Genomic DNA, 72,089 nt, shown 5'->3' with positions numbered 1-72,089 from the left:
GATTGAACAATTACTATATTTTCAACATTGTTATTATTAATACCAGCTTGATTACTAATAGGAGGTATGTCAGTAGCAACAGTCATATCTTGTGTATGTGCCACATTAGCAACATTAGATATAATATTCCTTCTGTTATTAGAAGTGGTATTAAAACCATTACTCACACCATTAAATACCCCTACACCACATTTAGGCCAAGTGAAGACCTGACCGTGGGTGAAATCATACATCTCTCGTTGTAATTTGCTTCATTTTTGTTCAAGTAAACGTTTCTCATATAGACATACATTATCTGTTAAACATTCTAGCAGAGGTTCAACAGTTATATCTCTAAACTTATTAGAAAGTTCATTTTGTTGGTCTCGTATAATTTTCTGTAAATTGTGCTCTTCAGGCTCAAAATATTCATTTAATAAAGTCATATATTTGATGCTTAAGTCAATATTGAGTTGTTGCCAACGGCAAAGCAAATCTGGGTATGCATTACCTGTAGTAGGCATCTTCGGGATCCTTAACCCTCGTGGCACTATTCGTTTTTTAATGCACGCTTCAAAGTGGAAGCATTGCATTTGCAATTGTTTCAGTTTTAATAAATTTGCTTCCATATTAGAAAAAAACAGAATTAAGTTCTTCATACTCAGCGTTGCTCAACGGCTGGTCCTGGTGCATAGTGATGGATTCAAAACAGAGCAACGGATTGACGTCACCATTTACGCACTCCAGAAACCTGGATTGAGAGGGTTTAACCCTTTCAGCTTTGCTTGGATCGTACGGCAGTTCAATGGAATTATCAGCACGATCAGCCATAGTATTTACGTGGTAAATAACACAAAATAATAGAATAAAAGAGGTAATCAGCACCACCACATAAAAAACTCGATTCTGAGCAAATGAAGAATAAAAAATAAAGTCATATAACATATAACCAATGCTCAGAACGGCCGTCGAGCTGAAGTAATAGAAAGAGCGCAAGTCCAACAAGTTAATACTGGAAGTAGTCACAGAAATAAACTTCTTAATGTCTCTTCAGACCATAAAAAAATGAAACTCAGATGTCTCTTCAGACCGAACAGATTTCCAAATGGCAATAAAGCAATATCCACAAGATTCCTTCAATGTAAAAGCTTTAATTGGCAAACAAATAAAACAGGTGAGCGCTTTCGCTAGAATAGCTTTGTCAAACCATTAAAAAATAATACAAAAAGAATTCCTTATATATAGAAGTAACAGCTGAATTAAGAATGACCTCATAGTCAATTAACAAATCACAAGGTACCACTCAATTACGATATATATACCCTTGAAACAAAAACACTGGAATTCTTAGGCAATTAATTAATATAATAATAAAAACAAATAATTTCATTTTGAAAATGTTATAAAAATATTATAAAATAAAAATACTTATATGTATTAAACATAAAAATATATATACAAATTAATTAAACCTCGAGATCACTTAAAATGCAGTCTTCTATTTCTGAGTTCGGGTTTTAAAGGAACCTTATCATTAAGCCCAGGAGAAATGTGGGCTTGTAAATGAATAATCCAATTAATCTCATTTCTCTCTGTATAATTTATAATATTCCCTCCTCTCAATGTAGGGGTATTTACTTGAATAACCATGAAATTAAAAGTATGTGTGGCATCGGTTTCTATAACATGCTTAGAAAGGGCATTGACTGCTGAATGAACACGAATCTGGTAAAGGTGTTCACGAATCCTGTCCCTAAACCTTCGATCGGTTTTACCCACATAGAAGGAGGGACAGGAAGTACAAGTAGCTAGGTCTACAACATGTTCTGTATTACAGTTTGCATTGACATTAAATATGAACATTCTAGATGTATTTGGATGTATAAACATGTTAGAAGACAGAATACTGATGCCTAGAACCCTTTTTACCTTTAGAAGGAGGGCAAGTCTGTCTATGAACAAAAGCAATCTTAAAAGGATACTTCCTTTGGAATTTGAGGATAGGGAAGACAAAACTATGTTCCTGAAAGGCCTTACCCTTTTATTGGAGGGACTTAACAATCTTTTTTGGGACAGATGCTGCTGACTTATTTGTTATCCAGAGGAACATTCAAAAGTTTGGCCTTAATATCATCAGGTAAAGCCTGAAGATGTAGCCAAGAATAGCACCTCATCACTGAACAAAAGCAGGAAGAATATGCATCAGCTGTATCTCAGATGGACTTTATTGAGTGATGGGCAAGCTGAGTAGTAGACTTCAGAAAAGAAAGGGCAGAAGCATTTCCATCAGAATCAAGAAGGTCAGGATACCTGGAAAAGTAGGTCCAAAACATACCTGGTCAGATGAACTAAAAGACTGGGTGGCAGCCAGATAAACTTTCTTACCCAACCTTTCAGTGGCTCAACTATCCTTATTGGTGGAAGGAGCTTAGTAGATGGCAACAACTTAGAGAGTTTGTCAGAAGAAACTGAAACCAATGAAGGATCAGCAGAAGGGCACTTATTCAAAATCCTGTAGCCGTGGCGACCCCTAACTCGGAAAAGCCGAAAGACATTACTTACTAGACTGACAGTCAAGTGCTACAGAGGCAGCAGAAAAGGTGTCCAAAATGGCAGGCAAAACAGGACTGACAGCTGATAGTTTGTAAAACTCCATTTGTAGGAATTCATAGCATATATTCTGTCATGCAGGCAATAGTATCCCAAAGGCCAACTCTTCCAAGGGGGAGTCTTGACTCAAGGAATCCTCTTCTTCTGAACCAAACTCCAGAGAGGAAGGACTTTGGGAAGTATAAAACAGAGATTCTTTTCTAGAATCCAAATCTTCATTTGAGGAATCCAATTCCATACACCTCAAACAGGAGTGGGAGATGGGGGGAGTGGTACAGACACCCCTTGAGTAGGCTTCAAGGTCACTAAACCATTAAGCAGATCCTGAGTAAAATCCTGCCATTCATACTGGGGATCTTTAGCAACAAGAGAAATATGTTTAGTTTTTTGCTTTATTTTTCTGAGGGATAAAAATCCTCAGAGGTTTAGATCCTGCCAAGAATCAATGATAGTGGTAGGTATTTGCTCACTTACTAAAATCTGTGGAATTTTATCTAAGGAATATTATCAGCTGAGGTTCCTCAATATCAGGTGCAGACATTGGAAAAGGATCTGAGGACATGCAAGAATGCGGATCCACCTCTGACTGGGTCACAGAAGATGAGTTCAAGACAAGCTCTGGATGTTCATCAGGGCTTTCACTTGTCTCTAGAGATATATCCTGTGGAGGCTGAACATCAACTGGATCAGACCTATTTTTGGCCTTCTTCCTGCAGTTGGCTGGCCCTTGGGATGGAAGGATTCTGCCATAGCACCCTGATTCAACAGCTCAAGTCGTTGGTTCTCAGGATACATGGAGAAGAAGGAGAAACAACTATGTAGGGTCTTAGGCATAAACTCTTGGCAGACAGAGTACTGCATATAGTCATAAGAAGCAATCAAGCAAAAAAGACTTTGGCTGTCATTGTCTTTATAGGGAATCTGCCTCCCACATTGATATTTTCCCTTCCTGGATGACATGAACACAATACCATACAAAATGGAAAAAGTACAGAAGAAACCCCAATGGTGCACTTATCTGAAAATAGCGTGGTAACCAGCAAGCAGAATGGCATTCAGACTGATCTTCGATAATGGCATTCTGGCTGTGGCAAAAAAGTTCTGAATGCTTGTGTCTGTATATCACCTTTGTGCCCTACACCTTGTACAGTAGCATACGTGAGACTTACAACATCTATAAGACCTAAAGGCTTTGGTATTCTGGTCAGACACTGGAATATCCTTGGCAGGAGATCCCTTATGAAAAGAATATTGCAATAGTAATATGAAGTGACAAGAACATATTCCAGTATTCTGGCAAACCAGAAATCTCTTTATTTATTTTTAATTTATTTATTATGTCTTTTGATAAGTGGGACAGTTTGACTGGGTCATGGTCCGTTTTCACTAGAAGACTGGGGAGAAAAGCTCCAGATGGTTAAATAGAAAGTTACAAAGTGAAAATAATACACAATATATACAATTTATAGTCGGTAATTATAGGATAGTATTCAAGTATATATTGATAGAATTTGCACCGTGGTATACAATGATTTTAGGCAGTGCATGGAGCATGTAACACCTTGATTTTCAAAGACAAATACACTAATGTAAAACCAAAGTATAGTAAAGTATAGACCATAGAAAATGACAGATAAACTTCAAATGCAGACTTGCATCAGGTTACTACTCCTCAGGTATGTCAGCACATACTACTATCAATCTGCACAAAGGCTCTATTAACGCAACTTACATTAGCATTTAACATTACTGACAGTCTTAGATGGGTAGTGTATATTCTAACACAAGCAAACCAACAAATTAGTGATTATTTTTGTAGTTTAAATTATATTGGAATGTTATTGCTTGATATTTTGTATATATTTTCTTGGCTTGGAAAACCCATTAATATTCCAGCATAACACCTCCCTTCATATCATACCACTGATTATATTATTTGTGTTAGAAATTTAGTATTTGAGGTTCATATTACAGCTTATAAACAAAGGAATTGAGTCTAGATCTAGGGATGTCATTGTTCCCCCTTTACTCAGCCCTCATTAGGCTAAAGTGATAGTTCCCTGGGGTAAATGACTTCCCAAAGGACACAATAATGCATTTTCTGGCATTTAGTTTCAGACCATGATTATGACACCAGTTATTTATTTGAGACAAACCTTCATGCAGGATGGATAAGTCATTTTCAGACTTAGCCAGCCAGAGGCCTTTGGTATTGGCCTTTACATCAGAAAAGTAGATGACAAACAGGAGAGGTCCAAGCACTGAACCCTGGGGGACTTCACTGGTGACTGGTCTCTTTGTGAAGGTAACATCCACGATTTTTGATTATATGTATAAAGGAGGAATCTTAAGTCTTCATAAACGACATCCAAACAGTCATCCCTGAAGCCACCTGCATTCAATATGCAGATGACTCGACTATAATATGTTCCAATGCCTCTCTTGCAAATCTACTAACTACCACCCAACGTAGCTTCACCAAAGTCAAAAACTGGCTTGCCAACCATCTCCTGATCTTAAATCCAAACAAAACCAAGTTACTTCTCTTCTACCCAACCAATAGATCTCCAACTGAAAACTTCAATATAAAATCCAATAATGGGACCATCATCTCCCCAGACACCTATACAAAGCTATTAGGAGTAAACATTGACAATAAACTCAGATTTGATATACATATCAACCAAGCCATTAAGTCAGTCAACAAGAAACTTGGGACCCTATATAGAATTAAAGCCTTCCTTACCCGAATGCCAGGGCAGCCACAGCCCGTTCACACCTTCTCTCTACCCTACTATATGCCTCTCCTGTCCTCACTCACCTTAACAAATCTGATCTGGCCAAGCTCTCATCCTGCTATAATCACATTGCCAGGTTCATTACAGGCCTACCCTACAGAACACACCACTGTACTAACCTGAAAAAGCTTGGATGGATAGAATTCCCACACCTTCTTCACCAGTCCCAACTCATAGAGGCCTTCAAAATCCTTAAACAACCTGAGAAGACCCCAGCACTAAAAAACTTAATGACTCCCTACTCCAATCTAAGCTGCCTTCGCTCAGCAAACAGACTCCTTGTCCAAACAACTAAATCTCTCAACCTAGGTGGTGACGCGCTATTTGCCAACACCACTGGTAAAATACAGAACTCTCTCCCAAATAACATCACGCTTGCAACTTCTCTAAGTCAATTCAAAAATAGTCTAAAACTCCACTTCAAGTCACACTGGCTATGTCCTTGCTCAAACCCAGACTAGCTCTGTGCCATTAACTAAAACATAAACAACTAGCTAAGATGATAAGTACTTTGTATACTGTGATAAAGAAATATGTATCCTGTCTAACTCTATGACATTATACTGCCTACCGTCCTTGCTAATATGTTATTAATGTTACATTTGTAGTAATCTCAGAAATAGTAATGGCAGTCTTGTACTTGTATGTAAATAGCCTATGTTTTTGTTAAGTTCTTTCAGCTCATTTACTGTACCTAATTATCAATGTAACTCTGTTGGAGCTTTTCTCTCCGGGCCTCCGATGAAAAAGGACATGTATCCAGTCGGACCATCCCGGTTAACAAATGTAAAATAAATAAAAAAATAAATAAATGTGTCCTATCTGTGAGCCAGTTGGCAGTCCAGCAGGTGACATAGGGGTTCATTCCCAATTTATTCAGGTTTTCTACTGTGACTGAGTGATGAAATGTGTCAATAGCTTTGGCCAGGTTGAGGTATGCAGTGTGTACCATTTTTCCTTCATCCATTGCTTTGGTGATCTTTTCAAAAAAGTCCACCAGGATGACTAAGCATGAGCTGCTCTTGACGAATCCAAACTATGTCAGGTCCAATGTTTGGAGGTTCATTAAGCCCTGATTGATTAATTCCATGATAAGTCTTTCCATGGCTTTGCATATGCGGCTGGTCAGACTTATAGGTCTTTAATTGCCTGGGTCTGTGGAAGGTCCTTCTTATGCAGAAGAATAACTGTAGCTGTTCTCCGTTTACTTGGTACAAAACCTCTATGGAGACCGAGATTGTACAGTGTTGATAGGGGTGTGGCTAAATTGTGCTTCATGCTATTTAAGATGCATCCTGAGATATTGTCAGAACCCATCAATGCAGTATTTTTTAGCTTTTGATAGCACTTCTAGGACTTAACCTTGTATAATAGCTGGAGGTGAGCCAGTTTCAGGTATATCCTGAGGGACTGAAGGAGGGGGAGATGGGTAAGGTTAGAGTTAAATTTATTGGCCATTAGGTTCACTATACCTTCAGCCTTAGTGTAGATAACATCACTCAGGGTTGGGAGGGTGGCCTAATGGTTAAGGTGTTTGCCTTACAAACACAAGGTACAGGGTTTGAGTCTCACAAGGGATAATTGGCTAGGCTTAAAATGACTCACAAGGGCAGTTAGCTTAGTACTAATCTATGAACTCACAATCAGGTCATTACATTGCTGCATTGTGCTTGAGATGACAAACATAACTAAAAAATGCCTTGTGAGGGTCATTGTCTTGGGTAGCTATTTTTAGCCTCAAACTTGGCTTTGGAGGATATTATTAAGCTCCTGAGTTGTTTGTTTATATCAATTATATGAGTACTAATATTCTTGGAATTGCTCTTCTTATTTTTGGTCAAAATTATTTTCCATTTATTATTAAGTGTATTGACATTATGGTTCCACCATGTGGGTTTGTTTCTGTGGTTTGCCCTGCACTTGTTCCTATGGGGTATAGCTGTATCTATGCAGCTATTTGCATGCTGGTATAGTGTGGTAGTGTACATTTCTGCATATTCAGTGGAATTAACTGGGTTTGCTGGGGTTTGAAGCTTGCCAATGTATCACATAGGAGTAGACAGTTTGGGTGGAAGGGGTCTCTGGTTTCAGTTTTATTTTGAAGGAGACAGCTTTATGGTAAGATCTAACAAGTGATGAAGATATGCAATGGCATGGTGAAAAATTCTCCCATATTGGCAAGGATAAGATCTAAGATGTTATTCCTCCTAGTGGGTACTCTAATTGTTACAGGGCATTTGTATTGACAAAGTCTAGTAATCTCTGTGCTTGTGTACTAGTGGTGGTATAGGTTTCCCAGTTTATAGTTGAATAATTTAGATCACCTAGTAAAATGGTATTCGGTTTAGTATGGAATGATTGTAGCTCCTGTTTACAGGCATTGTGGTTTTCATTTGTGATAGAAGGAGTTCTATAGCTTGGAGCTCTCTAGTGGTTATTTGGACATGAAGCTTTAGTGCGTCATGCTGCTTTACGAGTCTTGATGAGAGTCCCTCCTGGATATAAACTGATTCTCCTCCATCTTTCTTCCTCTCCTGTACAGTGGCTGGTCTAAACATGTGGAAGGCATTATAGCCCCACACAGCCAGACTGTTCTCTGCTATTTTAAAACAGGTCTCGGTCCCTATAGTAGCATTAATGTTTTCCAGAGTGAGAAGGGCTTGTAGAGAGTGGAGCTTCATTTTCAGGTTCCTAGCATTCATTAGAAACATCTACATAGTTTTCTTTGCTTGTTTCATTATGTTGGTAAGTTTTTCAGGTTGGCATTGCCTAAAAAAGTCACTATGGCAGTGGATGATGTCTTTGCCAATAACTGAAACCCTAGAGGGGACAAATGCAAGCCATCCTTGGTGAAGTAGTGTGGGATAATTTAAAGGGGAAAAAAAGCCTACCAGAAAACTGATGTATTTCTAGCAGACTTATTGTATGATAGCTGTAGTTCTTCTGAGTTCTTTGACTTTACAAATATTCCAAACTCAAACCTGAGTATCCTTCTTTTGGAATACCCAAAATAGATAAAGATAGCTTCAAACCTCCTTTTCATCCAATAGTCAGTGCACTGGGAAGCAAAACCAAAGAACTGACCATGTACATAGCAAACTGAATCATTTAACGACTGCAGTTAAATCTTCTATTAACAGTGCTTTTATATAAATTGGAAAAATGGCACCAAGGCATTTTTAGTGAGAGCATTCATTTAGATACAGTTGATGTTACCTCTCTTTCTCTATCTCTATACACATGCATCCCTCAACATAAGGGTGTCCAAAGGGTTAGAAACTGTCTATCCAAATACAGCTGCTACTCTGATGTGACACCTTTTTTTAAACTATTGGAATGGATTCCTAAACATTATGTTCTGAGTTTATTTCAACCAAATGTAAAGTGTGTAAATGGAAGATGTCATAGGTCCATCTTTTGTCAACATTGTATTAACAGGGAAAACATTTTTTTGTAAAACTGTACTGCTTTTAAATGTAAAGTTTTTAATGTGAGAAGGAACAGAAATGTCATGTATGCATTTTGCACAATTCTTGAATGAAAGTAAATTTTTTATACTTTACTTCCACTGTATTTACTGTATCTAAGAACACCATTAATATCATGATTGTTTTATTTGCTTTGACCACATTTAGAAAACCATTACATGCACTTTGAATACCAACATTTCATTGAAAAGAAAAGAATGTTATTAGAACTCAATTAATTAGATTATCTAGTCTGACATCAAATACTTTTGAATTAAAGTGTACAAATCTGATTTTCCAACAGTAATACAATCATTATTGAAACTAGGCTCAATACATTTGCACTTATTTTGTCTAGAGGGTAGTTGTAGCAGATTCATATGTAGTACCTTTTACACAGGATAGCTCAGCTCAGGTATTAAAAGCATAATGAAGAATATTTTGGAAATTCTAATTTGAGATAATAAATTGTATGAAGCAGTATGTAAACCTCTCTTGTTTACAAGTAAAAAGGCATAATATTTAAAGTGTTTTTTTTTTTTGTTTCAGAAAGACAGTTTCAGAGTTAATCATTATAATGACCAACAAAATAAATGGTGTAAATGTGCTTCTTATGTATATTGTAATTACCTCAACAAAGGACCTGTAAATTATTTTGGTAATGTTGAAAACATATTTGTTGTAAACAGACATTTTAATTGTAATTGGAATAGCACTGGTGTTGTATGCATTGCCAAATGTTCTGGATACAGTGCCTTTTATGCAGGCAAAAAAAAACAGGAAGTAATCATCATATATGGGAGCATTTATATGCTGTTAGAACAAAGAACTTAATGTTTTGTATAGGCATGGTACTGTGTGCAACATTTTTAAGAAGTTCATGGTTTAATGTACTGATATCCCCTGTCTTGACCCAAGAAGAGGTACACAAGAAGCTCATTTAGAGTACTTGATGAAAACAGCAAATACTTGTAGATGCTAATTACTACTCAGATCTTAAAAAAACACATGTATTGAATGTATTCTTAAGCTATATCCATACATCTTATGCTAGAGTGGTATTATGTTAACACTAATTCAGAGGTGTGGTGTTATGATGTCTAAAAGGTAGCTTAAGACTCATTGTTGGCTTATTTGTGCACTTGTTAAAAATCAAATACATTTGGCTAGTCAGAACTAACATAGCTTTATTTAAATAACAATATGTCGGCAATTTAGTGGTTATTGCTTATGCCTCACACATGGGGGGGGTCCCTAGATCTGGTCTTACTGTTAGCTCAAGACTATACATTTTTAAAGAAATTTAAAATGTTATTTATGAATATTAAAGTTATTTTTTGTAATCTTATGTGGCTGCTTTTGTAACCTTTTTGATTTCTTTGTTCTAAAGAAATGTCATTTATTAACTAGAGATGAAAACACTAAAAATAAATCTGAGTGACCCCATCATCTTTTGCATGGTTTATTTAAGAGTGATTTGTTCTAACAAAAGTTTTAGAACTTTTAAATACCATCCAGTAAGCAGCTCAGCCATCTCCTGCCCTTATGCTTTACTTTCTCTGTTATACATTCAAGGTTCTTGAACAGGTAGTGGAATCTATGTTTCTTAAAACTATAATCCTCTGCCATTGTTGTTTCTGACATTTGAGGGTGACATACGCCTGATTGGGTTTTATGCTGAATTCTCCTAGCAAACACTACTAAAATACACATTCATGCTGAATCATTTCTACATTTTACTTTTTAGCATCTTCTTAAAAGATATTTGCTGTTATCACTACAGATTTCTCATCAAATATTCATCTGAACAGAAAACTGCAATATCTTCAGGCTCTTCCCCATCTAAAACCACCTTCTTAACTCAATATCTACCTACTATCTAACCCAAATTACTTTGCTGTCCCTTAAGACTCAATCCACTATGAATTAAAGGCTTATTAACTGGTATTATTGTAGCACAGCTTCCACTAATTAATGTAGCTTGGAAGTGTGAACCAATTTGTGTTTGTCCATAACCACATTCTCTGCACAAGAACACCAAATATCCAGAATCTGCACCTATAGAAATAAAGACTTCTCACCCATGTGGGAGCCCTGTTTGCTCAAATCTGTTTCTACCATCAGCTGACAGTTCCTTATATATTACAACACACATAAATGTTGGACTGTTTACCTCTACTCTAGTACAGAACACATGATCTGTCTAACAGGTTCAATAACACTGATATGTCAAAATGTCCCTGGCTCACATCCAACATAACCTCTTAAAAGGGATTTAGCTTAGAAGACCTGAAAGCAAGCTACTTTCCCTCAACTATGAACATTTCCTTAACATGATGCACCTTGCTAAAACTAGAGTCAAGGCTACACAATCAAAATTATATTTTTAATTGTGCCATTTAGTAAACCTAGTACTGGAAGGAAAAGACAACTCACATGCTCTGAAAGAAACTGACAAATTGAGAAACTGTTTATTAAAATAAAAATGCCTAGTGACTTGACAACAAAGCCATCAATGGAATACAAAAAACAAAACAATAAAATGCTGTACAGAAAGCACACTGTGCATAAGACAAACCAACACTTATTAAATAATTAAAACAAGAAAACTATTAGGAAAGCACCCCTAACTGTGGGATCAATTTTCAGCAGTATGTTGTCAATGTGATAGCTCCAAAGGGAGTCATACAAGCTGAAAGCTGCAATTACATATTTGTTGGCATTTAGTTTTAGTCCCTAATTTTTGATCCCAATCATTTACTTGAGACAGACCCTCTTTTAGGATCTTGGTGTCCTTTGGGGAGTTTATGAATATACCAAGTTTGCAGTCATCTAAAAACTTAGTCAATCACAAGCCCTAAACATTAGCTTTGAGCAATGAAAAAATAAATGCCGACCAAGAATAGATGAAGGACTGAATCCTGGTGTACTCCACTTGAGGCAGTTCTTTTGATGGGGATAATGCTGTCCACAGTCACTTACTACATTCTGTAATATGTAGCAGGGATTAATATTTAGCTGAGAGTGTATCTATGATACCTGAGCGTGGGATGGTGTCGATAACATTAAGGTATTGCTGCTCAATGCTAGGAGCCTTAACAAGAATCTCCACTACCTACAAGCAATCCATGCTTGGAAAACATTGATATCTGCATTGTGATGCCCGTGCACTGGCCCAGCAATAAAGGAGCCTCAATCTTCACCACTAACACCAGTGAGGGGTGTCCACATTGGGAAGGATAACAAATACACACACAGTAAAGTATAATTTCCCTTAAGAGCACACAGAGATCACAGTCAGTCTGGGGCTGGTTTCTCCCTTTCTCTCCAGATCCCCAATAAGACTCCCAAACTGGCACAACTATAGGGTCCAGATCTCAGCATAGTGGTCAAGCTAAAACCTCCAGCACCTTCTCTGTCCAACCAGTGCTTTGTGTCCCTGCCCAAGTAGCTGACACATACACACTTTGGGATATGAGTTATATACAAACACACAGACACTCCTGGAGAAGGCTGACACAGGTATTCCAACTATGGCCCTTCTGTCCAAACTATAAGGTAGAAATCACCACCACCAACCACTAATATCAGCTACTAATAAGGCCCTTATCAAAGGGTGTCCAATTATTACTGTGCAACATTATTATCCAACTGGTAAGTGTGACTGAACAGCAAGGCTTATTTGGGGTGGCTTGGACAGTATCACTATATATGTGCAATGTACTCTAGAGCTTAAATTATCTATACACAAAACAGCCACAGTTGAAAGGTTTAAAAATATTTCATAAATAATAAAAACACAAGACAATACTTTTTACTACACAGTGCTAGTTATGAGTTCAGAGATCACAGGAAAATGCTGAAAATAATACAGTAGAATAGTTCTGACATCAATACAGAAAAATAGAACTCATCTAATCTTCCAATTTTCTAGCTATATCTAAGAAAAAACACAGTTCTAAAATAAATTTGAAATAAAGAGCAAAGAAGTGCTAGTGATGTTGAATGCTCTGAAGACAAATGCCAAAATTCTCTGAGTCTCTCTGTCCTTAAATTGATAACCCAGTACTACTGACTCATTTCAGATTACATAATTTCTCTCTGGTTCCCAGGCTAATAGAAACCCAGGGTGTAATAACCCTTTTGATCTTGCACCTGATCTGGAAGCTAGATCAATAAAAGACATTATACATGCAAATTCTAGCAATTAACTCTGGTCTCAAAACAATAGCAAGAATTCATTCATCCAGACATCTTGGCTCCGAATTTGAGATCAAAGAATTATACAATGCTTGACTTATCAGCTTTCCTCCAGCAGAGTGCAATGTGATTACATTTCTGAAGTTCAACATTTAGCAAAGAAAACAAGCATGTGGCTTACATTAATATTTACAAATGACAGAATTATCCACAAAATTCTATCTGGATAGGCTGACAGTCTTCACATATCTTCACATACCCCCCCCCCAAAGAACTCAAGCTAGTTTTACAAGAGACCCTTGAGAAATGTTGCTTGAGAGGGTTAGGTCTATATGAATATACCTTAACCCATTCCCTGTCTTGAGAGCCCATCTGTGTTGGCATTGCTAATCCCACTGCGGTGCTGCACTGACATATATGCTTGCAACCCTAGGCTCCATCTTAGCAACTTGGCATTTTGCTGGCTGTCTCTGTTTAACCATGTTAGAGGATTGTGATCTGTCACTAAGTGAATTTACTTCCATACAGATAAGGCTGAAGTTTCTGCAGTGCCCACACTATGGCTAGACATTCCTTTTCTACAGCTACATAGCATCCCCCCCTGGGTTGTAGCCTACAGTTGAGATAAACCACTGGGTGCTCTTCTCCTTCTGAAGAAATCTGGCTAAGTACAGCCCTCATCCCATGGTTTGAAGCATCTACTTACTCAACAAATTCTTTGCTGTAATCTGGACTGGCTAACACAGGGAGTCCTCCCAAAGCTTCCTTAAGCTCCTGGAATACCTACTCACATGCTGGGGTCCACACTATTTTATCTGGCCTGTTCTTCCTTGTCAGGTCTATGAGGGGAGCAGCTATGGTGCTATAACTGTGGACAAACTTTCTATAGTACCCTGCTGTCCCTAAGAATGCCCTCACCTGCTTTTTGGTAACAGATGTAGACCATGCCTGAATGGCTTCTACTTTGGCAGGTTCTGGTCTGAGCTTACCACTCCCCACTCTATGTCCCAGGTAGGAGACCTCTGCCATACCCACCTGACATTTGCTGGGCTTAATGCTCAACCCTGACCTCTTTAGTCTGCCCAGCACTTCCCTGACATGTTGAAGGTGCTCTTGCCAGGAATGGCTGTAGATGGCAATATCATCTAGGTAAGCAAGGGCAAACCCTCCTGCTCCTGTGAGGATATGATCTATCAGCCTCTGGAAAATCACTGGGCATTTTTCATCCCAAAGGGCATCTTTGTGAACTCATACAAACCAAAAGGAGTCAAAAAGGCTGACCTTTTTCTAGCAATGGGAGTCTAGGGCACCTACCAGTAATCCTTGGTAAGATCAATGGTAGTAAGATAACTTAGCCCCACCCAGCTAATTCAGGGACTCATCTGTCCTAGGCATGGGGTAAGCATCTGACTCTGTGATTATTTAACTTCCTGTAGTCCACACAGAACCTGGTGCTGCCATCCTTCTTTGGCACCAGCACCACTGGGGAGGCCCAAGGACTGTTGGACTCTTGAATTACCCCTAGTTCCAAAAACTCCTGTATCTCCTCCCTCAGTGTCTGTTTGGCTCTCTCAGGCACCCTATGAGGGGTCTGCCTAATAGGCCTATGGGGTCCTATATCCACCTGGTGCTGCACCAGGTGGGTGCACCCTGGTTTTCCAGTGAACATGTCCCCAAACTCCTGTAACACTGCTCAGATTTCTCGAACCTGGGTAGGAGATAGCTGCTGGAGCATTGCTACCCCTTCCACTGAGGTGTCAGTCACCAGCTCTCCCTCAGACTCCTCCTGCAACCCACTGCAAATACTCAGTACAAGGGCCTCCCATTCATGGTAAGGTTTCATCATGTTAACATGGTAAAATTTGTGCTCCTGCCTAGCAGTTCTACCATGTAGTTAACATCCCTTACCTTCCTTACCACCTTGTAGGGTCCCTCCCAAGCTGCATGCAGCTTGTTGTGTCTGACAGGAATGAGAAACATTACCTGCTGCCCTACAGCATACTCTCTAGCTTGAGCCTTCCTGTGATACCATACCTTTTTCTGTTGTTAGGCTTCTGCCAGGTTCTCCTGGGCCAAGCCCATGTGTTAACTGAGCCTTGTCTTGAGGTTTAGGACATATCCACAACAGACTCCTTTTGAGATTCACATTCACCTTCCCACAAATCATGAATTAAATCTAGAGGTCCCCCACCCTATACCCATACAGCAACTCAAAGGGTGAAAAACCTGTGGATTCCTGGGGAACCTCTCTGTAAGCAAACAACAGATGGGGCAAATATTTGTCCCACTCCCTCTTAAACTGGTCTGCAAATGCCTGTAGCATGGATTTGATTGTAGAGTTTAACCTCTCAACCAGACCATTAGTCTGGGGATGGTAGGGGGTGGTCTTCAGGTGCTTCACCCCGCAGTACTTCCACAGACAAGCCAGCAGGTCTGACATGAAATTGGCACCTCTATCAGTCAGTATTTCTTTTGGGAAACCTACCCTGCTTAACATCTCTAACAAAGCATTTGCCATCTTTTCTGCCTCAGTAGAGGACAAAGCCACTGCCTCGGAGTATCTTGTTGCATAATCTAGTACCACTAGGATATACCTTTTCTCTGTGAAACTTGGGGTACTCAGAGGCCCCGAAATATCCATAGCTACCCTCTCAAATGACTCCTCAATCACAGGCAAAGGCATCAAAGGAGCTCTCACCTTGTCTCCTGCCTTGCCTACCTTTTGGCACTGCCCACAGATCTTGCAGTACCAGTTACATCTCTGGAAATTCCAGGCCAATAAATTTTCTGCATAATACATCTCTTTGTACATTTTATGCCCATATAACCTGCAAAGGGAATATCATGGTCTATGGCTAGAAGTGCCAAATGGTAGGCTCTAGGTACTACCAACTGCTGTTTCCTCTCACCTTCTAGCCCTCCCTCAGGTGTCCACTCACAATACAGTGACCCTTTGTCCCAGTATATAGATTCCCCCATCCCTTGAGAATCAGCTGCCTCACTAGCTACCTGCCTCAGGCCTTGCAATGTAGGGCCTAAGAGCTGAGCCTGTCTCAACTCTCTCTTTGTAACCCTTTGCAGCTCCCCTTCCACAGGAAGTCTGGCATCCTCTGACAGTGGTGCCTAACTGTTAGCCTGGGTGCTACTACTCACCTCTACATTTGCAGTCACTCTGTCCAAGGGAACATCAGTACCCACAAGCAACTGTGGCCAACCTTCAGTCTCATTGCTATAGTGTAACTTCCTCCCTGAAGTAACCACCTCACCAGTCCTGGCTGCAGGTATGCAGTCTGTCTGGGTCTCCCCCAGGCTACCAGACCCACATGTTTGTCTTGAAGCCTAACTGTGTGTAACTGCATTAACAGATAGTACTGCCTCATCAACATCCTTCCCTATCAGGACATCTGCAGGATGGTTGTTCAGTACCCCTGTTGTCTCAAAACAACCTACTATTAGCATTTTGTCTTCCCCACTTACTGGCTATCTCACTTCTTGTTCCCCACCTTGACTCCGTGGATATCTGTATGGCACATGGCCCCACTGGTTGCATTCAAAACATTTAACCCCTAGGTCCTGGACATGTACCTGGACTAGTGGCTTCCCCTGCTACTGGCAGATTCTGTTGGGGCAATCTGGGCTGCCCACCATGGGTTCCTTTAGATCCATGAGCAGTATTTGGGATCCCTTTCCTCTACAGGGATGTCCTGCTTGCTAGATATAGGTCTCCCTTCTTCCCCAACTAATCTGAAGTAGCACATTGTCTATCAGCTAACCAAATCCTCATGTCCTCAGGCAAAGTACTAAGGGCTTGTTCCCTTACCAAATGGTCTGCCAGCCCTTCAAAAGTGGTGACCTGACATCCACTCACCCATCAATGAAAATAAGTGCTCAGTTCAGCAACATATTCATACACACTTTCATCTGCATTGTGCCTATGCTCACAAAACCTTTTCCTATAAGTTTCAGGTGTTAGCTTAAAAAATTTTAACAAGCAGTTCTTAACAGCAGTATAATTATAACAGTCAACATCAGACATTTTGGACAAAACAGTTACAGCTTTACCATAGATTAAGGGGGCCAAGAACCATACCCAGAGCCTTTGGTCAACATAATACTGTTTACATACTTTCTGAAACATATGAATGAAACTATCAAAATGATCCCCGTCTGTAAACTGCAGAATAAATTTACCAACCTTTTGTGCTTCTGTGGTTCAGTTACTCCCTTTCCCATTGCCTCCATGACTGTGGCGAAGAGTCAGCATCTCGTTTTCATGCTGCCTCTGCCTTTCCTTCTCCTCAGCTTCCAGACATAGCAGTTTCTCATTCTTCTCAGCGTGTAGATGTCTCAGTCTCTCTGCTGCTTCTGTTTCCAAATGCCTAGCCTCCAACTCAAGTCTCTTTAGTGCCATATGGATTTTTAAGTCCTCTGCAGAAAGGTTGAGCTGTCCATTCTCTGAGTGTTGTACATCTCCATGGCCAGTTTGATCATCTTCCTGATTGCTGTTTTCTGATGCAGCTGTGACCAAAGCTGCAATCATGTCTGCCTTAGGTTTCCATGCACCAGTCTCCTAGCCTGGCACATGTCAGCCAGCTGGCTCCTTGTCAGATTTCCATACTCCTCTGCTGACATGCTTGCCTGCTCTCCTTGACTAACTAAGCTAACAAAAAAAATAAAACAACTGTGATCTGAACTCTGAGTATTCACTGCATGGCTGATTTAGAGTACAAAAACACCTTCAGTGATCACTGTACACAAGCTACAGGAATTTACACTACCCACACCACTACAAGTCAATTAGTATTTGACAACCAATTAATATGTGATATGGATATCCCAACACTGTCAAACAAATAATGCACTGGCCCAGCAATCAAGGAGCCTCAATCCTCACCACTAACATCAGTGAGGGGTGTCCACATTGGGAAGGATAACAAATACACACACAGTAAAGTACAATTTCCCTTAAGAGCACACAGAGATGACAGTCAGTCTGGGGTTGGTTTCTCCCTTTCTCTCCAGATGCCAATAAGATTCCCCACTGGCATAGCTATAGGGTCCAGTTCTCAGCCTAGTGGTCAAGCTAAAGCCTCCAGCACCCTCTCTGTCCAACCAGTGCTTCATGTCCCTGCCCAAGTAGCTGACACACACACACTTCGGGATATGAGTTATATACAAACACACAGACACTCCTGGGGAAGGCTAGCACAGGTTCTCTAGCTATGCCCCTTCTGTCCAGGCTATAAGGTAGTAATCACCACCACCAACCAGTAATATCAGCTACTAATAAGCTCCGTATCAAAGGGTGTTCAATTATTACTGTGCAATATTATTATCCAACTGGTAAGTGTGACTGAACAGCAAGGGGTGGCTTGGACAGTATCACTATATACATGCAATGTACTCTAGAGCTTAACTTATCTCTACACAAAACAGCCACAGTTGAAAGGTTTAAAAAATATTTAATAATAAATAATAAGAACACAAGACAATACTTCTTACTACACAGTGCTAGTCAAGAGTTCAGAGATCACAGGAAAATGCTGAAAATAATACAGTAGAATAGTTCTGACATCAATACAGAAAAATAGAACTCATCTAACCTTCCCATTTCCTAGCTATATCTAAGAAAAAACACAGTTCTAAAATAAACTTGAAATAAAGAGCAAAGAAGTGCTAGAGATGTTGAATGCTCTGAAGACAAATTCCAAAATTCTCTGAGTATCTCTGTCCTTAAATTGATAACCCAGTACTACTGACTCATTTCAGATTACATAATTTCTCTCTGGTTTAACAGAAACCCAGGGTGTAATAACCCTTTTGATCTTGCACCTGGTCTGGAAGCTACATCAATAAAAGACATTATACATGCAAATTCTAGCAATTAACTCTGGTCTCAAAACAATAGCAAGAATTCATTCATCCAGACATCTCAGCTCCGAATTTGAGATCAAAGAATTATACAGTGCTTGACTTATCAGCTTTCCTCCAGCAGAGTGCAATGAGGTTACATTTTTGAAGTTCAACATTTAGCAAAGAAAACAAGCATGTGGCTTACATTAATATTTACAAATGACAGAATTATCCACAAAATTCTATCTGGCTAGGCTGGCAGCCTTCACATATCTTCACATGCATCATCACAGAGACTTGGTTCAATACAAATGAAAGCACTCCATCAGTTCAAGGCTTCATTGAGGTATGCACTGATTTGCCTAATCCATCAGCTTAGTAACTTTTTCGAAGATGTCAAAGTTGACCAGGATAAGTAGGGAGGATTGGCCCTTGATGAATCTGGACTGGGTTTGGTTGAAAGTCTGTATATACCTATATTCTTATTTAATTCCACAATGATCTTTCCATGGTCTTATAGATGAGACTAGTTAGGCTAATGAGTCTACAATTACACAGGTCAGTTAATGCCACATCTTTGCACAAGGGAATGACTATTCCTATTCTCCATTCATCTGGCATATAGTCTGTTTTGAGGCTGATATTGAAAAGCCTCTGTAGGGGAGTCTGTTGAGTCATTTTTCAGGTTGAGCAGTAGGCAGTTTGATGTGTTATCTGGCCCTGTAGACATAGTGTTTTGGGCTTAGCACCTTGAAACATGTTCTTAGGAGATTTGAGAGGGGACATAAATGTGGATATGTGATCTGAGAACATTGGGGTAAAGTAGACAGCCTGTATCCTCTGGATCTGACTATGTGATATCATTTACTATTAGTTCTGCACAGCAATAGGCATTATTTCTGAGATTTCTAAGAATTAAATTAAGCTTTGTGGTTATCTTTCACTTGGATGGATATTTTTACCTCATACTTATCTGTGGTGAATCTGATCAGGATCTGGAGTTCCTTGTTTAGTTTAGGAAAAGCATTTTTGGCATCATGAGAGTTATATTTATTTATTTATTTATTTATCTGTTTATTTATTTATTGGAAAATATTTTTATTAGATTTTTAACTAAACAAATTAAACATGACAATAATTGTATTTAGAAATTTGTGAGCATAAAAAAGAATAATGTGAACAAGAACAACAAGAACAATTATTTGCAAGAGTGTCTACTAACAATGAAGAATCTCAAAAACTCCTATACATTACAATTGATATGAGTATAGCTGTTTTTGTTTATCAAGCCGTTCCTTGAAATTTGCCCACATATTATAGTAGGAGGTGATTCTAGCATATCTTGATTTAATGGTGATAATTTCCAGATTACATATTTCGGTTGCAATATTTGTGAATTCTTTGCAAGAGGGTGTAGCTTCTTTCTTCCAATCCTTGGTTATAACTTTCCTCACAATTGATAAAATGGACCATGAAAGAGAGTATTTCATTATTTTAACACAAACAGGAATAGGGGTATTAAAAAGAATTAATTATTTAGATAAAACAAAATTGTCCCCAAATAAAACCCTTAAAAAAAGATTAATGTTATTACAATAAGGTGCAAGTACAACACAATCAAAGAATGTGTTCACAATCTGCTTTAATCTCCTGTTTACATCCCCAGCAAACTTGCTTCTTTTTAAACATTAATTCAGTTTTACGAGCTGTGAAGAAATATCTATGGAAAAATTTCCAAGTAAAAAGTTTTCATCTAAGAAATGAATTTATCTGTTTGAAGGTATTAAAAATGATTTTTTATCCTCTTCATCTGGAGGTCTGTTATTAATGTGAGTAAAATACTTCAAATAATTGTCATTGCACCTTTTCGTTTCTTTCCTTACCACTTTTATATAATTTGGATAAGAGACCCTCTCCCAGTGTATTTTGTTTTATCAATAATATTAAAAATTGAATTAATTTTGTGATAAGATCTCTTACCTTAGGTTGCATTAAGTTAATGTTACCTTATACATATTGTCTACAAGATTGTGAATCCAACCACATATCTTAAATCATATGCTTAAATCATGTTCAGTTTTTCATTATTCATTAATTGAAACCAATATATCAGATTTTTTTTCTTTAAATGTAATCATCGTGTCTAACTTTGAAGTGAAAATATTATTTTGAGTGTACTCTATAGGGAAAAGAGGAAAAATCCACACCTTATATGTTGGATTTCTATAAATTAAGTTTCTAAAAGTATTTAACATATGAGAAATAAAAGTCAATTGTCTGGTGACTCCTTTCTGAAAAGTAATCTTTTAGCAACCAATGTAAACAATTATGTGGTATAAGATTATGGTTAGAGTTTATGTTATGTTTACCTTTTATGAAAGGCATCCTAGAAACTCTTCCCAACTGGCTGTATAAATATTATTTATCCAAAGAGATATTGTTGTTTTCATAATTGATGATAAAGAATATAATTGTAGATCTGGTAGTCCAATCCCTCCAGCTGTCCAGTACCTTATATGATGATTTAAGGCAATTCTTGGTTTGTTGGAGAACCAACTTCAAAAATTAATCTATTAAATTGTTTAATATATGTTTTAGATATAGGTAAAGATGATTAAATAACATGTACAATTTTTGGTAAAATAACAATTTTGAATATAGTTAGTCTCTTTTCCACTGTGAAGAAAAACATGTTCCATTTATTTATTAGATTCTTTATACTAATTATGAGAGTTAGATTTATTTTTGAGTGCATTTTTTTCTTTTATTTATTGTTTAAACAATGCAATGCAATGTATGTTTTTTTTTTCTTTTATTACAGAGCTTATTTGTATTAGGATTCTACCGTAGGGGTTTATTTTTGAATCTGATATTTTATTTCTGAGGGGGACAGATGTGGTCTATGCAGCTATTTACATATGTATAGAATTTGGACGTTAAGGGTTCTTCATAAGCAGTGGGGTCATCAAGATGAAAAAGGCTTTCGAATTTAGCCAGATCATCATTTGGATTAAGTAAATTAGCCTTTGAATTATCTCAGAATATCAAGGTATAGGAAGATGCTTCAGGCTTCAGTCTTGTGGTGAATGTGACTGATTTGTGGTCTGATTTGACCAATGAGGAAGCAACAGAAGGAGAGCAGAGCAGCCCCATATTGATAAGGACCAAATCCCAAATTTTATCATCAGAGTTTTTTTATTGATGAAGTCCAGAAATGTGGGCATACATGTTTGGAGATGTATAAGTCACCCAGTTTATGGAGAGGTAGTTGACGTCTCCTAAGAGAATGGTTCTTGGCTTATTACATGCCATATTAGTTAGATAGGAGTTATGGGTCAAGGGGAACACAGAAGGCAGTTCTAGTTAGCAATGGTAAAGAGGTTTTATCTATAGTAAGTTGGACATGGAGGAGTTCTAGGTCACTGTTTTGCTCAATGGAGCCTGGAGGTGAGTTTTATTTTTTATATGGAGACATTGCAGCCTTTAAAACCTTAGTTTAATGTGATGGACCTGGACAAGTGATAGGCATTGAAACCCTGCACTGATGGAGTGCTGTCACTGGTCTTGACCCAAGTTTCTGTCATGATGCATATATCAAATTTTTCCAAGGTAAGGGTTGTTTGTAGTCAGTGGAGTTTCTTGTTAATGATTCTAGCTTTTATCAGCAATATCTTAATGTTATTTGGACTCTTCAGTTATGTTGGAAGCTTTACAATGATGACAATGCCTAAAAAGCCACTATGAGAGTGGATAAGGATTTAATCAATATACAGAAACCATGGGGTAAGTGGTGCAGGCCATCCTGGGTAAAGCAGTTTTAAATGTATATCATCTTTCACAGATGGATATATATATATATATATATATATATATATATATATATATATATATATATATATATCTATATTGTCCCCACTTCGAATGACATGAAACTAATCCCATTGTTGAAATCAATAATCTTTTGTTCATATTGTGGCATCATTCTTCTTGACGGTTATTAGGTTCATAGGAGTGTACTAGGCCAATGGCCCTGGAGCCTTTACAAGCCTAGCCCATAGAACTGCCCTGGCATCATGCTGCCATTAGTTCCCGGTGCCTCTACCAAGCAAAGCCACTGGAGTGATCCCCGGGGTGAACTTTCTATTTCCCATTCACTCATCAAGAATTCTCTTGAAAAGGGCCAGTGAGGTGCTCTACTTGACATGTATGGGAAGTCTATTCCAGAGCATGGGCAGTCTCTGGGTTATGAACCTATCCCTCCAGCATGTTCTGTTGATTGTCATAATGAATTTGAGGTCCCTGGAACATGTGGTGCAGAGGGATTGGGATTTCCTTAGGTGTAACATTTCTAACAGGGCTGGGTCAGACATAGCTTTGTAAGTCAAGCAGAGATTGCCTCTTAATAGACGATAAAAGACAGAGAAAAGCTGGAGTTTTTTTGAGTCTGTCCATGTAGGTCATGTGTTTAAGGCCTAAGATCCTCTTTGTGAGGTACTTCTGTGGCCTTTCCAGCTGTTGCAGGTGTTTAATGAGGTACATACCAAATGGGGCATTATACTTGATGATCGGTCTAATGAGGGAAGAGTAGAGAGAGATGATGACCTCTTTCTTCCTGGATGCAAAATCGTTGGTAATGAGAAGAACTTTCTGACCACAGTGGCAATGTGGTGGTCGAAGGAGAGGTTGCTGTCAACCTGTGTCCCCAGATCTCTTATAATACATTCAGTGTTCAGTGGGCTACCGTCAGTGTAGTAATTAGTGAGAACTGAGTTTTTCCCAAAGGGAATGACAGTGCATTTTTTGGCATTAAGCTTAAGGCCATGGTTTTGACACCAGTCGTTGGTCTCAGTGAGACCTTTTTGTATGATGTCTACTTCACTTAGGGAGTTAATAATGGCTCCTAGCTTGCAATCGTAGGAAAACTTGGTCATCCAGAGTCCCTCCATGTTGGCCTGGACATCTAAGAAGTAAATGCCAAATAGGAGAGGACCCAGGACCGATCCCTGTGGGACTCCACTTGTGACTGGTCAGCAGTCTGACTTGGATTCTGCTACTTTTACACTGTGGGTTCTGTCTGTGAGCCAATGTGCAACCCACCTAGTGATATAAGGGTTGATACCTAGTTTGGTGAGTCTATCAATAATTCCTGAGTGTGGAATGGTATCAAAAGCCTTGGCCAGATCAAAATAGGCTGCATGAACTGCCTTGCCCTCATCCACAGCTCTGGTGACTGACTCAAAGAAGTCAACCAGGTTGAGCAGACATGATCTACCCTTCACAAAACCAAATTACGTGGGATCCAGAGTTTGGATATTCCCTATATCCTTGTTAATTATGTCCATGAAGATGCGCTCCATAGCCTTACATATCAGACTTGTCAGGCTAATGAAACGATAATTCCCAGGGTCTGTAGTCACTCCCCCTTGATGGAAAGGGAGGACTGTAACAGTGCACCATTCTGTAGGGACAAAGCCTGAGGTGAGGCTGTGATTGAACAGGGCACACAGGTGTGGTGTCACTTAATTTTGTAGCTCATGTAGAACCCCAGCAGGGATATTGTTGGGTCCCATGGAAGCTGTATTCTTGGCCTTGGACAATTCAGCTTTAATCTGTGCTGCAGTAATGCTGGGTGCCTGACATTCTTCCGGTATTGTGATTGGTCCTTTGAGGGGGGGGGGGGTAAAGATGGCACTGAATCTGTCAGCCAATATGTTGGCAATATCTGTTGACTCAGTTTAGGAGGTAACATTGTGCAGTAACTCAGAGCAAATCTGGGTATTGCCATGGAAATTCTTGATATAACTGTAGAAGGCTTTGTGGTTGTTTTTAGTGTCTGCCACAATTCTGCCTTCATAGCTAGCTTTAGAGGTTTTGATGAGGGATCTCAACTCTTTGTTGAGGCTAATAAGGGAGTTTTTCCAGTCTTGGGACTTCACCTTTTTCTGCAACAGTTTCTTCCTTCTGTTGTAGAGTTTGCTAATGGCAAGGGACCACCAGATTGGCTTCCTATTTTGGGAGGAGAGTGTATTGGTTCTGTTGGGTATGGCTAGTTCCATGCATTTATGTATGTGTTTCTACAGTGCATTGATGTATGATTCGGCAGTCATGCACCTATTTTCCATTTGCATGGGTGCCATGAAGTTAGCCACCTCTGTTTTTAGGAGCCCAAAATCAGCTTTGGAGAAGTTTTTCGTGGTGGTTACCTTTGCTGGTGGTGTGGGTGAGATGTGGATTTCATGGTAATTAGTTTGTGGTTGGATCTAACCAGGGAGGAATAGACTATTGGTGTTGAGCAATGGTTGTCCATGTTAGTAATAACCAGGTCAGGGATGTTGCTTCATCTAGTGGAGGTAAGAATGAGCTAGTCTGGTGCATTGGAATGAATAAATTCCAGGAACCATTGGACAAGTGTATTGGTGCATGAGTTGTTTTCCCAGTTGATGGAGGGGTAGTTGAAGTCACCCAGTATGAGAGTGTTGGGTTGGACCCAAATAGTTTCCAGGGTGCTTAGGAATGTGGAGTGAAAGTCTTGGTACATGGTTGGGGACCTATAGCATGCTACAACCTGAATCGCCATCTTACCCACTGTTAGTTGTACCTGAAGTATCTCCAATGTGTTATGCTGGGCTACAAGTCTGGAGGTGTGCATATCCTTTATGAATATGGAGACACCACCACCTTTGGAGCTATGGTCCATGTTCTGGGGCCGAAAGGTGTGGAATGAGTTATAGCCTGGTGGTGCAGGAGTGCTTTCTGATGCTTTAAACCAGGTCTCTGTTACAGCACAAATGTTAATCTTCTCCATTTTGAGGAGTGCTTTGAGCGAGTGAATCTTGAGATTTAGACTTCTAGCACTGACTAGCATGACCCTCAGATTGTATTTATTTGTAGATGTTACGGTGGTAATTTGGTCTTTGGAACACCGCCTAAAAAAGGCACTATGGGGTGGCAAGAGCATGAGCCAGTATCTGGAAACCTAGGGGAGACAGATGCAGGCCATCTCTGGCAAAGTATCAAGGTCTTTCAATCATGTCACCCCAAGCAGACAGATACTGGTTCCCCTTAGAACGACACCAGAAACTTAGACAATTGTTGAAGTCAGTCATATTCTGCTTGTACTGCAGTATCATTTTGGGTAATGTTAGGATGCTGCTCAGGGCTAGAGTCATACCTGCCTGGGCCACATAATCTAAGAGCTCCTCCATGTCTCTTTTCATGTAGTCCAGGGAGGTGCATCTCAGGTCATTCACACCCATATGGGCAATGGCAGAGTTATACTTGTACTTGTTGTGGAGTGTTATGTGTTGGATCCTTGCATCCGACAGACAGCTGACTGTTACCTTCTCCTTATTCATTCTAGTGAGTGGGACATCAGTGTGCCTCACTATCGAGTCACCTACGATTAGTGTATTGGGCAAGCTGTTTTGCCTTAGGGGCTTAGGTTGAGGGACACACTGTGTAGGTGAGCTATGTGTCTTGTTATTTGTGCTGTGTTGTGGTGACCAAGTGCATTTCTGATTTGGAGGTCTCTGCTGTTTGAGTTGATTTCTATTGACAGCCTCCACAAAGGTGGGTGTGTGGTTTGTGTTTTTATGTGAGAGCTGTGATGGTAGGTGTTCTGGAGTGCTATGTGTTCTACGTGGTGTGGTGCAGGTGTTTACCTTCTCCTCTTGACCAGCTATTCTGGTCATGGCTGGAGAGTGGATGTCTTCCGGTTTGGATATATAAATGCATCTCTCACAAATCTGAGTGTTTGGAAGTGAGAGGAGAGGGTTGTCTATGTACATGAGGCAGTTGCTACACTGTCTCAGAATGCCCATATTCACCAGGTTAATAGGAGAAACCACAGGGAACTGACCTTTAGACATGCCAGGAGGGATGGTCATTATTAGTAAGTACTGGAACTGTTTCCTTATAGGACGTTTAGTGCTGTTAGCACTTATGTGTGCACCAATAATTGCTACAAGAAGCCAGATGAAGTGCTAGGCAAATAAGATAGTTAAATGTAAGAGAGAAGAGAACTAGAAAGATCTAAGGCAAAAATTGAAGAACAGAATTTCTGACAATGGTAATAGTTTACCCTAGCTTAGTGGCATTGCACAGTGCACAAACCCATGCAAACATGGGCTTTTAAAGCAGAAAGTTGAAAGGGAGCCAGTAACCACTTTTCTTGTGGTAGATAGGCTACCTAGTGCTTATTATTCTCACGGATAAGCTGAGAGGCTTCCCTCTAACACAGAAAGGTCTGGGGAACTCAGAAACTACAATACAGTCCTGAATACAGCAAATCTGAGTCTGGACTATTCTAGTAACAGGAAAGGTGGGAAAACAAGCTAGAACATTTTTTTTATTATTAAATATAACAGTAGCATACTGCATAAGGCTAGGCTCATACCAGCCTCACTCACATTCCAAGAGGAGTTTGCATGTTCTCCCTGTGTTCACGTGGGTTTCCTCCGGGTACTCCGGTTTCCTCCCACATTCCAAAGACATGCATCTGGAGCATTTCTCCCCGGGCCTCCGCTGAAAACAGGCTCTGTGGAACCTAGTCGGACTTTCCCGGTCAACAAATGATAAATAAAAAAAAAATATATATATATCTCTCTTCATCCAGTCCAGGAAGGTATGTCTCAAGTCATTTAGTCCCATCTATAGTATGTAATGTGAATAGTTGATCCAAGGACGTGACTGCTTACATGATGTGGTGAATCCTGTCACCTGACCTGCAGCTGACCATGACCCTCTCTTTGCACAGCCTGGTAGCTGGTCCATTTGTCTCTCCCTGTGGAGTCTTTTATGACTAGGTAAATAAGATTGTGTGGAGGTTTGTCTTATGAGCTTTTGAACTGAATCAATGTGACTCATGGATGGATGTTTCATGATGGGTGGTGCTAGTGTCTACGTGTTAAGCTGCTAAGAATATTTGCTTCTTAGCTTACATTTATAAGGTTGTAGTTTTAGGTAGGTTACGTTTAAGGGCCTCAGCATATGCAGGTCTATGTCTTTGGTCTGTGCCTTGCTTAGTAAGGTATCATGGTACTGGCAACCTGCTTGTTATTTGATGTAGTTTTTGTGAGAGAGTTTTACCTCTGGCAGTTAGTGCAGAGGACTAAAGCTCTAAGCTGTTAAAACATTGCATAATAACATATCTCACACATCGAGTCTACTGGCTTAAGTAATAAGTGTTGTCAGTAAGCATGGGACAGTTGCTAGATTGCCTCAGGATGCCCATTTCATCAAGCTGGCTACAGAGATGTTGGAAAGTGCAGCTCCATGATTCCAGGTGCTTACTAATGTGGGATGAAGGGGGAGCTGAGGTTAGGAGATGATTTACTAGAGGTGCTAAAAGCCTTAATGAAAATCTGAGTCAAAACACAAAGAGCAACTTGCAATGTAATACAATCCAGAGCCTTTTTATTACAGTAGGAGATGGGGTGAGTATGTTGTATAGAAAAAGTTGATGTTCTAAATGCCTGCAAGCTGTTTGATTCTACCATGCAAACCAATTGTGCATAGTGCAACTCATTGCACAACTGCAGGATGCTGTCCATACAACAGATACTGGTAATCACTCTAATCACTAGTGATTTGGGAGGTTAGATGGTATAGGAAAATATGGTTCAAGATACCTGTGTCTATACAGTGCACTACTAAATGCATTTGCATGATGAGCAGTGCATCACAACTGTGGGCAATTCAAAACAACACAGAAAACAGAAAATACTCTAATGAGTCTACTGCCAATAACAAAATGACACACTTCAAGATTCTACAGTAATCAGCTATCTAGAAATGGCTAGGGTCTTTCTCTCACCTCTCTCAATAGAGTTACACAAAAGCAATTCTTAGTTAGATTACAGGAAACTCACTCAAGTGCACAGCTATTACAATAAAACTCAATAAGAACACACAATGTATTTATCCAAGGTCTTCTAGAGCTGTTATTTTAGTCAAAATTGTCACAATCAAAATATTTCCAGCTAAGCAAGTGGCAGATTATTAATGAGTAAAACAAGACAGAAATCTGACCTCAGCAATCTGTAAAACACTGACCTCAACAATCTGTAAAACACTGACCTCAACAATCTGTAAAACACTGAATAATGGAATAGAATTGAGCTTTCAGCCTTTCTTCATAACTCAGAGACTTCAGGTCTGTGATCTGTTTTGATCTGGAACCCATACACGCCTGTGTGTTTGTGTGTGTATTGTAGTTACACTCACACACACACACACACATAGCTAGATTTATGTGTATTAACATTCACACTAGACATACATACACATTCACATTCAGGCACAAAACACATGTGCATATGTACCTACACATGCATACATGAGTGCATGCACTAACACATATGCGCATCACAAAAACACAGTCGTACCGCTTTTTTTTTCACAAAGTTATCTAGCAGTTTTGATGGAGGTTTCTGTCAGACATTAGTTCTTGCTGCAAAACACATTCACAAATGGCAATGACAAGGAAAGAGCCCCCAGAGAGGGCAAGTCGAGTACTGCAGAAATAATCTTTTTCTTTGCCGCTACTCCTCTGAATGAATCCAGGTTCCAGCTGGACTAGAAAAGAAGCCAGTCACAACTGAAACATCTCCACATTGGTCCACTAAGGCCATATTTATATTATGATAATGACTGGATTAGTGATTCAACACATCAATTTAAAAACAGTGGAAAATGTATACCACAATATATCCGCAAGCAACTTCTGACCTGATAAATATATTTTAGGGAGAATCTTTTTACACACTGCTATTTGAGCTAAACATAGAAAGTGACTTGATAACAAACATAAGTACTTAACTAATGCATTAACATAGTGTATAGCTAGACTACACAGAGGAAGAGACACTGCTGAGTAGAGGGACACTGGATCAAGAATTCTTTGAATGTTCTCTACTACATTTCTGTGCCACATATGGTTCCATGTGTTGCAACATACTTAGACATATTGCACTATTGTGCATGGCTATGCCATGTTGCAGACATACAATTTATATGCAAGTGGTAGGCTGATGTACCTGTAACTCTCCTGTCCAGTTATTCATAACACTGCTTCTGGGTTATCACATCTCTTATGAATTGTATTATACATGCACAGAAACGTGAACTATCATTTGCATACTGTAGCTATTATTCCCCACCTACGTGGTACCACCTTATCTACAGCAAGACACTACAATTTCAACAAGTTTAATCCACAAAATGATATGCATAATGGAACCACACTGGACAATTGATGACTTCCTTATTAATGCTGCAGTTATTCTTCCTGTTAGTGTTACAGTTCTTTTTTATTGTATCATATACTTCATTTATATCACTATATTGCTCAGTATTTTTAATAATCTTTACAAAACTGCATTCTAGGCAGCCTGATTGTGCAGAACACCTAGTCTACTCTAGATGTACCAATTGCATACTGCTCTGCTAGTTCATTATTATTACGTGACACCACACAAACCTCATACACACATAGCTACTATATGAATACCACCACTTACATTCAGATACATTACGCATTTTACTGGTAAGCAGTGCTAAACTATGTGGTATTCTGCCTTAGAAACATGCATGGTACAAATCCCTCATCTGCCAGATGTTAGCATCACTCATTTGTATGACGTCATTCACAGGTATGCATTATGATTACATAGCTGCTTCACAAGAATTGGTAAACAACTGAAAGGAACCCTTTCCTGTCAATAAATTCAGTCCCCTGTAGTAATTGGGGGGTGGCAGACTTGCAACCCAGTAAAATGCCTGAGCAGCAGTGCAAAATTCCTAGGGAGTATATGGGAACTTTATCAGTTTGTGTATGTGCTGTAGCAAACAAATAAGCACTGTGTCCAATATCCTGGGTGCAGGTTTCAGGAGAAACATCCAAAGTATCTGTGGTAACCTGCTGAAATATTCCTGTAGTCAGGCTTCAAAGTATACCTCTCAGCCATCCAGATTTTTGCAGAATGTCCATGTACATTTTTCCCTATTAATCCATTTTGATGCAGATGGATAGGCTGAAAAAAGTGCCCCATTTCAGACAGCTCCAATTCCTTCAGTAATCTCTGAAAATGTCTGAACAAGTTTTAATAATAATCTACTAACCTTGAATTTAGAAAGATGGTTGTGTGAAAGAATAGGCAGAACATTAATTATTATATAATGATTGGGAGCAAATGTTTACTTCAGAATGTGTGCCATATAGATAAACAATATTACAATAATTTACAAAAAAGAGAAAGTTTAGAAGATCAAGAAATAAGAAAACACCAGTAAAAGTTTTGATGTTTGTCATTCCCTACAAAATACGGGTGGGTTTAGTTTATGATATGATGATACAGTAGCTTTAAGAAAACACACATTTTAATATGTCAGTGTTCAACAGGAATATTTTAAAACATTTTTGAGATACAATGGGGGAATTTATAAAAAAGTAAATTTGGAATGATGTTTATTTTAACTACTCTAACTGATTAGATGACAAATTGCACTAGTTAAAATGTTGCACTAAACATTAACATTTAGGAATGTTATTACAATGCATGTTGTTTTGGTTAACAGCAATTCCCACAAAATAAAATTGGTAACAATTTTATATTGTGAAGACTATGAACATCAAAAGTAGAAGCATCACATAGGAGAACATCTTTTTTAAACTCTGCTTTGAAAATTCTGAGAAAATATCTGTAGTCAGTAAAATATGTATGATGTACTGTATTGACTAGAATTAAATATATGTGAATGTTGATTATAAAAATATACTTTCATGAAATTTTGGGAAATGGATTGGCATAACAGATGCCTTAATCCTATATGCCATTACAGGGATCCATATTTTATTGATATAATTCTTCAATATCTGCTGACAGAATTTAATTGAAACATCACTTGAAAATTTATGAAAAACATTAAACCAGTTGCATCAGACAGACACAAGAGAGACAAATTCAACTCATTTCCTTGGCTCACAAAAATACTAAACAACTTATAAGAGCCAGAGAAAAAGTCTAGAAATCTTGTCTTCATTATAAAATAGAAAGTAATCTCCAAAACTTCAAAAAGCTCAAAAATTGCACCAAAAAGTCAATCAGATAAGAAAAAATCATTAGCCCTCTAAGATACACATACACTAAGAATCCCCTCTATCTACGATACATGTACACTAAGAACCCCTATTTGGTATCTACTTCTTTGAAATACAGGCTAACACAGAAGGCCTCTGGCTAATGAAGTTCGCAGATGACTGCAAACTAGGAGCCATAGTCAAGTCCCCAAATGATGTGGACATCCTACAGAAGGGCCTCACTGAGACAGATGAATGGTGTCAGAGCCATGGCTTCAAGCTCAATGTCAAAAAGTGGAGTGTCATCCCCTTTGGTAAAAACTCTGTACCCATGAACTACAACATAGGCAGCAATCTACTTAACACTGAATGCGTGATAAGAGACCTTGGGACCCAGGTGGACAGTAGTCTCTCCTTTGATAGTCACATCACCACAGTAGTCAGGAAGTCTCTCTACGTGGCACACCTCATCCTAAAAGGGTTCTCATCCAGGAAAAAAGAGGTCACTGTTCCCCTCTACTCGTCACTCATTAGACCCATTATAGAGTACAACGCCCCTTTTGGAATGTACCTCACAAGACATTTGCAGCAGCTGGAAAGGCCACAGAAGTACCTCACAAAGAGGATTACTGGCCTCAAACAAATGCCCTACACTGACTGCCTCAAAAAAATCCAGCTTTACTCCATAGCATATCACCTACTCCGAGGTGATCTCTGCCTAACATATAAAACTATGTCAAACCCAGAGCTGTTGGACATGCTATACCTAAAGAAATCCCAATCCCTCTGAGCTACACGCTCTAGGGACCTAAACCTTGTCACCACAATAAACAGGACACGCTGGAGGGATAGATTTCTGTCCCAGAGAATTCCTATACTCTGGAACAAGCTACCCATCTATGTCAAGCAAATTCATTAGCACTCTTCAAGAAAAATTTGATGAGTGGATGGGAAATAGGAAATACACCCTGGGGATCACTTCTGTGTGTCTGCACAACAGTGGCACAGGAAAATAACTTTCTTGGGTGGCGTAAGCCATGAAACCTTGCTGGCTAGGCATATGTAGGCCCTTTTTGCCGATAGCCTAGTACCTACCTATGAACCTATGAACCTATGAACCTATGAACAATTCCGGTCCACCATTAACAATCTGTTAAATCCGGACTTCCCAGCCCATCCAACCCCTCCTACCACCAACAGCATAAATCTATTTCTAACTAACAATACACACTTCATATATTGTCACCTACCTAATAATCGACCATCCACCTAACCCTTCTCCATCTCTGCAGAACTATCCTTGAAAATACCCACCTTCCACACCCCTCCACTATCAAAAATCTACTTCATAAGGTAAAACTCATTACACTCCCTGATGATAATCTTCCCTCAAAATACATTAACGTGGCTGCCAGCCTTTTAGCATGCACTGTCTCTATCCTCATAAACAGATCTATTCAAGAAAATTATGTACCCATTATCTGTGAAAAGTTATTATTTATTCCCTTACACAAAGGAGAAGGCTCCACTGAATTCTATAATTGCTAGCTAGTCATTCTTTCTGCATTATAAAAAAACCTTGTAAAATGTATACAATCCCAATGTCACAAACACTTAATAGATAACAACCATCTCTCCCCTGCCCAGCACAACTTCAGGCTATGCCACAGGTCTCATTAATTTCACCTGTATTGGCCTTCACATGGACTCTGAAAATGTTGTTTCGTCCCTGTTCCATAACTAATCTAAAATGTTTGATACTGTATCCCAACAGATTATTATCCATAGCCTATCCTCACTAGGCTGTGACACTCCCTAACTCTCCTGGTTTCGATGCTACCCGGCAACCACCAGTAAAATGGCAGAAAACATCCATCAGCATTCTTGCCTGTTTCACTTAGAGTTCCATAATACTCAGTCTTGGGCCCAGTACTCTTAACATTTTTATTAATGACATCTATATTGCTGCTAATAACACAAATTCTTATTCAGTATGCTGATAATGCTATACTGATAACTACAGCCAAGTCCCTCTGAGAACATCAGGAAAAGGCCCCAAAATGTTTTCTTCAATAGAAACCCGATAATATAATTCTCACCTCCTTCTGAATGCTAAGAAAAACAAGTTATTGCTTTTTTACAACAACATGTGCATCTTATACAAAAATAACTTCTCCATCACCTCATCAAACACTACTACTATCAAACTTGTGCCCCATAAAATGCGACTTGCTGTCATTATAGATAACCACCTAAATTATGATGTTCAAATACAACAAGCTATCAAAAAGGTTTACAGAAAAGTGGACTCATATATGGCAGCAAACACTTTTTAACTATCAGTCCCAAAAATTGGTAGAGATTGATATAAGACTGGTGTAGATGGGAACAGGGTATCATAGTAGGGGTAGGAGCTATATAAAGGCTAACAAAAATTGAACATGTTATAACAAGATAGCAGACTGGTTTGTGGTGAATTTAGCTAAATCCCACCACTGCCTATTCTTTAAAACAAGCTGACTAAAGCTTCCACCCTCTCTCTCTCTCTCTCTATCTATCTATCTATATATATATATATATATATATATCACCCAGTTAGTAACATCAGGGATCTTTAGCAATATTTTATTTAACATTTGTTTACTGGGAAAGTCCAACTGGGACAGAGCCCATTTTCAGCAGAGGCCCAGGGAGAAATTATCTAGATGCATGTCTTTGGAATGCAGGAGGAAACCAGACCACTCAGAGGAAACTCACACAAATGCAGGGAGGATATGCAGACTCCACACAGAAGGTACCCCAACCAAAAATCAAACTGGAGAACCTCTTGCTGTGAGGTGACAACATTAACCGCTGCACCACCGCCACCCAATAATTGTAATATGCTTGGTCTTTTGCTTTTTCTTAAGCAGGACATCTGCCCTGACACACTCTTGATGGCTCAGTCTCTTAGTGGGATTCAATGATCTTTTTAGGCATCTCTTCCTGGACTAAGATTTAAGGAATCCCCCTTGGCCATCGGAAATAATCAACTATAGTTCCCCCTCAACGTCTGAAAGACACATTCAAAAAAGCCTCAAAGGAAGTGCAAGAACTTGGATCCATGCTGGCTTCTGACATGGCCACAGCAGAGGAATCTGATGCAAGCACTGGGAATTCTTCAGGGCTTTCACAAGCTTCAAGACAGATGTCCAGTGGAGGTTAGATAGCAACTGGATCAGGCCTAGACTTTTAGGCCTTCTTATTGGAAGGCTACTGTCCCTCGGAACAGGAGAATTTTGTTATACCACCCTGAGCCAACAATTAAAGATGTTGGTTCTCAAGGTATATGGAGAGGAAAGATAAATGACTATGGAGGGTCTTGGGGACAAATGCTTGACCAATAGAATGCTGAGTATGGCTATGGGAAGCACAAATAAGGCAAAAAAAAACACTGCTTGTGATGGTCTTTATGGGGAATCTGTCTCCCACACTGAGGTTTTCCTTCTTGGATAACATGAACACAAGTAACAAAAATATTGAGAAAAACAACGGGGAACTTTTCTGAAGATGGCTTGGTGCCAGCACAGCAGTCAGACATTCAGACTGACATTCCATAATGGCATTTGGACTGGTGGCAAAGAAATTCTGAGTATTTGCATCCATGCATCACCTTTATGCCCCACACAGGGAGCATATATATGACATATGGTGCCTATAAAATCCAAAGGCTTTGATATACTGGCCAGATGTTTGGCTATCCTTGGCAGGAGAATGGCTTGCTCATATAATATTGGCTTCCAGTAGGCATACAGTGGTCAAATCTGCAGACAAGGGGCAACTTTGTAGTCATTTGAGTAAGTGTTACAATTTATTGGATTATACTATTGAATAAACCAGACTCTCTGCCTTCTGTCAGATCCAAATGGATTTAAGGAAAATGTTGCAGAGTGCTGTATAAGATGGGATTTTATCTGATCATATGGTAGAGAATGTAATATATAGTGCAAGAATTTATCTTTTGTGCAATACCCAAGATATATAACCAAATTACCATGAGTACACCTACTGTTTCTCAGGTCGAGGGCCATTAAAAAGGATTGACAGTTTGATGGATTTTATTTTGTAACCTTATGTCATTAACCTTGCTTTTTATGTGATAAACAGTGAACATTTTCAAATGAATTATACAATATCACAAGGCAGATAGATTTTTTTTACTGTTTACAGCAGGTGTAGTAGTCTTTTATATTTTTATACAATATTCCAATAGGCGTCATGCCATTAATTATATTTCTCAAGACCTCTCTTAGTCCTTTTCTGTATAACTTTCAGAATTTTCTTTGGCCCATAATATTTTTTTTTTAATTGAAAAATTTTCTTTCAGCTTAGGACTGCTGGTATGAGGGCTAAGCCTATCCCAATGTATGCCAATATTTTTGTACATTATTTGGAGGAGACAATTTTTTGTAATGAATCATGCTTGCTTTATAGTATTGTGTTTTATAAATGCTATATCGCTCATATTTGATACTGAATGGTTCTAATTATCTTGGCATTGCTTTCACTTGACAGTCAAACAACTTCTCTTGAATTCTTGGATGTTTGAGACTACATTAAGAAGTGCCAGATGCAGTCCAATATTAAATCAGTGAGCTAATGTCTACTAACAGTTTTTAGTTTTGTGAAAACATTTGATAGACTCTTTACTTAGAGCCCTTTTTAATGCTTTAGAAAATGATATTCAGCAGAGGATGAACTTCAAAAATTGGTCCAAGAGATAACCATGAGGTTAACTAGTAGAAGCTATTCACTGAGAAATTCATCTAAGTCCCTTCACATAGTAAGTAATAGGAAAAATTATTATTCTCAGAATGTGGGAAACATGAAGAAATACATCTTTTTTTGTGACTGGCTATGCTCTTTATGTGGAATGCATGGCAAAAATAATCGAGAAGTATTGGTGTATTTATTGATTAAGTAGTGCATTCCACTGTTAAAAGTATTCCTATGAGCTTCTAGTTTCATAAATAATGTGGTACATACAGATACTTCCTTGTGTATTTTGAAAGAAGATACTATACATATACATATATATATATATATATATATATATATATATATGTGTGTGTGTGTGTGTGTGTGTGTGTGTGTGTGTGTGTGTGTGTGTGTGTGTGTGTGTGTGTGTGTGTGTGTGTGTGTGTGTGTGTATATATATATATATATATATATATATATATATATATATATATATTTTTTTTTTTTTTTTAAATCTGTAATAATAGAGATCTATCCCTGAAGATTGCACTAATGGTCACCTATCTAGATATCTAGGAGCATAACATTGTTACTCTGAGTGTATTGTTTATGGGCTTTTCTGCTCTTGAAATTTGTTTTCCATAGGGTAAAAGAAGACAGTTTCATAAAAAAAATACAGGAGCATGTAACGGATGTAAAACATGCTGCAAGTACTAATTTTGCTCAAGTACATTTTTATACATAGTAGGTATTTGACATATTTAAGATTTTTCAATTTTATACAGCTGCTACAACCCTGATTTATATTTTAAACTTTTTGATATCCTACTGAAGAAAGACACTTTTTTTAGCAAACACCTTTATTGAATTATCACTTGTGACAGAGGCAATTTTACATTTATACAAAAGTAATCAAACTGTATTAACAAATTAACTTCAACAAACATACTTCAAATATATTGCTATATATCATATAACCTAAGCAACATTACATAAATTATTCAATTCCTTCCCCCTTTTTTAAAACAAAAAACATCTTTATTAAACTATCACTTACTACATAGGCAGTCATACATTTATATAAATGAAAATAAACCACACCGAAACATTCCTAGTTGCAAGCATTTTACCTCACAAACCATACTGACACACTCCTAGTTTCAAATGTCATACATCACTTATAATATACCCAATCATTCTCAGTCAAACATTAGATAGCTCATTTAAGTTCTGCCTTCTTTTAAACCTCATTCCACACCTGTATGTATTATTCCCACAATTCCCATTTTTTCCTATGTAGCTTAAGAAAGACACTTGGTAGATTTTTATATGAAACTGGAATAATGTATGAAGTATTTAAATTTAACTAGTTTTAATTATTTATACAGATATTTTCCATTGGCTATCCCTTTGATTTGGATATTACATAATGTTTCGTTGAGTAATGACTTATATTACATAAAGGCATACATTGAGGCACTAACATGTAAGATTTTCATTTTTCAATTAAGATTTTGCTTTTATCCAGTTACTATGGTCTGTTTCCGGGTTTGAATTCATATAGATTAACATAAATAAGGGTGATTATATCAAAGGACTGTAAATAATAATATAGCAGGAGATGTTTTTGGATACAGCTAAATGTGCAGCTCTGATAAAAGATGATTCAAAGGTGGTTACTCAGCCGAATACTAGGGGCAGAGAAAGAGGGGCATGATAACAATACTCGGAAGATGGCTTCCTTTAGTAATAAGGGAGAAAAAAAGGATGGACATGAATGAGGAGCCAGATGTTTGAAAATAGAAAATAGAATTATTTTTTGTGCACGTATATCCTACCCAACACCACAATTTTAGAGCTGAGGAGAATCTAAGTGAAAAAGATTTCTAGCAAAGGATTTTAATTACGGGGTATATTGTAATACAATCTGTTATAACAATAAAGTGGTAGGCAGCCTAAGGAGGGAGATTATTTCCAGAGAGGATAAATTCTTAAGAAAATATATGAAGATATTTGGGATTGGAGAATATAGAAATATTCTTAGGAGCACAAGAGGAATTTACTTATATATGCAAGTATAAGAACTGAGCTAGATAAGATAGATACTATTTAATATGAGAACATGTTCAACTACTATAAGGTTAGGGAAGGACCCCAGGTAGTGCTAAAAGAGATAGACATTGGTGCTTCCCTACTTATTTGTTGAAAAAGCAGGTATTTTAGTAGTGGGCAGCAGGTGCAATCTAATTAATAGTAGAAAAGATGGAAGATATGTCAGAAGAGTGCCAATGCCTGGGAAGCAATGAAATGAGATTTTAAACCTGTAGTTGAAAAATAGGAAAACAGATATGAGGAAAAAGATAAACAAATATTTAGAAGGGTTGGAGAGTTGGAGAGGGTTAATAATTTCCTGAATAATTTAGAAAATCTCATCAATGAGGAAGAGGAGCAACTGAGTGGTGTCAGGGAGAGCATTAAAGAATATTTCAATGATATTTCACTTTCCCATGCTTATGAAAATAGCCCTAGATTGCAAAAAACTTTTAGTGGAGAAGCTTAGGAAGCAGAACATGGAGAAAGCTGTGGTAAAGCTGTGGGATTCTAATTCCAAGAAAATTATAAAAGACTCTGAAAAAAGTAGGGAATTACTCTGGCTGGATATTTTAAGAAAGTCTCTACAAAGCAGATGCATATGAAGGTCATAAAAAAGGGTTATTTTTTTAGAATTTCATGGTAAATCTTAGCATACCAAAAGTGGAAGAGCTTGAGGCTCAGCTGTTAGTAGTATAGAGGAGAGATGAAATAAAATTAGTGATGGGTTGTCAGATTACAAGTAATTCACTGAGGATGTATAATATAACTAGAGAAATTTGGAAGTTATGAGGAAGATCCCTAATAATTATCTGGCAGAAATTTAGTAGTCCCTTGGAAGGGGAAGAATTACCTGTATCCTAGAAAAAATGTTGATGGTAGCTGTACCTAAAGAGGGGAAGGTACTGCAGACCCCACATCATTCAGACCAATTTCAATATTAAATCATTACTAAGATCTACTTATATGTATTGTAGCAAGAACGTTATTAAGAGTGTTACCAAAATTGATAGACCTAAGTTAGTGCAGATATATAGCGTGAAGGAAGACATTTGACAATGTTAATAGAACTTTGATGATCCAGAAAGATGAGATGAAAAAATACCAAAAATATTGTCTGTTTTTTGTCCACTCTTTTGTAGAAAGATGTTTTGGCATTCAGCAATCAGGTATCAATTACTATGGGTCTGGCAAATTGTCATTTTGATGGAAAGTTACGCTTATATTGATAGATAGATACACACAAAATCCATTTTTTCCATTTTGGCACATGGTGTTAGGGTGTCACATCAACAGTGACAATCACCTAGAGTCAATGTTCACACCACCAAGTAGCTAGCCCTGCCATAGAAATATCAGTAAGAGAGTTACTGACAACAAAAATAAGAGGTGCAAACATCCAAGAGTATTAGTGGAATGGGAGACATGGAGTGTTACTCTGCTGACAATACAATATTTTATTTTACAAATCCACTGCAAGATGCCCTTTTGTTTTGGATAATAAAAGGAAATAAAACAAAAAAGCTATATCTGCAAACTATTTACACATACATGAATGAGTTCATGATTTCATGTATATTTGGGGCATGAATTAATTAGTTATTTAGGAGAATTGCTTTGGAAAGGCTGATTAGTAGCAGCAAAAGAGATTTGGGAGAAAACTAAGAAGATAATTCAAAAGTTAAGGGAGCAGAAGTGTTTGAGTATGAACATGTGGTGAAACTGCTTTCTTTCCCCTAAATTTTGAACTCTGGCCAGGCATATTTCTATCAAACAGATGCATTCATAGCAATCAATTAACTGTAGGTCTCTTTCCTCCCAAATAAAACACATCTGTTCCTTATTAAGTGGAATAACATACTATTAGTAACAGAAGAAGGGGGCATGTGGTTGCCTAATTTAAAAGGATACTTTAATGCTATATAATTAAGGCAATCATATATGGTACAAGTAGAAGGGTATGAATTGAAATGGAATGATACGATGATGCAGTAAGGATAGCTACAAGAGATAAAGAGATATTGCCCTTCCAGATGAAGGTGTTAGGTGAATAACACAACCAAGTAGAGCATTATGTATGAAGTGACAGTATAGTGAAAAATAATTTAGTAAAGGGATACATCAAGAAGATTTTGCCTCTAGGGATCCCATGTGAAGAGATATAGACTAGGCAACAAACAGCAGGAAGTAACTGCAGGAAGTTAGCCAAGGATATGAGGTACTGAGGACAAGTTCCCTATGGTGAAACATAAGAGAACTGGAAAAAGACTACATCACAGGGACACGATTAGGATTATATTCCAGAGAATAATAGTACAATATAGACAAACAAAGAGAGAAAAACAGAAAGAGAGAAAGGAGTGATGGATGAGTGGGGTGAAAAGTAAGAGAACTGGAAAAAGACTATGTCATAGGGACAAGATTAGGGAAATATTGTACGATATAGACAAACAAAGAGAGAGAGAGGGAGAGAGAAAGGAGTGACAGGTGAGTGGCCATTCCTGGTTATGTATTTGTTGGAGGCAAGAACAGATAGGGTATAATAAAGGGGATAATAATTAGTGTATATAACATTAAACATGATAATTATAAAATTCAGAGGAACTTGGGCAGGACTTGAAGAAACAATTAGAAGGATTTGTAAAGGATCAGTGGGAGGTGCAGGATTTCCAAGTATGCAATTAAATGAAGACTGAACAAAATATTAGCATGGGAATGAATGCATAGAAAGATTTGCACTGTGAGTAACCTACAACGGATGTTCACTCGGGCTGATAGTAAACAGAGATTTGTCAGAAATGAAAGAAGAAACTGGGGCATGTTTTTTGAGTGTGCAAAGAACAAGATGTTCTCCAGTATGGTTCTTCAATGTTGTGCCTTCTATGCAAGGTCTTCATTTTCCCACTGTGTTCATGTAGGTTTTCTGTGGGTCCTCCAGTTTCCTCCCACATTTTAAACACGTGTTGTAAGGTAGATAAGAGACTCTAAACTGACCGTAGATATGATTGGATGCATGTTGAATACAGAAGAGCTGGGAACATACTTCAATTTCTCCCTTTGCCTTGAAAACTCCTTGGGTAGCACTTAATGTCCACAGGCTCACTCTAGGAGTCAGGAGTGATTTGTAAAAGAGCAAGTGTGTAAGAGTTGACAGAGCTTAAAAACACATTGCAAAATGCCCTAGAGCAGATGTTGGGTGAGCAAGTCAAAGCTACCAAGGAGATGATGCTATTGCATTAGAGTAGGGGAGATGAACTTATGCCATATAAAAAAATCTTATAATGTTATCAGGCTAAAAAGCAATAACCAAAAAGTGGAAATCAAGGGAAGTATAAGAAGAAGTAAAGATGTTTTTGGGGATGGGGGGTTGACTAGAAGAGGGAAAGAATAAGATGGATAACCTTAAATGCTATGTGTGGGATCAATACTGCCATATCTAGGAAGGATTGAAAATGGTATTAAAAAAATGAAAAAGGAGTGGATGGCACAAAGCTTAAATGGCTTGGGGTAGTTAATATTTTGAACTGCCAAAATGTCAATGAACAAAAGGGAAATATGTAAATGCAAGATATACATATTATATATATATATATATATATATATATATATATATATATATATATATATATATATATATACTTGTAATACATTGTTGATGTTTGTAAATAAATGTTGTTGAATAAAGAAATAGTTTAATAAAGTTGCGCTTTACAAAAACAACTCTAATCATGCCTGATACTAAATACGGTTGTAATTTTTACAAAAATCAGGCATTTTAGTAATTAGTTGATATTCTCAACCCTTAAAACTAAATGTAATTAACTTATGTATTCAGCACTTGTACTTACATGCTCACAGAAATTCATAATCTTAAGGTTTTTGCAGATCCATGTAAGACTATATGTATACTTAGAGGTTTTGTTTAGGGTACAACCATTTTTTTGTGATTTTTAGCCTTTTTCATTTTACTTGTTTGGCTTCTACCTTATGTTTTTACTTAATAACTCCACTAATTACTTTGTTCATTTGTATAGGTTAGGTGCATATTTAGTTTGAAACTTCAAAACAGTCATGCTAGCTAAAATCCACAAAAATAAGTTAAAAAACAAGTATGAAAACACATTGAATAGCTGTCACATATACTGACAAGTATGCATTTAAGCATATAAAAATATTTGTGAAGCCCAGTAAAACTGTTCATTATCTCCCTGTTGCTGCTTAAATTAAACCAGATCCTTTAGCAACTAAGTATCTTGAACGATATTAACTTTAACAACTAGACATGTAACACTGGAGCACTGATCAATGTTTCTAGGAATTAATTAATTAACCCATAGTATTAAGCTTGAATGGAGTATCCGGCTTCTGGAAAATGCAATTACTAAGAAGCACTGTTGCCTGTGAAAATATCCATAGGTGCTTAATATAAATATGTGGTCCAGCAATAATGGAGCATAGCAATTATTGCGACTGCAGCAGTTGCATAAACAAAGATGACAAGTTGTTAAACAATAAAGCAGCAATAAATATTTGATAATACAAGTAATTAGCAATGTACACAGTAATTTGTTACCCTAGAGCTTGCATCTTCAGCTAATGAACTGAAGACAAGTCTTTAAAAAATTTGTGCTCTGTATGGTAGGATATTGTGTTTAATAAACCAGCAGTTTATTAATTATGTTTTTCAGAACTAATGTTTTTGATAACAAATCCCCTTTCATTGACTGAATTCCAACAGTAATCCAACAGTCCGTGAAACAATTCAAACAGTCCAGGACTTGCTTGGTTACACTCACAAGATTCCGTATGTTGATTGCTTTGTAGAGTCATATGGAAGTAATTTTTTTTTCTGTGTGAAACTGTCGGATACTGTGCTTCTGCTCAGGTTATTCCTAACTTGTATACTAAACTTTACTTAGACTTATAATTCATATTATTCATTATTACCAGAAGATAGCTAAACTATAGATTTAATTCATCTGTCAGCTGCTATTATAAAAGTGTGCTTTTTCAGGCTCTATTTACTACATTGTTATGCATCTCCACATGATCCAGTTTATGCAGCATTAAATTCTTGAAAGCAGGGCATTTCAGCAAACTGAGAGCAGCTTTTAATAACACCGCCCTAGTTGTTCAGTCTAAAAATCATGATGCAAACTGAGGGCACTAATTCTTCTACATACCTAGACAAGGTGGAAATGTGTCTAATGAGAGCAACATCTACCATAAAGTGAATAACTGCCCTCCTCAAAGAAATATGTCATCCATTAGTTTTCGTTTTGAGCTACAAAGAGGTTTAATGCTTATGGCTTATGCCTCAGAAATCCAAAACCAGGATTCATTCCTGACACCTGGTTGCTGCCTGCATAGAATTATTATGTTCTGCGTCCATGTTGTGGGTTTTCTCTGGGTACTCCATTTTCCTCACAGCTCTGCAGGCTTCTCTAATCTGTTAATTTATACTTTTTCTGGTGACAGTCGCAGTGGCAACAAGTTTCCAGCAAAATCATTTACATCATTTCAGATTTTTTAATGCTTTCTATATCAATTTATTAAAATACAAAGCAAATGAAACTTTCTAAGAAATGTCTTTATGTATCACTAACTTTGCAAGCTTTTCTGCTATTATAAGGTAAGATGTATATTCAGTAACCTGAAGCTTCACTGTGCTATAAAGAAATAACTCCAGTTCTGCCTCTTTAAAACATTTAAATTATTGATAATATGCAGTACTATTCCTTGCCATGATATATAGTGGTACTCACAATTATTACTCCTACTCAAAGCACATCTCACTGTCAGTTACAAAACAACCACACCATTCAAAACATGTATTTTAGTTTATAAAAAAGAAAACAAATGTTAAACTGTTGCAAACAGTTGCTGCAGCTTATACCAAGCCTGCACGGAATGCTACAGTGCTCAGGTTTTAGTTTAAAAAATATATTTTTTTGTACTTTAAAACTGTAGCAAACTGCAAGCAGTTACTACAATTTAGATGACACATAGAGCACTATTTTAGTTATTTATTTATTTATTTTATTTATTTACCTTTGTTGACTGGGAGAGTTCAACTGGACACAGTTCCGTTTTCAGTGGAGGCCCGGGGAGAAAAGCTCCACACTCAAATGTTTAAGACATTACACAATTAGAGAAATTGTGTTCAGGTTTTAGTTATTTTTTTTAAATTTAAAACTGTAGCAAACTGCAAGCAGTTGCTACACTTTAGACCACATACAGAGCACTACACCACTCAGGTTTTGGTTATTGTGTCTTTTTTTTTTAATTTTAAAACTGCTACCACTTAGACCACATACAAAGCAACACAGCTCTCAGGTTAAACCACAAATGCAGTCAGATGATCGTACCATCAACATTTTGTGCCCAGGCCAGTTGCCCTTCTTATTCTGCCCTAGCTACACTACTGCACCCAGCAACAAACAAGTCCAACACTCCAAAAATCCATTGATAAACCTTTATTAAACACCTTCAATGTTATGGCCAACCAACAACGAAGAAGGTATCACTATGGGTTCGTCATGCGGGGGGGGGGGGTTGTATGCCAACATCATTATATTGGTTTGGGAACAAAAGTTCTTATTCTCATCCCTGTATTTTTCTTTATGTGACCTTTATGTTTGATACCAGGATGATATTTTTATTTTGTGGTCAGGAGCTACTGATATGATTGATCAGTTTATTACTTTTATTAACAATACCACCAGTTTTCTTAAATTCACGTGTAATGGATGATGTACAAATTTCTTATTTAGATGTGTTAGTGAAGAAGGACTTGGGCAAATGTAGGCTTACTGCAGAGATTTTTCGTAAGTCTACTTATTCTAAGTCATTTTTGCATTTTTATAGTAACCATCCTTTGTTTCAAAAATGAGCTATTGTGAAAGGCTAGTTAGTCAGGGCCATATGCAATTTGACAGACTGGAATACATTTTTAGAAGAGTGCAGGCTATTGAAAAAGATGTTCCTAAATAGAGGTTACCCTGAAAGGCTCATTGATGAGCTTCTTATAGAGGTGTAAGAAAAAAGTGCCAATGGGCATTTTAAACCTCTGTTGGGGGATCAACCTGCACCTTTAGTTAATGAGGATTTGAATGTTAATGTTAATAGTTCTTTGTGTAATAATGCAGCTTCAGATACATCTCCCCAGATTGTAGTTTCTAATTACAATGCGGAAGCTAAAGGTTTTACTAGCTCTTTAATCACTTCTTTTAGCCAGGATAGTTATGTTATAAAAGATATTCTAGTAAAAAATTGGAATGTCTTGCTTAATGAGCGTGATGTGAGGGAAAGAATTGGTGAAAAACCAAGTTTGGCATTTAGAAGAGGGACTAATTTAAAGCAAATACTTGAGCATTCTAGGTCTCCAAATATTAAGGGGCATATGAAGAAGTGTGGTGCTTGCATTTATTTTAACCACATTTTAGAAGTAAGCCAAATTGTCATCAATAACCAAAATATTAATATCTGTGGGAAACCAGGGTGTAATACCAGCAGGGTTGTGTACTGTGTGCTCTGTTTGGCTTGCCCATGCTTTTATGTGGGCAAGACCGAATGGAAGTTAAAAAGCCGGATAGGTGAACATTTGTCAGATATCCGAGCTGGAAAGATTACGGCATATTAATACCTATAATAACCATGTTTTTAAATTTGTTGTCCTCGAGATTTTAGGAGTGCCCAATAGAGGGTGAGCATGGCCACTTCTGCTTTAGCTTTCCTGGCAGCTGCTGTTAGCAGCACATTGTTGGCCAGGATTAAATGAAGCTGTTTCTGTGTCATGTTTATTAAAATTAAAAGTTATTTCTAGGTGACCATTAGGTGTTATTATGTTTATATTATGCAAAGGTTTTAAAGTGTTAAATGTTTCTTTGTTTTATTTTTATTTTAACATAACCATGGTACACTGATTATGGAATGAGATGTTTATTGGGGGTGTGTTTACTTTGCATGTTTTTATTGGTTGATTTTGAAAGGTATGCTTGTTTTGTAGAAAATGATTGGATAGTTACGTATTTAAATGTCTTCGTATTTTATTTAATGGTATCTGATGAAGTTCCGGTAGTCTTGGCAGGACAAAATCCTGCATGATTCATTAAAAGGAAACTCTGTTCATTATATGTGCTTACTGACCAATTTTCATTTGGTTTCCTTTGATGGACATCAAAGCTTGACTCGATTGCCAGCTGCACTTGGTTTCTTTTTTTATTGGTTTTTGGTGTTCGTTTGTGAGTTTACAACCAACAACAGATGAAGTCATAACAATTTAAGGAGGCTAGAGTACTGAATATGTTAGGGACAGCCATAACACTGATTGTGTTTAATAAAACATTATCAACAGATTTTCAGAGTGCTAGTGTTGCTTGTTGATGTACTGGATATGGATTCTTGCACTACGTTTTCTCCTTGTGTGCACTTTTTTCTAATCTTTTGTGATTGATGCTTTTTAGTGTTGATCTACTGATGTTTAGATTAATTTCAGTAGATCCATATATATATATATATATATATATATATATATATATATATATATATATATATATCGAAATAAGCACAACCCAAATCCAAAAGATATATATATATATATAAATAATAACAAATGACAGTTATATACACATTTAAAATACATCACTTCCTGTCATGACTCATGCCAGTGAAAGTAAATCAATTGTAGAGCAAATCAATCTAAGTAAAATAAATCAAATATAGATAAATAATTAATTATAAAATTAATTAAAATTCATCATATATACAAAACACTTGATTAAATAGCACTTGAATAAATAATATTATTTAAGGGTCTACTCTTTAACACAGGTTTTAACGGGCGTTCTCTCATTTAAGCCATAGCCACGGTGGGCTTGAAGCCTAAGTATCCATTTGGTCTCAGCGGATTCTGTCAAGTTAGTTAAATCCCCACCTCTCAAACTAGTAGGCTGCACAAATAGAACCTGAAACAGAAAATAATGTTGCTCATGCATGAGCATATGTTTGGCTATGGCACTGCATTTATCTTGCCTTCCAAAACAATACATATGGTCCCTTATACGCTCCTTAAGGGACCTATAGGACAGGCCCTTAGAACGTCACGTTTATGCTCCAATGAACATGTTTTCCACTCAGAATTACGAAGGTTAGAAACTAGTTTTGGCAATAGGGGCTATCACTCTGATCAAGTGAAGGCTGGTTGTAATGCTGCTATTAAATCTAGATCAACTAAGGGTAAACCCTACTTTTCATTGCAAGCACCTAATACTGTAACTCATTCAGTCAATGGTCTGCAGCAATTACCGGTTATACTTCCATACGTATCAAATGTGAACCAAATACAGAATGCTCTCTTAAAAAATTGGAACATACTTTTAACAGATGTTGACACTCAAAGAATTGTAGGCAACTGTCCTCGTTATGTATATAACAATTCTCGCAATTTGAAACAACTATTATGCTTTCCTAGACTTTCAAGTGATACTGTGAATCTGTCAAATGGGAATGATTATGGGACTAAGAAATGTCAATCTTGTGCCCAATGTGCACACATTGACACTTCTAGATTTTTCCGTAATTCTAATGATGGAAAGCTATGGAATTGAGATGTAGATCTGACTGTCAAACGCTAAACATTGTCTATGTCGCCAGTTGTCAGATATGTTTTAAATTTTATGTTGAAAATCCAATAGGTCCCTTAGGAGCGTATAGAGCGGACCATATGTATTGTTTTGGAAGGCAAGATAAATGCAGTGCCATAGCAAACATATGCTCATGCATGAGCAACATTATTTTCTGTTTCAGGTTCTATTTGTGCAGCCTACTAGTTTGAGAGGTGGGATTTAACTAACTTGACAGAATGCTGAGACCAAATGGATACTTAGGCTTCAAGCCCACCGTGGCTATGGCTTAAATGAGAACGCACTGCTAAAACCTGTGTTAAAGAGTAGACCCTAAATAATATTATTTATTCAAGTGCTATTTAATCAAGTGTTTTGTATATATGATGAATTTTTAATTAATTAATTATTTATCTATATTTGATTTATTTTACTTAGATTGATTTGCTCTACAATTGATTTACTTTCACTGGCATGAGTCATGACAGGAAGTGATGTATTTTAAATGTGTATATAACTGTCATTTGTTCTTATTATTCTTGTTACGCCTGAAGAAGCGGTATATACCGCTAAAGCTTTACATTTTTATGCAATAAAACTGTGTTTTTATACTTTTACTTCACGACCTGTTTCATTGGATTGCCAGCATTGCAAACTTTATTGGGTTTATCTGCTCGAGTTTTGCTGCCACTTCCTTCCATTGTGTTTGGTTTTTGGATTCGTTATATATATATATATATATATATATATATATATATATATACCAGTAGACAAAGATTGACACCCTAGCACACATGCTCCAAGTCACGACCTCGAACCATGCAAATGAAAGCTATTGCTTTCTGCACGTGGGCAAGACCCCCTGCAACCCTCATACTCCCTGCTAATTATGTATATTAACACCAAGTCTGTGCAGTCCTTGGGGAAGGGGCATTTTCATCAACCCTGGACTTGTCCATTTTGCACACCTGTCAACAAAACAAATGTTGACATTTGGGAGTTTCGATTAATAAAAGTGTTCCCATAGAAGTGCACTTTACATAGTATAAACACTCTAATGGCAATGTTGCTAACATCAAGACAATAAAATAAAATACCAAGAAGGTTGACACATCATTGTGCCTGCTCCAAGACATAACCTTGGAACTTGCACCCCTGTGCACCCACACCCCAGCTAATTATGTATTCTAACTCCAGAATTGCATGATCCCAGGAAAAGGGCATATTTCCTAAGCCTAGTAATGTAGCAATATCACACAATTGTCCATCTGCTCTGTCTGTAAATGTTATTGAAAAAAACAGATGTTGACTTTAAACAAAGTTGATTAAAGTAAGGGGCCCACATATTTTATATAAACAATACATTAAAGGTGGTAATCAATGGAGCCACCAAGGTACATACAAAGCAAAGCCAGAATCCAAACCAAAGCTCTGAACCACCAAAAGACATTTAATGAAAGAAATACAAAAACAAGCAGATATTTCAGGCAAAACAAGCCCTTTTCAATGCATCTCAATGAATTTCCTTCATTTAGTATTTAAATAAGAATCACGTTAACATCACTAATTACAACACAGTATGATAAATCAGAACACCCAGTTGCAATTAATTCCAATTGCCCAACTTTAAAGATTAAAAATATATACAAAAATGATAATAAAACTATATATATATATATATATATATATATATATATATATATATATATATATATCATTTGCTTTTTTATACAAGGCATGTGTTGTTTCTTTAAAATCGGCTTTTAACTAATAGACATATTCATATCTGGAGGCGTGTGCATATTTAAATCTCCAACTCTCATATCTAAATTAATCTGTTGGATAACCCTAAACTTAAAGTTATGTTGTGCACCCATCTCATTTATATGCTTAAATAAAGCATTGGTATTTATGTTATATCTTATGTCTGTATGTTGGCATATATACTCTTACTTTATGAGTTGTCTTAACTGCATAAAACTTATACATTTATCACAAAAAACTTGATAAATAATGTTTGTTATTTTACATGTTGCAAAAACTTTAAAATAATAGGCCCTTTTTATCAGAGGATGCATAAAATGAGTATCCTTTTCAATAAATCTACAAAAGGAACAATTATAACACAGATATATATGTATATATATATATAGATATATATATATATATATATATATATATATATATATATATATATATATATATATATATAGGTTCATAGGTTCATACTAGGCTATCTGCCCTGGAGCAATTCTGTATGGCTTACGCCACCCCTTGATTTGAGTATACTGTGCCCTTTTTAAGGTTTAGTTTACTGTGCCTCTGTCTAATAGCGACACGGGAGTAATCCCTGGGACAAACCTACGATCCCCCATCCAGCTATCGAGATTCTTCTTGAAGAGATTCAGTGAGGTGCTCTGCCTCACATGAACTGGAATCTATTCCAGAGCGAAGGGAGACTCTGGGTTATGAACCTGTCTCTCCAGCAAGTTCTATTTATTTCTGTTCTGAGGTTCAAGTCCCTTGAGCGTGTGGCTCTAAGGAATTTAGATTTACTGAGGTGGAGCATGTCCATTAATTCTGGATTTGACATAGCTTTGTATGTCAGGCATAGATCGCCTCGAAGTAGGCGGTATGCAACTGAGTAGAGCTGGAGTTTTTCTAACCGAGCAGCATATGGCATCTGTTTGAGACCCTTGATCCTCTTGGTGAGATACTTTTGGGGTCTTTCTAATTGCTGCAAGTGTCGGGTAAGGTACATCCCAAAAGGGGCATTGTATTCTATGATGGGCCTGATGAGGGATGAATAAAGGGGCACAATTACCTTTCTTGATCTAGATGTGAAACCTTTTGTGATGAGGTGGGCTATGTAGAAGGTCTTTCTAACCACTTTGGCAATGTGGTTTTCAAAGGAGAGCTTGCTATCAACTTGGGTCCCCAGGTCCCTAATAACTTTCTCTGTACTTAATGGGTTTCCGCCTATGTGGTAATTTGTGGGCACATTGTTTTTGCCAAAGGGTATGACTATACATTTTTTGGCATTTAGCTTTAAACCATGGCGCTGGCACCAGTTATCTGTCTCTGTGAGACCTTTTTGAAGGATGTTTGTGTCAGCTGGAGAGTTGATTATGGCGCCCAGTTTGCAGTCGCCTGCGAACTTGGTGAGCCATAGTCCTCCCACGTTTGCCTGTACCTCGGAAAAGTATATACCGAACAAGTGTTCAAGAGAATAAGATATATATATATATATATATATATATATATATATATATATATATATATATATATATATTCTTTCTTTCATTGCCTGTATAAAAGTTTTGGTAAAATAAAATCTCTGCAGCATAATCTGGTTTCAAGTTTATATCCCTTTTGAAAGTAAATTCAGGGTGGTTACCTAAAAAATTATGCAGCTGAGGGAAAACAGTTAACACTGGCTAATTATTCTTAATGATGCTCATAATCTGTGGCCTTCTTATGTTATATGTAGTTATGTATTTCAGTTTATTCCTATTTTGAAATGTTTCTGTCCATAAGTAGTTCACTCTGAAAAATAGGGTTTAGCTTTCCCCTGTCTCTCATTTCTTATTTCATTTTGTACAATAACAATCATGACTTTCTCATAAACTCTCTCCAAATTCATTAGCCATATTATTTAATTCCACAGAAAGTTCAGCATCAGATGTTAATCTACTTGCTCTCAAAAATTGTCCCTTCATTACACCTTTATATACATTCTGCATCTGTGTAAATAGTGACTAGCCTGTACTTCATTTCTGTAAATGCTAGTATTGAATGTATTCCTTTTTTTTTTGTCTTACCATTATAACTAAAGAAAAAATAATTTCTTTATCTGAGCAGTTCATCTTAAACTTTAAATATTTTGTGGTAATATTAAGATTCTCAACAAATTCATTCAATGTTTCAATATTGCCTCTTCAGAGCATAAAAATACCATCCACAAAATGCTTAAAAATTATAAGATTCAAATGGCCAACACTGTTTTAGAATATATAAACTCCTGTTCCCATTCACTTAAAACAATATTTACTTCTATGTTCGCAACAGACATTGCTTCACCTGAGTACCGAGGGTAATATTCTTCATTAAACAGAAATATATTACTTTTTAAAACTAAATCTAGTAATAAACAGATTGTTTCCAGACATCTAGCTGCACATATGCTGCCTTATTGCTTGGACTCCATAAGAATTAGGTATCACTGTTAGTAGAGAAGTAATATCTAAAGTCACAAACAAAACTTCAGTAGTCATTTGTAATTCATTTGTACATTGATATAATTTACAAAGAAAAGCATTGGTGTCTCTAATCTGAACATACATTAAAATGATTTCAAAATATTTTCTAAATGATGTGATATGAATTCAGTTACCTAAGGCCCCCCTCTCAAAACTAAAGGGTGCAGAAGTGGCTTTATGACATTCTTATGTACTTTTGGAAAGCCATATAATAGGGGAACCTTAGGATCAGCTACATACTGTATGTAAGATTATATAAATCAATAGATATATAATCTTGTACTTGTAAATCAAATACAATTATCTGGAAACTTAAAAATGTGCAATCCAAAAAAGATTGATTAAATCTTTTTATGTCATCTATTGAAGACAGGAATTCATACATGTGAGCATATAATTTCAGCTATTCATTATAACTGCAGGTCCCCCTTTTTTGAGCTTGTTTTAAGATTATAGCCACATTACCTTTCAAAGATTTTAAAGCTTTCTGTTCATTAGTAGTTAAATAAAATAAGTTTTAGACAAAGACATATTAAATAGCTTATACAACTTCTTCTTCTTCTTTCGGCTTTTTTCACAAAGTCCTAGAAAAGCTGAAATAATTGGTTGACTAATAGGGATGAACATGGATGTTTTGTCTTTAAAAAAGTTTGACATTTATTCTTAAAAAACAATTTTAAATTCAATTTTGTTGTGAATAGATGTAATTCAGTTAAGGTTTCACCTGCACAAGTCAGAACAAATGTTAAGTCTTTTTGCAACAAACATAAGTCTAAATCTGTTAAATGATAATCTTATAATTCTCAATAGCTACCTGTTGCTTGTTGACTTGTTGCATGTTTGAGGCCTGGGAAGATATCCTTGACCATATCAGTTTCCTTTTATTCTTTTTCTTTCTTTTGAAACATCTGAAACATCCCACAGATGTAATTCTATTTTTTTCTGGTAGATATGGCTTAACTGCCATTATTGTGGATAACAAATTGGTATTGTTATTCAGGTTCTCAAATGCTGGCATCCCTGGGGTCATATTTCTTGTTTCAGGGTTCAAATCCTCAACAGAGTTGCTACATGAATGGAGCTGAATGCAATCTTTAGGACATATGTCTGTCTTTTTTTGGATGTATTGTAGTCAACAGCTCATTTGAAACAGTAGGAATGTCTATAACACCGAAGTCATACATTGATGGTTTATGACTCCTATTATTAGGAGTATTCACTAATCACTTATCTTCTTTAGGCCAGGAAAAATATCCCCTTTCTTATAGTCATTAATACCCCTGGTTATTTTCTATTACTTGGTCTATTTTAGCAGCTGCTCAAAAGTAATAACATGTACCAGCATATTATTAAAAAGTTCATTTTTCCATAGCTTTAATCTCTTTTACTAAGTTTGCCTCAAGATCTACAAAGAAACTATTCACTAGCTCCATGTAGTTAGTGCTCAATTTTAAATTGAGGCCTTGCCATTCCTTAAACAGTTCTGGATACGTATTTACATAAATCAACGTTTTTTAAATTCTCAAACCACGAGGCACCACATGTATGTTTTGGCATATTGGCAAGCTAAAAGAGCTTTAATGCACATGCTTGAAACATTTGTATGTATGTATGTATGTATGTATTTTTAGATAGTCTTGAAAACAAAATCTCTGCCACCATAATTATTTAAAGGATAATACTTTCTTTCCAACTTGTGGATGTGCTTAATAAAATCATAATTTCATTCATTATTATCTCAAACAACATGGTAAGTGTCCATAGCTCAAAAAACCCAACAAATTGGGCACTAATGAAAGGAAAACCTTCTTCACCCACAGCAACCATGTTTATTAGCCAAAAATGAATTCCACAAATAAAACCAGATATGTCCAATAAAAACATAAATGCTCAATGTTTCACCAGGATTTTGATGTAGTTACAGACATCATCAGATGAGCAGAATGATGCTAACCCTGTTGATTTATATGTATCCTCATTATTGAACTACCAATAAAAAACTTTCCTAATAAATAAATTAATAAATAAGTAGTAAATCCTAAAAAAATCCTAAAAAATCAAGGAACAAATTCATCCTCCACATATAAACCTATCTAGGTCCATACTGTAAAAAAGATAAAATATGATGTGTAAAATAATTCGCAACATCTATTAATTTAAACATTAAAAACACTATTAAAAGCACTCATGAATAAAATAACTCTGCTTAACTCCTTGGGATTGTTATTTGTGTAAATCTTGCTCCCTCTAGTGGCTAATTTAAACGATTACATTATAGTTCAGCTGACCTAAGCTTGACAACTGGAGCAATGGAAACCATTTCATTTAAACCTGGGAATTTATTGGCTTCAAATTTGCAAATATAATTCCCTGTATTCTAATTGTCTTTCCCAAGGTCCTTCCCTGATGTCCGCTGTCACTGTTTCTAAAAGATTAAATAAAAACTCAGCTCGCTCACAAGACAGAACATGTCTGTATAGGGTATCGTTGCTATTCCAAGTTTTTTTATTTCGTACATGTGTTCATATATTCTCGTTCATGTCCATAGTCCCTTTAACAAAGGGTTAGTACCAACAGATAGTATTTTGTTTATATGAGAATTAGAAGGCTGTGTTTCGGGAACATACTCTGGTGATATATTCAGCAATGCTATATAGCACAAATATAACATCCAAAACACAAAAAAATATCTTGAAGGCTGTAATCAACAGAACTACCATAGTACATAGAAAGCAAAGCCAGAATCCAAACCAAAGCTTCGACATACACACACACACACACACACACACACACACACACACACACACACACACACACACACACACACACACACACGCACACACATACATATAGATGTTACTGTCTAACATATGGAAAGTATAATATAAAAAAAGATTACCTCAGAAGAAATTGAAATATTAGTCCTTACATACAACAATGTACATGAAGCAAATAATCACTGTAAGAAATTAGCTCACTGGCAGACCACAGATCAGTACAAGCTGGAAAAAGTTAAAACCAAAGTACCATTTATTAAATAAAATATCAAAACATTAATTGGGCGTTTTCATCCTGTACAACTTGGGACTCCATCAGAATTCACTGTACTAAATTGATTACATACTTAAATAGTGAAAACCATTTCGGTAATTAATGGAACTTAAAAAGACATCAACCAATAAGGAAAGACATGGACCATTAACAAATAAGTTGACTTAAGTGCCAATTGCCTGTATTCTTCAAATACCAGATCCAATGACATTGAAAATAACTTAAACATTTTGTTAAAAGCAATAATAATATAACCAAGTGACTATGAAATACAACTCTAATTAAATGGTTGAAGAGAGATATTTTCATAATACCAGGGAATTTCTATGCATTTAATTTTAACTGCCATATAGCTTATCTGTCCACTACAATGAGAAGTAATGGTTTGCAGTACAGCTCAGGAAGAATTGGATATCACCAGTTACAAAACCAAAGGTCGTTGTGTCTTTCGGCTTTTCCTGGTTAGGGGTCACCACAGCGGAACTCCGGTCCGCTAATGATTGGCAGTAGATTTTTACATGCCGAGTTGCCGGCCCTGATGCACAACCTTCAACGAAGGTATGCCCATTCATGCATGTCACCACACAGAAGATGCTCTAGCTGAGAATCAAACAGGACAATGTCTTACTGTGAGGTGACAACATTATCGCAGCACCACCACCGCAGTTACAAAACCAAAGGTACTGTACCAAAAAAACTTATACTCCATTATGCACACCTCCATCTTTTAAAACTGATCGAGTTAATGGTAATAACAATGTTAACAACAAAGTGTGAAAGAATAAAAAAAACACATTGTCTGGGGATGGTCGGACAGAGATTTTCAGTATGGAACAACTTATTAATAAACCTGTTCACTTTAGTGAGATAGGTCAGATTAATCTAACTGAATACTCAAGTGGCAATAGGGGGAGTTCCCTTAAGGACCTGATATACAAACTTGAGAAAAAGCTTTTTAGGATTAAAGCTTTACAGTTGGACAACAACTATTTAGCAAGGTGTTTGGAGCTCAAAACAGGTCCTGAAGGGCTTTGGATATTTACATTTCCCTTCAGACTTGAATATACAGAGTCAATGTACCAGGAATTTCTTGATATGTTCAACAATCATAGCTTTGAACTAATAAATAAAATTATTAAATTTAATGATGTGTCTATTTGCAGCCTAACAAGGGAAGTAGAGCAATTGAATGTTGATATAACAAATGATTTCATTTTCAGTCAATGGGAAGTTTTTTACAATAAAAGTTTGAAATCAGTAGACAAGAAATGTTTCAAGATTTTTAATAAGAAACATAAGGAAATCAACAGAGATTTGAGGCAATATGCAGTGTATACACATCCCCATTAAGGTCAGCTTAGGGATAGACCCCAATAATAATGGTAGGAACAGCAATACTCAGGATTTACAGTTGGGAGTTGGGGTGCAACCCCAGCCTGAGACAATTAAAGATATAAATAAAAATAAAAATTATAAAAATAAGATCTGTAAGGTATTTGCGATGTCATTGTTTCTGGTATTTGAAGAATATAAGCAATTGGCGCTTATTACATCAACTTTTTTCTTAATGGCCCATGTCTTTTCATATTGGTTAATGTTTCTTTATGTCTTGTTAATTACTGAAATGTTTTTTACTATTTAATTATGTAATCAATTTTAGAACGGTGAATTCTGTTAAAGTCCTAAGTTGTACAGGCCGAAAGCACTCAGTTCACATTTTTATATTTTGTTTAGTAAATGATGCTTTGGTTTTAACTTTTTCTGGCTTGTACTGATCTGTGGACTGGCAGTGTGATAATTTCTTGTGGTGATTACTTTACTTCATTATTGTACACACCATGGTGTATTTTTAATGCAAATGAAGTACTATATTCTTATAGTTCCTACAATAAATACATCAGAAGAAGATGACATTTTGGCTACAATGGACATATAAATAAAATAATAATTGAGGACCTCCACAGGTAAGATTAGTGGTAGTGGAGAGCTGGCTCTAATGACTGAAAGGGTGGGTTGAAATGGGGAATCAGATTCACAGAGTCATAGACTGTTACTAGGCTAGCGACCTGGGGGCCTTTCTATGCCTAGCCAAGTTTTCCCGAAAGAACAATGATGTCCTGCACCCACTGAGGCCCAGGCATTTATAAGCTACCTCTGTCTATAAAGGACATGGGTGCCAGGCCAGGTGTAAATTTCCTATTCTCCATCCACTAGTCTAGGTTGTGATTAAACTGGGTAATAGACAAATTCTGCTTCACGTGGATAGGAAGCCTGTTTCATAGGAGGGGCAGCTTCTAGGACACATATCTGTTTCTCCACCATGTTCTGTTTAAGTCACAGACTAAATTCACCTCCCTAGACCTTGTGTTTCTGGTACTCTTTGATTTACAAATATGTAGGAGATTCATAAGCATGGGGTTTCTGGATGCCTTGTAAGCCAGGCATACATCACCCCTTAGTAATCTATAGGAGACTGACTAGAGGGAAAGGGCTTGAAGGCGCTCTGCATAAGGGAGGTTTGTTACACCTTGTATTCTTTTTGTAAGGAACTTTTGAGGTCATTCTAGTTGCTGCATATGCCTGGTCAGGTAAATGTCAAAGGGAGAAAAGTATCTTTCTTTTTTTAATTTCTCCAAGTCTTTTGAGTTTCTAATACCATGACAGGAATGGACTCCATTCCTAAGTCAAAGTAAAATTAAAGTTCATGAAATTAGTATTGTTTCAACCTTTGATGTCAACCAAAAGTGCTCTTCGTAGCACCTGCAATGTGCCCAGTAATGACTCCTTCTGCAATTCATTTGGGGTTACATGCATTGGTAACAATTCTAACTATGATTGTAGACGTTTCTTTATAAGACCCATTGCTCCTACTACTATTGGAACTGTCTGGGTATCTTTCTTCCATATTGCTCTAGTTTCTGCCTGCAGATCCTGATATTTTATGAATTTGCCTCTCTCAGTACCCAATACACTGTAGTCACTGGGTGTGGCTATTTCAATTATCAATGTTACATTTGTTTTCTTTTCATGGACCATTATATCCCATTTCTAGCATCTATCTTTTGAACTGTTGGTAATGGATGATCCCATGTGATGTAAACTTCATCATTTTCTATGATGCTCTGTGGCTCATGTTTCCAATGTTTTTCAGCCACTTCAATACCATAATGTTTGCACAATCCCCAATGCAAGAGTCTTGCCACATTATTATGCCTTTCAGTATACAGTCCTTCTGTCATTAGTATGTCAGAACCAGCAACGAGGTGTGCAACTGTTTCCAATTCAGTTTTATAAAACCTTCATTTGTCTGTTTCTCTCACATATTCAGTGGACTTTATAAACCAGAGTGTGCATAGCCCACTATCTTGGCTGCCAATATTAACCTTTCATCTCTTGGTTTGAATTTGCTACTCCTTAACCATTACTGCAATCATTCCTGATCAACATGAGGTTCTTCTAGACGTTTTCTATTGAAACTACATTTCTTGCCCTCTCATCTGGTCCTTCACCTTATGTTCTTCATTTTGTTCCTTGGCACATTCAGTTGCTGCCTGATTTTTATCTACTTCTGGTTTGATTTCCATTCTTGCTTGATGCCGATATGATTCTGCTACATTAAGCAGAGAAATCATCTTAGATTTATTCTCCTCACATTTCAAAATTTTCACTACGTTTGAGTCTTGTGAGGTCAGCAGATATGTATGGAGTCCCATGATTGCAGATCTATACATGTAATCAATTTCAAGGAGTCCCGTCCCTCCTTTGCAACGGAGAATATATAATCTTGGTATGCACTGATTTTTGTAAATCATTTGGTGAACATGAAGCATCCTTCTTGTTTCCATATCTAATCTATCCAACACATTTTGGGGCCAGTCAATCACTCCAAAACTGTAAGTTAGTACAGGAAGAGCAAATTGCTTTATAGCTTGGATTTTGTTCCTAGATGTCAATGCTGTTTTCAGGATTAATTTATGTCTTTTAAAGTATTCCTTACTAAGTTTTATTCACATTCGTTCATGCTTTATTGTTGATCATTTATCAGTTCCCAAATATTTATACACTCCCTCTTGCTCAAGTTCTTTTGTATCACATTTTTGTCCCAAACTGATGTTTTCCTGGTGCTGCAGATTTCCTGCTTTGAAGGTTGCTTTTGCATATTTATCAAGACCAAAGGATATTCTTATATCATCTGAAAAAGTTTTGACAACTTGCAGTTGTGCTTTCAGTTCCTCATCTGAGAGAAGGTGAGGAGTCTTTATACTTTGTTGTTTTCTAGGAGCCAAATTATAGCCATGGCCTAAGATGTTAAGCAGACAGCTTAATGGGTTAAGGGCAAGGCAGAATAGCAATGGTGCCAGTCACCCTGGAATATCCCCCTTTGAATTTTTATCCTTGGGATAATAATTTGTCCTTTATCAAGGTTTAATTGCAAAGTGGTCTGCCACTGCTTCATGGTCACTGTAATGTAATCAATCAGTGTAGGGTGTATCTTATACATTTTTAAGCATTCTTTTATTCATGAATTTTATTTTTGTTGATCTGTTCCATCTTCTATATTCCTCTAACAATGACACTTCTTGTCTTAATTGCTTTATAGTTTTCTCTGTCTGATACTTCCATGATGGTATTCAATTTCTTCCTGTCCTTATCATCACTACCCTGTGTTCTTGTGGTAGAACTTTATCAGTTATTAATTTAGCTGCATAGTAATATATCCTGTTTACTTCTGTTATGTCACATGGATCTCTATGAATAGTCATAATTACTGTTCATTTGTTTTATCAAATGTCTGACTTTTTGTGTTGTATTGACCTTCTGCAGTCTATTTCTTTCATTGGTCTTAATATGTCTACCTTATCTATTAAAATTAAGCAACTCTTCTCTTAACTCATTTTCTTCTAAACTGAGGGCACATTTTTTGTTTTCCATTTCCTGTGGGCATTGTACAGAAATTTCTATAGCATCTTCCTGAGGCACATTCTCTTCAATTTCATCATGTGCCATCAGTTGCTCTGTCATGTGGGAACTCAGTGGCCTATCACTCCTCAACATTGACTGCATCAGAGTTTCTGCAGATTCATGTTCCTTCCCTTGCTGTCCAGCTTCAAGTGAACATTTATACTGGTTTCCTGTGGAAGGCTCCAAAATATCTTCATATGGCACCTGACCAATTGCTTCCTGTTCCACCGATTTTCCCCTTAATTTGGATATCCATTGTACTATCCTGTTGTGGTGCTTTCTGAATTAGATTTTCTACACTGAATCCTTCACTTCACAGGTATTCCATAACCTCAGTTTCTATTTATTTAACTTCTCCATTACTAATCTCCCTTTCCACTTTTCCTCTTTGCCTTATTATTTTTTGTATTTTAAAGTTTCCCATGTCCAGATTCCTTTGCCTGTATTTCTTTTCAAATATTTTTGGTGCTGCTCATTTTGTATTGGTTAGTTTTGCTTTCTCTTTTGCATAAATATTACACCATATTAAATCTCTTTTTCTTTCCCATGTCCATATTTCTTTTTTATACTTTTCAAAAATCTCTAGGTTTTGTTGTTCACATTTTCTCACTTCCTCAGATGCTACTTTTTCCAAACAGATCAAAGTTTCTTGATCTATATACTGTTTTTCACAAATCTGTTGTACTAATGAATGCAATTTTTTATTTGAGGCTTCTGACAGTTTTTCTTGTGGAAGTATTTTTCTTTCCTCTAATTTCTCACTTAATCATTTTGTATATCTTGTGTCTGGAAATTCTGGGCTTTTTGCATAATAGTAACAATACATAGTTTTTCCTTATCCTCAATAGTCCACTTTATCATCTTTATGGCTCTTCTCTGGCCTATCAAGTTTTGTGATTTTTGTGGACTACTGCTTCCTTCTATAATGGGGGGGGGTGACATTCACCCCCCTGGGCCTGGCCTGGTACCATTGTAAGAATGTTTCCGTATTTTAAGGATTCTACACTGTCATCCTTTCCAGTCCTGGCACCAGTGTGCTTACTAGGACTGGGCACTTTTTTATCCTGGGTCTTGTGCACCCAGCTATCTTTTTTAATTTTTAACCCTCTTCTGTCCATGATATATGTTATATAAATACAGTCTATATATCAGTGTTGTCTTGGTGAGATTTTGTGAAAAAAGTGTCCACCTTGTGAAGGTACTCAGCAAGACATGAGGATGAATTAAATTTCTGCAATACTACCCCTTGCTTGCTGACTTATCATCTCTCCATTCATACCCATTATGGCATATGCACCCAGAATGCTACCATATAACTCTGGTAGCATATTTGCAATGGGTCATGGTGCAAAATGGACTTCCATCCTGCACCCAGCTTCTTGCAGTGCAGGGTCATGGGAGGCTTGTCTCTCTTCCAACAAGCAATGCCTGACACATTATGCATTCCATGTAAAGCAACATTATGTGTGAGGACTTCAGTACATTTTCTCTGCCAGTATCATAGGTAATGCATCTCATCTCTATGCAGAGCCATTTATTGTGACAGTGATTTGTCTTTTGCTGTTACATACAGTGACTATCATGGATAGTGTTTGCTGTATGATACTTCACAGAGATAGCATTCCTTTCATAACTAATAATGTGAAAATACTCTTGTAACAGCGACTCGTCAGAAGTGACAAACTTCATGACACCCATGCAGACGGGAACTGAAAGTTCAACTGCTGAATCCTACACTAAGGCACTGTACGAGCACATCCACTCATGCATGAATCGTGCCATCCCAAATAGAACCAAAATGCTCTCATCCAAAAAAAGGAAGCCAATCTGGTGGTCCCCTGCCATAAACAAACTTTACAACAAAAGGAAGAAACTTTTGCAGAAAAGAGGAAAATCCCAGGATGCAAAAAACTCCATTACTAGCCTCAGTAAGAAACTGAGATGCCTCATAAAATCCTCCAAAGCTAGTTACAAAAATAAAATTGCCAAAGATTCCAAAGACAACCACAAAGCATTCTATAACTATGTCAAGAATCTAAATGGCAATGCTCAGATCTGCTCTGAGCTAAAACAGAATGGCATTAAATATACTGATCTGAAGGATATTGCCAATATCCTGGCAGATCGATTCAGTGCCAACTTCACCCCCTCTCACCCCCTAAATGGCCCATCTTAATACCGGAAGATTGCCAAATTCCAGTAATAACGGCCACACAGGTACAAAACGCACTCTCTAAAGCCAAGAATACAGCATCCATGGGACCAGATGACATCCCGGGCTGTGTACTACATGAACTACAATATGAACTGGTACCTCACCTTAGTGTTATGTTTAATCATAGCCTCACCTCAGGTTTTGTGCCCACTGAGTGGCGCAGAGCTACAGTTATCCCACTCCACAAGGGGGGATCCACCTTGGATCCCAGAAACTACCGTCCCATCAGTCTGACAAGCCTTATCTGCAAGGCCATGGAGCGTATTATCATGGAACTTATAAACAAAAACATTGGCAACCTTCAAACACTGGACCCCACCCAGTTTGGGTTTGTGAAGGGCTGATCTTGTCTCCTGAACCTGATTGACTTCTTTGAATCAGTCTCCAGAGCCATGGACAAGGGTAAGGTGGTCCACACAGCCTATCTAGACCTTGCCAAGGCCTTTGACACCATCCCCCACTCTGGAATCATAGATAAACTTACTAAGTTGGGCATTAATCCCTATGTCACCCAATGGGTTGCTAAATGGCTTACTGATAGAACCCACACTGTAAAAGTAGCCGACTCCAAATCCAGCTCCAGACAAGTGACAAGTGGAGTACCTCAGGGTTCAGTCCTGGGGCCGCTCTTGTTTGGCATCTACTTCTCTGAAGTACAGGTCAACACTAAGGGACTCTGGCTAACAAATTTTGCAGATGACTGCAAACTGGAAGCCATTATTGAATCCCCAAATGATGTGGATACTCTACAAAAGGGCCTTACAGAAACAGATGCTTGGTGCTAGAGCCATGGGCTCAAGCTCAATGCCAAGAAATGTATTGTTATCCCCTTTGGGAAAAAAACATGTATCCATGAATTACCGTATAGGTGGCAGTACACTAAACACAGAAAGTGTGATAAGAGACTTAGGGACATAGGTGGACAGTGGTCTCACCTTCGATAACAACATCACCACAACAGTCAGGAAATCCTTCTATGTGGCACACTTCATCACGAAGGGCTTTTCATCCAGAAAAAAGGAGGTCATTGTCCCACTGTACTCATCCCTCATTAGACCCATTCTAGAATACAACGCCCCATTTGGTATGTACCTCTCAAGACATCTGCAACAACTGGAAAGGCCTCAGAAATACCTCACTAAAAGAATCACAGGCCTAAAGCAGATGCCCTATGTTGACCACCTTAAAAAACTCCAGCTATACTCTGTCGCATATTGTCTACTCAGAGGCGATCTCTGCTTAACATACAAGGCCATGTCAAACCCAGAGCTGTTGGACATGCTACACTTAAAAAAATCCCAATCCCTCCGAGCTACACGCTCCAGGGATCTAAACCTTGTCATCACAATAAACAAAACATGCTGGAGGGATAGGTTTCTGACCCAGAGACTCCCCAGACTCTGGAATAGATTGCCCATACATGTCAAGCAGAGTGCCTCTTTGGACCTCTTCAAGAGGAACCTTGATGATTGGATGGGGGAAAGGAAATTCACTCCAGGAATCATGTCAGTCACCCTGCTAGATAGGGGTCCAGGAAAGTAAATAATGTGGGAAGAAATAGCCAGGGAATTGTTATGGCTAGGCTTGTATAGGCCCTAGGGCTGATAGCCTAGTACCAACCTATGAACCTATGAACCTATGAACTTATGAACCTATGAACCTATGAAAACCAGGAAACAAGCCACAAACAATCACAAATACTGAATAATATTGAAGGAGTCACGTCCACGCTGGCATGGCTAAAGTAGAACAGTTTAATTCAAAATTGATTTAGCGCTTTCATCCAGAATATAATGCAGACTTTATCAGAATCATTGTAAAACCATTCATTAAACATTTAACTATCCCTCTGTTACTAATCACATGTCTAAACTGAACCAATAGAAAAACACCAAAATCAACCAGCATCTGTTATGCATTAACCTAAAAAAAGCAGGACTAAGTTCAAATCATTTGAATAAAACCATAAAAAATACACAATAGCCAACACAAAACAACCTTGTGTGCCTAAATATATATATATATATATATATATATATATATATATATATATATATATATATATTTATACATAAACATTTACATTCTAGTTATACATTATAAGAATGTAATTTTAAAATACTGGATACAGGTAAATTTTTATTTAGGCTGGAGGATGTAGTGGCATTCAACTTAATTTGTCACTTAAGTTCTTTAGCTTCAAGTGAGATCTTCCCATGGTCTTACCCTTATTTTTTTGTGAAGTCGATGTCTATAACAAAAAATTTAAAATGATGAAGAGGACACTGCAAAATATGCTTAAACAATGCACTGTTGTTGTTTCTGTGCCTTCTATCCAAGTTATGCTCATAAATTTGATCCCCAAGCCATCTTTTAGTCTTACCAATATAAAATCCACTGCATAGCTGGCATAAAGCTCAATAAATAACTCAAACCAAATTACAACTGAGCGATAGCATAATTTTATAATAGTGTTGTTAATAACTATTTTGTCTTTTTCAAATATGTACTTGCAATATGGGCAAAAGCCACACTTGAACATATCACATTTTTATTTATAATGTACAAAGAATCAAATTCTGTTCTATCAAAATATTGTTTAAAGAACCTTGCCTCCTTATAAACCATAATGGGGCCTTCACCTATCATTTCAACAATGTTATCAAAACAGGAGAAAATACTCCAATTATTTTCTCAGTATCTGCATAATACTCTCATTATTAACATTATACATAGTGATAAAGGCATTAGAAAACCCATGTTGAGGGTTCCCAGTGTCTGCAATACCAATGACAGAACTATTCTGTTTTAATAAAGGTTGGTGAAAAACATTTTTTCTTTTTTCAGCTACTTCATTAAAAATTGCACTAATAACAAATAATGGGTACCCTCTAGCAAGAAACATAGAACTTAGCTGCTGCCCTTCAGTTAACAACAGGTCATCCTCTGATATCACAGAAGCTAATCTAACATCTTGCCCCTTAACTATCACTCTCTTTTGATGCTATGAATGACAACTAGAGTAATGTAACAAACTATTACAGTAAGTTGGTTTTCTAAATATGTTGCTTATTAATCTCTGATTCTATCTATCCTTGCTAATCAGTACAGCCAAATAACTAATTTGGGAAGTACTATAAGAAAATGTACATTTCAAAAATGGGGTAGTGATATTTAAATAAAATACAAATTCTTCTATCTCTTTTTCAGAACCATTCCAAATAATAAACATGTCATCCAAAAAATAAACACAGGGCGACCAAGGTAGTGTTTGAAATATTAAACAGGAACTTATTTTCCTACTGTAGAAGAATAATGTTAGCCAAATGTTTAATGAATGGTTTCACAATGATTCTGATGAAGTCTGTATTAAATTCTGGATGAAAGCACTAAATCAATTTTGAATTCAATTCTTCTACTTTAGCCGTGCCTGTGTGGTCGTGACTCCCTCAGTATTATTCGTTAGTAGATGTCCTACTTTTCACTGTCACAGTATTCCATACAAAAGGTATATCCTGCTGAAGATAGCCATATGTCCAACCAGTATACCAAAGTCTTGGTTCCTTCTAAGCGCCACACATCAGACATATGTCATACATCCTAGACATAATGTACCTAAGCACCAAATCCTCAGAACTGAATTGCCCCAGAAGAACTACAGAAACCTAGAAGGAAGACAAAAGAGATATGTCAATCCAGAAAGAGGGAAGAGGAAAAAGCACAACACGGGGAAGGAGAGAGGGGCATGATACTGCAACAGTGAAAAGTAGGACATCTACTGTTATGGCAAGCATGTTTTACAAAAGGGAGAGTACAGAAGCTACTGGAAATGGGGGGAGGAGAAAACCACAGAGGAACCCTCCAGAAATCCATGGAGGAGGGACCTGGCAAATCCTGCTCTATCCCTAGAAACAAAATCCAACTTGTAGTGCTTAGTAAAAGTATGCACAGAAGACCACATAGCACATTCCTAAATGGATCTATCACTGAGACCCTTAAAAAAACTCCAAAAGACGCAACCACCCTAGTAGAATGAGCACAGATAGAAATAAGAACATACTTGCTAAAAAAAAAAAAAAACAATAAAAAGAAATGGTTTTAGAAATCCAAGAAGAGATGATATGCTTAGAAACATATAAACCAAATTTCTTGCTTTAAAAAAAAACAAAATGTTGTTCAGATTTTCTCATAGCTGGCTTTAGGCACCACCAAACCCTGCTGTCACTAGGGTTCCCCTGTTCCTGGGGGGCCCCCAACTACAGCAAGTTGTCTTACCTTGATATTTTGTAGCATGTCTGTCAAACCAACCAAAGCTAGAACAGCAGTCTTGTATACTTAAACCAGGTGGGTAATAAGTGTTGTTTGTATTTCCTTTAAAATTCAAAGATATCTCTGGTTATAGTAACAGTATTTTGTCAAGTAACGGGCTTCACAATCCCATTAAATACTTTACCACCGACATAGTGCCCCTGCCTTAGTTAAACCCTGCTGGTAGGCGTCCTGTCCACCAAAACTGCATGGGGGGGTCTTAATGGTCTTTGAATGTGTGGGGGCACCACAAAAGTGCTGCTCGTTGGGAGAAAATGCGGAGAAAAAAATGTATTCATTTCCTGGTTATGTGCTTTAACCTAAGCAGGGCTGTGACATAAACCTGTTAAGATAACACTGGTAATGAACTTGAGCAAGTTAATCATTAGAGAGATTGGCAGCCCAGAGTGACTGATCTCAGTGCAAGAAGAGCCGATGCTTTCAATCTCTAGGGATGGTTTTCTTTTACGGAGAGTTTTATAAATAATGGCAGAACACCAGATACTATAACTCTCACCTTCTTTGCTGATGAATTCAATGCAATGCCAAAAAAACAGCAGAATAAAGGCTCAAAATCAGGAGCACATTTTAGATATTACTCTAATTCACTTAAAAAGTTAATAGAATAAAAACATGTGTAGCAACATGGATGTTTTGGGCAATAAGAAACATAAAACTCTGATGTCTGGATTTATTGACTGTCTGTGATCCTGAATGATTTAAAAGAAAATCAATTTTTTTTGAACGACAGAACAAAATTGTAACTAAAATCAGGGAAGGTCTGTGAAATTATGGACAGTGACAGCTATCCATTACTCCTCAATGAGGTAAATAAAAGTGAATTACCCCTGCTAATATTTGATAACTGCTAAACAGCAGTCACAGAACTGGTGTTGCAGTACCATTGTTGTACAATGTATTGTTATTTGCTGAAATAAGTACAAAACTAGTATTGTCATGGCTGATGTGTGTGTGTGTGTGTGTGTGTGTGTGTGTGTGTGTGTGTGTGTGTGTGTGTGTGTGTGTGTGTGTGTGTGTGTGCGTGTGTGCGTGTGTGTGTGTGTGTGTGTGTGTGTGTGTGTGTAGAAAATAAAGCCAGGACCCATACATTATTCTTCTAGGTATCAGTAAAATATGCATCTAACAAGTAATTGCATTTCAAAAGTTAGGCATGAAGTATATCACAGAACATTCAGACACTTAGATCTTTTAGAAGCGTGGTGGCCCCCACTCCACAGACTATATAAATGGATACAAGGGTATCCCTTGATCATCACTAACTGTTGCTATTTGAGGAAAAATTAGTAAAAAATATCAATTTTCTGATTGCATTCCTTAAGCTGAACAGGATTGTTATATGACCCTGTTAGGATAAACCTGATAATGGCCTCTGCTCTCAACCGGACCCATTATAAACCCAGCCTTGTTCAGATGTGTGTGTGCAGAAATCTGCTGGAGGTTGGGGGAGCTGGGGATTATGTGGTTATTACTTCTTTAATTTTCATCACAGTCAAACCTTAGAGGTGTGCACAGGAGGTCATCACAGCTTGTGTTTGGGCTGAGGACAGTGTGGTCATTGTTTTTTTTTTTACTTTTCTCACAGACCTCAGAGGTGTACAAATAAAGTTACTATAGCTTGTTAGGGGAAGGGAGCAACAAAGTAAAATACATTACTGGAATCATTAGTGCTTTTTTCACTTTCCTCACAATCACACATCAGGCACATATACAGATAGCTGCTTTTTGGGGGTTAGGGGTGAGGAGTGAGGAGGGATGGCAAGTATTTGTATATCAGCAGTCACTTGAAATACATGACTATGGCAATTTTAATCTCTGCTTTCATCTCAATCCAACACCAGAAAGATGTATAGGCAGTGTCTGTCTTTTTTTTTTTTTGGGGGGGGGGGGGGTAAGCAGACAGCATTCCCAGATAAGATCTATGTATCCTCAGAACAATTGGGTTGTTGGCTTATTGTGAACTACTATTTTGCCAGCTTTGAACATTAAGCCTTGGGCACAACTTATGCTTTCTTTGAAAGAAAATAAAATAAGACTGAAATTCTATTCTTACTCATGATTTTTGCTTAGGCCACATTGGATTAAAAGGTTGGGAAAATGCCTTAAAATGCACCAAAAGTATCTATAACCCTATAGCGTCTTGTACCCTAGCTTATTTGAGTTAGTTCCTAAATGGTTATTACTGTGCTGTCTTGGTCAAGAAAGGCATGCTAAAAGGATGCAAGGAAAACTAAAGCTGAGCAACAACACTGAATTTCGGGTCTATATTAGAACACCGAACATTCAAAATGTCGAGTGTTCTAATATCGAACCCTACCAATCGAAAATACCAAACATTGAACTTCAGAACAGCAAATTTTTTCCTAGGGAAAAAAATTGCTGTTCTAAAACACATACACACAACACAAGCACACCAAAGAAACAGCAATCCACACACACAAACACACACACACACACACACACACACACCTAAAATCTTACACCTAACCCTACACTAAACTATACACACAACACTAACTATCCACTTATCTTAACCCAAACCCTAACCCTAAGGTCCATCACTATGGCACACTCACCTAACCCGCGCCCTAACCCTAACTCACATAACCCGCCCTAACCCTCATGTCCACACAATTGCACACATACCTAACCCACACTCAATTGCACACTTACCTGAACCCGACCCATAACTTTCTAACAGAGCGCTGAAAATACCAAAGCAACAGAAACAGATAACTGAATTCTTTACCTAGGAAAGAATTTGTTTTTCTGCTTCTTCGATATTTTCAGCATTTGCTGAAAATGGGTCGATATTAGAACATTCGACATTTTAACTGTTCGGTGTTCTAATATAGACCCTGAATTTCTTTCCTTAATCATAATTTCTGTTCAAGCCATCACAAGATGAAAATGTTGTGTAAAAAAAATAAATGCACTTTAGAACACATAGAAAGTTGTGGTTTCTTGAAAAAGCTAAAGGTTAAGGCAAAATGGGAGGAAAAAAATGTAATGTACATGGTATGGGGGCCCAAGATAGGGAGAATTGGGGGGGGGTACTGGAGAGTGCATGAGTATGTGTGGGGGGGGGCTGAAACAGTTGGCCTAGGGTACCATTTCACCTAAGTCCAGACCTGTATATAGAATTGTTGTAATGTATCATTGTTGCAACTAAATGCTAGTAACTAATTGGCTCTTTGTGTGACGGTGAAGGGCCAACATAGTGTGGTGCATTGGCCTGTTATAATGTAAGGGCATTGTAACTACACGCCAGTCTGAGCGTACTACTCCTATAAGTTTGCAGCATGAACTAAAAGTTTGCTTAGGAGGTGTGGCAGCAAAAATACATAGACTAGAAGTGCCTAGAGGGGCCACTAACTTGACATTTGCTTGGGGCCCCCAAAATGCTAACACTGGCCCTGGATTTTCTAATACCCTTACTTTTGTCTAAATAGTATCAGAACTACCAGTGCAAACCAAAGAATGTGTAGAACCCTCTCACTGCTCTTTTGAGGCATGGGAAAAAAAGAAGGAAGAGGAACAGTCTGATTCAAATGCAAGTCACTGACCAGTTTAAGCATAAAAGGAGGACTGGTCTGAAGAGATGCTCTGTCTCTGTGGAAAACCATAAAAGGAGGAACTGCCATAAGGGCCTGGAATTCACTGAATCTTTGGCAGGAATCAGAGCCACCAATAAGATAGTTTTCCAGATACTTAATTTTAAATGAGAAGAGGCTGCTGGTTCAAAAGATGGCTGAGTTAAGTTTAAGAACAAAATTAAGGTCCCGAGAAGGAGGTATTGGTTTTCTTGGATGACTAATATGAAGATATGAAGGACACCTTTCAAAAACTGTTTAACCTGAAACCTATAGGAAAGTGGTGGATCCAAAGACATACTAGACGAAATGGCTGACAATTTAGCTTTAACAGAAGAGTATATCAAACCAGGACTGAGCAACTCACACCGGTAAGAAAGAACAGTAAGAATATCCACTAAAAGAGCGTCCTGTTCATTTCTGTGACACCAAACAGAAAATCTCTTTGTGAAAAGATTTTCTAGTAGTTTGTTTCCTGCCCTCTTAGAAAACCCAAAGCACATCCTCAGAAAACAGGGTTTTGATTATTTTTCAACACCAATCACCTAGAAAGTCAAATGTTAAGGTAAGAAGATGAGTGTGATTGAGACAGAATTTGTCCTATGTGAGAAGAACCACCCTTTGAGCTAACTTGTGATGATTACCCTGACCAGGTGAAAAAGAAGAGAAAACCAATGCTGTCAGGGCCAAAATGTAGTCACCAACAAGATTTTTGGCCTTTCCTACAAGATCTTTTGAAGGACTCTTGACAATAGAGGAAGAAGGGAAAACCATATAGGAACATCACTTTCTAAGAAAGATACATAGCATCCACTTTCCAAACCAGAGGACTTGGTACTCTGGAACAGAGCTTGAGAACTTGTATGTCAGTGAAGAATCAAAACGATTTACTTAAGGAGTATGCCACCAATGGTAAATGTCCAGGAAAATTTCCCTGTGAAGCATCCACCTATGTGGATCTGACCCAGACCTGCTCAGATTGTCTGCCACCAGATTGTGCTCTGAGGGGAATATAAACTACCTGAAGTGCCAAGTTATGGCAAACAGTAAAATATCAAGATATGAGGGCCAGTCTGCACAGATGGTAAAACTTTGTTCCCCATGACTGTTTATGTACCGCATGATAGTGATGTTGCCTGTGAAAATTTTGAAGCGACCTAGAGTCCAAAGAGAACACAGAGCATGAAGAACTAGGATAAGAGATCTCTTTTTCTTTATATTGATATGGTCTATTACTTGCTGAGGAG

This window comes from Protopterus annectens, chromosome 8.part1, assembly GCF_019279795.1.
Source record: "Protopterus annectens isolate FY-2018-M chromosome 8.part1, PAN1.0, whole genome shotgun sequence".
In the NCBI taxonomy this organism is placed as follows: Eukaryota; Metazoa; Chordata; order Ceratodontiformes; family Protopteridae; genus Protopterus; species Protopterus annectens.
This window is presented reverse-complemented; position numbering follows the sequence as displayed.